At 42.1% G+C, this 72089-nt stretch overlaps 2 protein-coding genes across 2 annotated transcripts in view; one reads left to right on the forward strand and one right to left on the reverse strand.

Moving 5' to 3' along the window:
* Window positions 1–1270: 1270 nt before the first annotated feature.
* On the reverse strand, window positions 1271–35276 carry spred1 (sprouty related EVH1 domain containing 1). Its single transcript, XM_074609839.1, has 6 exons — window positions 34539–35276; window positions 20450–20720; window positions 14736–14904; window positions 9722–9768; window positions 2575–2730; window positions 1271–2448 (listed from the first exon to the last, which is right to left on the reverse strand). Exons 1-6 carry the CDS (start codon window positions 34568–34570, stop codon window positions 1750–1752), a joined length of 1374 nt encoding a protein of 457 aa, XP_074465940.1. The 5' UTR covers window positions 34571–35276; the 3' UTR covers window positions 1271–1749.
* Window positions 35277–49583: 14307 nt separating this feature from the next.
* The window catches only part of meis2a (Meis homeobox 2a), a 202635-nt gene continuing 180129 nt past the window's right edge, over window positions 49584–72089 (forward strand). Inside the window, exon 1 of the mRNA XM_074660036.1 lies at window positions 49584–49896. The gene's annotated coding sequence lies outside the window, so the exon portion shown is untranslated. The remainder of the gene's footprint in view (window positions 49897–72089) is intronic.

Genomic DNA, 72089 nt, shown 5'->3' on the forward strand with positions numbered 1-72089 from the left:
TCTCATTTGTTCAATAGACAAAGACGCTTCGGGAAACAGGGCAAAGTCAAAGCCTTAATCAAGTAGACAGTGGTGACGTTACATGACACCGAATCAGCAGTGCATATGAAGACCTATGCACACACACACACACACATACACATACATAACACCTTTATGGTTTTTTTTTAATAGCTAAGATACTCAGCATTCCTGAAACAATGCATTCATTCATTCAGGGCCTGTTAAATGAAGACATACGGAAGAAGGAGTGGACTTTTGAGGAACAAAGAAATACTACATTTACACAGGAAAATAAAAGAAAACAAAAAGAAACTGATTCATGGGACAAACATGGAAATTTGGAGAGGGTGCTGCAACCAAAGCTTGGAGAGCAGTGCTTTCAGGAGGGTTTTCCCCCCACGCCAAAATTGAATGTTTCAAATGTATGTACAGACAAATTTTAAAATCGGAGGGATTCTCAATAAAAGAATAACCTAATTTAAGTGCCTCATCATTTAACCCAAGGAGCACGGAAACCCCTTTTTACTCACCGAAACAAAACTTGCTGGTTGAGCAACATTTCAGCCTTTTGTTTCAAAAAAATAATTATAAAAAATGAGCAGGAAAAATAACAAATAAGAAACAAAAACACCAATTTCACTACAGCAGTAAATAACTGGACTAAAACTGAGATCCACTGGAGTAAATGAAATTGTCATGTGTCGGTTTCAATTTAAATGGTTCAAGAGGTTCTAATGCTATTTTCATGACGTGGAAAAAAAAGACTATTTTGGGGAACTCGGCATGGTAAAGTCGTTACCATTTTTTCCCTTCTAATCATGGAATCGATCCCTTTATTTTGGAATGCAATCAAATGGTCTGAATCACCTCGGGAAAGCAAGGTAATCGCTTTAACATCTTCTTAATGAATGTCAAAATCTGCACCTTCAAAAAAACAAGCTGTTACCTTTTTGATTTTTTTCAACATTCAATGAAAAGGAAAACAAGGAATTGGCCAAACATCCACCACAGCAACAGCTCTCAATTGTTAAAATTACACTACATCTGGTGGTTAATGTACCACAAGAATTTGAGAGGGTTACCTTTACTCTGGGTTGGGGGGGGGGGGTACCATTTCTAGTGCACTTTTCTCTGTCTAGTAATTACATTGTCAGCAAATGCTTAAGCCATGAAGGAAAGGCCACTGTTACCCAACTGTAAATTCACAAAAAAGCAAGAACATATCCCTTTTAGCAAACAGCAAGTAGTTTTTCTGAACGCAGAATAGTTTTGTTTTCTTTTTTTTGTCATTAAGTTGTCGCTCTCTGTACAAAAGACAATTTTCCTTCATAATGTTACACATTTCTTGTAGTAGAGTTTGTGGCCTGGCTTCGTCAATGCATGAGTGTGAATGTGAGAGAGAGGTGTGTGTGGGTGTGTGTGTTTGTGTTTGTGTGTACAGGTGTGTTTAGTAACATCTCCAAGTCTATTAATCTTGACGCTGCCTCCTCCTCTCCTCCTCAGATTAAGCTCCTGAACTTAGCTTGATGCTCAGAGCTCCCACAAAGCATATGGTTTGTCCTCCACCGCTGCTTGTCGGCGACAAACACAAACTGAAATCTCCAAAAGCCCTCAGAGCTGGGGATCAACAACATATCACCCCGTCTGAGAGGGGAATGAAAAAAGGATGCCGGCTTTTTAATTTTCCGCTTTTATCCACTTCCTGTGTTAGCTAGCTTTGAGGGTGTCCCAGAGTCCGTCGTCGGGTCACCCCGCGGCCTTGTGCTTGCCCCCGCAGCAGCGGCATGCCTCGCCACAGTGGTGGCAGGCGCGCAGAGGCAGGTAGCAGCACATGCAGGGCGCGATGAATGACAACGCCACCAGGGCCAGCCAGCGCAGGCAGAACTGCTCGTCGGACGTGTCACACGAGCAGGGGTCCGAGAAGTCGCCCTCGGAGTCGGACATGCAGTGGTACAGCATGCTCTCGGCGCACAGCATGCAGCTGACTTTGTAGATGCACTGCTTGATCGGGTCGGGGGCGTCTTGGCACTGCCCCCGCCAGTTGTCCTCGTGGTTGAACATCTCCCGACAGTAGATGCAGCGCGAGCGCTCGCCGTCCTCTCGCCGCCGACGGCCCTTCTTGGACTTGAGCAGGGGCGAGGGCTGAGTCTTGATGGCCGTGTCCTTGCCCAGACCCAGCCCCATACCTGTTCCAATGCCCATACCGGGGCCAGAGTGAGAGTCCCCACAAGGGCCGTCGGGAAAGAGGTACTCGCACTTCTTACTGTCCAGTTTGTGGAAGGCGGTGGGGAAGTCCATGTCCTCGCGGTCGGCCTCCTGTTTCCACATGACAGGGTGGCGGTAGTCCTCATAGCCGCGGATGAGCACGTCTTTGCGTGGGTTGATGCGAACGATCTCCTCTTCGTCCATGTGAAAGCTGACATGACGAGTCGTCTTGAAGGAGACCTTTAAATGAGGTGAAATTGAGAATTAGTTGGGACTCCACATTTTCATAACAATGAGATGCAATTTTTGAGGAACTTATAATAAAAATTTTGGACATGCGATTGGTTGTGTGGAGGAGAGGCGGACCTGTGGAGGCAGGTAGCGGCGGTTGCTGGAGGGGAACTCGTCGAAGGGTTGGGCGCGGACGTAGCAGCCCCTGAATGGCTCGGTGGAGACGACGTTGTTCAGGGGAGAGAAGGGCTCTTTCATTGGGGTACAGATGGAGGGAGGCTCGTCACACACCTAGAGAAATACAGATACAAATATAAAGTAAGTTTGATAGTTACGGGAAATTAATTTGTAGAAAAACCCATGTTTTCCCTCAGAAGGACGCACATCAAAGAAACACAAAACATCTGACGTGATTCATTAATTCACTTAAGTCAAGTATTGGTTGACGCCCTTAACATCTATCATTCTATGTTAACATCAAACCGTCAAAGCACTGATGGTCGATTAAGTCCGTTTTCTTGACCACAACTGTTTTGACTCGGGGTGTGTAGGCCGTGTGTGTGTTCCACTTGCAACCACCAGGGGGCATCCCGTGCCCACGCTTGGCCAAATGACTGTGCTGTGTGGTGATGACTCAAGGCCCTTCTGTTAAGAACTCCCAGTTCCCATCAGCCTTGCATGTGTTCCCACAAACATTTTAACTGATGCAAAATCTACAAACACAAGCCTAAAAAAAGAGGCACTTGAAACATGCGAATAAAAAAAAGAAGAAAGAAGAGAAAACCGAGCGAACATTCCTTCCAGCTCACGCCAAACGATCTGATAATTACAAGAGGTAAGCTCACTGTTGACATCAATCAGAAGGTGGTGTCTATAAATAACATCTTGTGAATGTCGGCATCAAACACAGTTTAAAATAAAACACAGCAGAAAAAGGTGTTTCTAGAAATAAAATAATAGATCCAAAAGAAGTGGTATAATACTTCAGTACTCATGGCAACAACATCAAAAGTGATGGCTATTCATGATTCATGCGTGCAGAGGTGATGAGAGATGGGGGAGGATTGTCAGTTATTACATCAAGAGCTGCGTGATGATATTTCACGTCCAGCGTTATTTCAGCAACAACCATCTGTATAATAATTTCCAGCTACGTATGCAAATTACATGAAAATAAGCAGAATTGGGGGGTGATTAAATTCAAAGTTGTGCCTTCTTTCTCATTACAGTCTGAAAATGATCCAAATAAACTGCAGAATAAAGGGTCTTCGAGGTCTTCGGAAATACACAAACATGGACGCATGCCGAGTTATCTTCACACGTACGAGTTTGATCCGACCATATTCGAGCCGTTGTACACACTGGCTAGCTGTCCCTCTTTTCCCACACACACCCCGACCTCATCAAGGCAGGGTTAGTCCTCCTCTCTTCTCCTTCTCCCACCCTCTCCCTCTCTCTGCTCTGCGTGTGGAGGAGGCTGCTGGCTCTGGTTAGTCAGTGCCGTGTGTAAAGTAGCCCACGCCAGTGCTTTAACGCACAGCGGAAATCTGGTTTGCTCCCAGCTGCTGCTACAGTAATTACTGTCCTGTGGTTGCTAAGAGATGCTTCCTTTGACTTCTTTTTTTCCCTCTCTTTCTCTTCTTTTTTCCCCCCCTCTCTCTCTCTCTCTCCTCTGCTTGCTCCCCCCCCCCCCCCCCCTCTCTAGACTGCTAACACATGGTGTGTGTATGTGTGTGACTTTGCTCCCTCTTTGCCTCCAAACATACCAAGTGGTGTAAACGCACATCCACGGCGTCTGCAGGGGAATGTGAGGAATAGGAGACAGTGGAGGGAGAGGAGAGAAAGAACAGAACAGGAAAAAATGACTTTGTGTTCATGTGTGTGTGTGTGTGTGTGTGTGTGTGTGTGTGTGTGTGTGTGTGTGTGTGTGTGTGTGAGAAAGAGAGCGAGAGGCCAAAGAGTCTGCCGAGGGAATGTCATAAACCAGCTCCAGCTGGAGAAATGCAGCACAGAACTTAAAAAGCCAGATGACAGCTGTGTGTGTATGTGAGAGAAAGAAAGAAAGGAGGTGGTGGGGAGGTAGGCGGGAGGGGGGGGGGGGGGGTGAAATGGGAAACAGACTTGGGCTTCCTTTTAAAGCGCTTGCCTAAGCCCCACCATTCAAAGGCATGCGTGGGGGCCAATCTGGAGCTGAGCTGACCCTAGAGATGTGGCTGGGTGAGGGAGGAGAGGAGAGGAGAGGAGAGGAGAGGAGAGGAGAGGAGAGATGGAGGTGGTGGGAGCCAGGGGCAACCTGGCTCCACACCAACATCAGGGATCCATGCACTTCCGCCCTCAAAGGCACAGGGGCTCAGGACAGGGAAGGGCTGGGGGTCGGCCCACATACTGGAAAAACCTACAGAACATGCTAGATCTCTGCGTCGGACTGAGAAAGAGAATGGAGAAGAAGAAGAAGATGATGATGTGCATGCTCGGACGTTTGATCGCAAACACTGAATGGTTTATTGTCTGCATATATGTGTGTTTCTCACACTCTAAAAATAGGGCTCGGCTTAAGGCGAACCACGACTGGTGCTCATCTCTGTATCTTGTTAGCGTAAAAACAAAGAGCCAACTTCCAGGCTGCTCTTCATGTATCCCTTTAACAAACTGTTTGACATTTTGGGAAATACGCTACTTAGCTTTGTCGCAGAGAGTCTCATAGGCAGAATATGAAGCTACGGCTAGCCTAGCTCTGTCCAAAGGTAACAAAACTTGCCTGCCAGCACCTCTAAAGCTCACTTATTAACATGTTGTATCTTGTTTATTTAATTTGTACAAAAAAACAAAGTGTTAGTTGTGGCTCTTTTGTCCCTAACCCCCTAAATACAACCACAATATATTGTTTTTTGTGTTTTGTACTAATTAAAACAAAGTGATTTAACATGTCAATTAGTGAGCTTTGGTTGTGCCAGTAGGCGGATTTTGTTACCGTAGGACTAGGGCTTCAAGAAATCGACCAAAACAACCCAGTACCAAGTAGTATCTAAATTTCTCCCGTCAAACGATCCTTTTTGTGCCCAGATCTAAAAAAAAAAAATGTTTTGCTCGCAGCTAGGGATGTCCATAATTAACCGTTTAACCGTTAACCGACATTAAGCATTTTAACCGATTAACGCTATCGGTTAAAACGGTTAAAAGAAATATTAACTCAAAAGCTGAGCGGCTCAGAGGAGCGGCTTGTCACTTTAAGTAGCTGGTCCACCTTAACAGCCCACCTTAAGAGGCAGAGCCGGAGTTGCAGGATACAGGAAGTTGGCTCCGGTCTCTGGCTCGCTTGAGCGGAGCGGAGGAGTTGTAGTTTCGTAGTATTTATTCACCGACAAATAAACTGTACACACACTGCTACACCTACGTTCACAGCTATAACGCCACCAACAACCTCACACTCACCGCAAACACACACACACACACACACGGTCTTTTGGAAACTCGCTAAAGTTACGTAGACTACGTGTGCGCCGGCGAGCACGAAGCCTCCGGCATTGCTAGAGCTGCTAACGTAGCACAAATACACACACTGTTTGTTGGACACTCGCTAAAGTTATGTCGGGCAGACGAAGTATCGTTACGCCGGGCAGACACACAGTGTGGTGGAGACTTCTACTGGGAAAGCGGCTGCATGTCCGCGACCCTAAACGCAGCATCGTAGCTGCTGAGTTAACGCTCCCAGACGGGTGAACTGGAGCTTCATATTTAACATACGCATATGAGAGCGGTATCAAACCTCTCATCTAACTCTCAGCAACAAAGCTAAGAAGCACATTTCCAAAAATGTCAAACCATTCCTTTTAAAACGCCCTCCTTCCTGGCTCCAAGGTGCTTTTTGGAGCTCCACTGAAACACACCAAACCAGTCTGAAAGTTTCTGGTCTGTGGAGTGAGGCTGTAAAAGTCAACTGGCCAACAAAACCTCTGTGTACTAAACTGATAAGAGAAAACTTCCTGCCAGCGCTAAATTAGATGCGGATGTTTTCCTGTGGCATTCGAGAGAGAAAAAAAAAACACATTTTTCTTTGTACTAGCGGAAGGACTGTGGTGGTACGGCATAATTCCTGGCAGTGGGTCATCACAGCTGAGAAGGGTGTTGTGCAACCAGGCATTTTTTTCTTCTTTTTTTCTATATATATGGGTAAAATATGTTGCATGTGCATATAGTGTGTGTGTGTTGTGTGTTTCTGAGTGAGAGGAAGAATGTGGTAAGCTTGTGAAGGGCATACAAGTGGGTGCTTTGCCTCAGTGGGCAGGATGTGGGTGGAGGAGTCCGTCCCGAACGCATGTACATTGACACACATGCACGGACAAGCGTGCTCACACGTACACAAGTCAAACGCTTGTAGCAATGCAAGGCTATCATGAATTGAAGTCATTTTTCTAAGAGTTTTTTTTTTTTTTAGAGACGTCTGAATCTAATCAAGGAACTAAACAAGGCTTGATGGTGACCTCCCATGCTGATGAGAGACAGTGGTGTCTGTTTTCTCAACAAGGTCATGACAGGACAGATCTCCTGCTTCTAAAGGGGGGGCCATCAATAACACAAACTAAAGGCTAGAATTTTCTATATATTATACTATACACCATATCCCTCCCCGAGCCAGTTGGAGACCATTTTTTGTATGAGGTTATCTGTACGAACAGTGGTGATGATGGAGTATTAAGCAACACACCTTGTTGTGTGCTGGTATTTGCTAGCTCTCTGGCTGCAGCCACTGGTTCACTTCTCTTTCTCTGTAGCCCAGGTCTCCGACCGCAACATTCGGATGCCAAATCACCATGGTGACACCCTCGGTGGCTCACTCACTGAACCTTGTGAACACCCCCCTTCTACCCGCACCCCCAACCCCCCCCCCCCCCCCCCCCCCCCCGCTGCCTAGCAACAGTGGTGCCATTGGATTTCCTGATTCCTGATTCCTTAAAGAGGAACTTCGCCACAGGAACAGGAACGCAGCTCTCCCTCCTCCTCCTCTTCTAGTCCACATCGTACAGGATGTAAGATGCTAGGCAGGTCAAAGGTGATGACGAGCCTCTGACGAGCGCTCTAAACTATGGCCGCGGTCGAAAAGTCTTTTTTTGCTTAGGAAGGTTCCTAAAGTGAAATGACCCGGAAGTATCTCAGTAGCAGCCATGATAAGAGCAAATTCTCTAAATGCTAAGGAAAGGTGCTTCAATGCTTCCTTTCTTATCTCCTTTAGCATAGGATACACTGGACCATCCTTTACCAAAGGAAGGGAGATAATAACATCCCACAATTCCTTGCGGCCACAACTTTTAAAGCAACGCACCATTCTGCCGTTCATGGAAACAAACAATTTGCATATCTTGCATATTATTTTCATACAGTCACATACTAATGGGATTCATAAATATGAATGGGCAGTGACAGCCATTTGGTTTCACTTTATTTCTATTTATTTATGTCGAACAAGTAACAAATATGTAAAAAAAACAAAACAAGAATAACAAATAAAATTAATAGTAAACATAGAGCAAACAAATAATCAACATGAATAAAAAGAGTAGGAAGAAATATACATGTAATGGTTCTACTCCTTCACCATAACTCAAAAAATAACTCTTTTTAACTTTTCTTTAAATTCCAACCTTGGTAATGAATAGTATTTTTCACCGGTTGTCCACGTTAGGTCAGATAATCCTTTATTATATGTTGATGTAAAGTGTTCCAGCAGTAGAAGGACCTGCGGTATCTCTCTTTCACACACTGCGGGTGAAGGTGCCGGTCACTGAAAGACCGATTTAAGAACGCACCGGGTGGAAAAGCGCCTTTTGTAGTCCATCTTCGGAACATTGTAGTTTCACCACAGCAGACCCGAGTCACTAACATCCGCTGCCGTCGCATCATAATTACGGAGCCTAGTGGAAGTGCAGTCGGATTCTCTTAACACCACGGTTGTCTTTTCCTAAGTCCTTATGAATTCTCCTTCACATCTTTCCTTGACCTCATGACGTTTTCCATCGAGGTCAAGGAAAAGTGGTTAGGAAAAGACATCAGGACGTAATTTTTGGACTTCTCGACCGCAGCCCATGGGAGGTTCAGAGTGATATCAAAGCTCCAGTTCAAGCTTGGAGTCAGCAAAAACTAGAAAACACCATGCAACCCTGCAATAAACTTGTTGCACTTGTTTAGGCTACTATTTTAGTTATTTGTGTTGACCTCTTTACTATGTTTTGAAGCTGTACCTTTGTGAACACCACGAACTAGTGTAAGAAAATGGCCCGAGTTGAATCAACACCTCTCTGAAACAGTGTCAACAGTAATTAATTATAAGTGTGTTTGCATTACAAGAACTGCCTGTCCTCCTATGAATGCGTCTTTTCACCTACTTTACAATCAGAAGTAGAATAGGTGACTGACGTTCCTGTAACAGGCCTGATATCTAAAACAAATGAACATGGGCGTTTAGACTTGAACTATATACCTGCTGCCTTTCTCTGCTCTAAAGAGAGCACGGCGTTCTTAACCACACATGTCGACAGTCAATAGAGCGCCACATGCCAGGAACGGCGCAAATGTATACAACGTCTTAACATAATGCACCTTAACAGTTCTCAACCTGTCAACAAAAAGGGGCCCAGCTCACGAAGACACGCATTTCGGTTTATAGAGCATTTTCACCCAAGCTGCCTTTTGAACAACCGGCTCCTGACCTCAGGCGAGGGTTATTATATCGGCATCAATTGTAACAAGAGTGACAGCTACCAAGTTAGATTGATAGAGACAGCTAAGCCTGCTCTAGCACATTCGCTGGCCAACACCCAGCTCCACCTCAGGGTCTGGCTGGCACTGGTTAAACACCTGTAAATCTCCAAGAACAACTGTTGGAAAACAAAGGCAGGTGTCAGCGCCTGGCTGGGTGAAACATATGGCTGGGTCAAACATATGGCTCAGGTTCAAGCTATGACCTGCCTCCTATTTAATAGGGAGGGAGAATTATAGAGTCATAAATCTAACTTTATAAAAACCTACAGTGGGTGCACTTTAGCATTCTGAACATCCATTTGCCCCTCCATGACACCATGATACTTAATCAAAAATTAATCGTGTTTAATGTTTTTTTTTTTTTGTGAATGTGTGTTGCTCTGTGGCGCATTTTCTAACAAAACAAACTAAATAAATTTAGCTCCACACGCTCACTTAAATAGCTAGACTCCTCAAAGTCAGCAAGATAAACATGTTCTCACGTAACACATGTATTTTTCATACTAAAACTCTTAATCTCACTCACCGGTAGTCCATCCTCGGGAATATCCCCATCCCCAAACGGCCGACAACCTGGAAGAGAGAAGGAAGAACCCAGAGGGGAAAAAGATCAGTGGGCTGACTATATGCTTAAACCAAATCAGGCACTGTTACAGTTAAATAAGCAACTTAACGCTTACTTAAAGGCTTAATGAAGTTCTAACAGAACACAATCTATGTTTCAGCATTGTCTATGGCATATATCTTGATTAAAACCCTCACAGCCACCAATGGTATTGTCGACATGTATCATGAGGTTTTTGTACATAACAAAGCCTGTATAATAGCACATACACAAAGCACTATTGTTAGTGTATTCTTAGATAGCTAAATTCATTTGATAAATACAAGAAAAACTTGTTTTTGGAGCTTGTGGTGCTTTCCATTTGAACTGAGAAGTCGTAATTTCTGAGTTCCCAGTCGGAAATTTCAACTGGAACGCCCCCCAAAGTCAGATTTCCAACTCGGAAAGTCGGACAAACCTCACCAACCCGGAACCACAAAATCCAAGATTGCTGCTCTGTCAATCAACAGTAAAAAAGCTGTAGTAAATACTGGTTATTAGCACTTCTGTCTTATTTGTGTCAATCACACAGTACTGTCCAATTTTCTGTGGACATTTTGCTGCAGTGTTTTTATGCGCAAAAAATCGGTCGTAACGTGTTGTTATCAATGGCAACCAATGGCTAACAGTAGCTAACCTGGCTGGAGCAAACCCCATTCATTTTTCCGACTTGTTGTACTGGAACGCGGTCAACTTGGGTGTGATGTCATTCCAAGCTCTGACATCCGATTTCTGGGTTAAATGGAACGCAGCATTAACAACTAGGTGGTAAAACCTCACGGAACACCAGAGAAATAGTGTACCAGACTCGTCAACTTCCTGCTACTATTTTCAAAAACCTCAACTACGTTTCTAAGAATATGTGTAATTTATATTGTATATATCAAAACCACTCCACTCTCAACGGATGACATCTCCCCTAAAAAGCACGTTTGAGCCAGCAGATTGACATCGCTGATTCTTGTCAGGCCAGAATAGGACAAGACTTCTGCTTTCCTCTGACTGTAGCCCTAATGGGGAAATGAAAGCTGCTTTGTGTCAGTGGGGCACACAGAAGTTAATGAAATATGCATGTCTAGAATAATGTAACCCCGACCTCGGCTAAAACGCCATGTGCCATTTCCGCGTCCAAAACACCTCGTCTGCTGATGCTGGAGTCGGAGCTTATGTTTCACGTATCAAGCCGACCATGTTACAGCTTTTCATTACCACAGAGAATGAAACTGGGGACGGTGTAACCCGAGGAAAGACACTAATGTTACTGATATTTTTACACAAAACGCTGTTTTGTTTGACTCTTTTCTACTAATGACGCAGGGTGACTGTTTTCACAGTGAGGGCGCCATTATTTAATAGATAATATTGTTGTCCAATATTGTAGTATTATTGTCTTTAATGGAAAGACTACCCAGAAGTACTACTTAAATACTGCAACAGATTTTAAAAATGAATCTGAAGGGATGTCGACAATGTACTATTCTTGATTTTGTGACAATAACAATAACAACAACACCCAACTATCTTAAGGTGTAACTTTGGAGTTGCTGTCTTTTGTGTCAATCCTGCATCCTCGGTCTTATTATTTAGGCAACATAAAGTTAAAGGTTTTATGATTTTGCTGGGTGATATGGCCAAATACTTCAATCCCGATATGTCATTTCATATCTCGACAACAATTTCTCATTTAATTAAGAACGTAAGTGCAAAATGATCAGATTTTCTGAGAAATTTCAGTCAGTATGTGTTTGTTAATATCAATTTAGACGACATAGTTGTGTATCGTGATATCTCGATATATGTTTTCATCACAATATGATTCAATGGAAAGACGATGAATTGTCATATTGAATTATCGCCCGGTCCTAGTTGGAGATGTAATGAATGAAGTCCAACAACAAAAGTGAAGAAAAATGTACACAATAACAATATGTTAGCCACATGTCTGGCTCCAAATCAGTTTCAATATGTGGTGCAAGTTTAACAGCAACTGAACTGTTGAGTGACATTGAGTAATCTGAAAAATGGATATAATTTCAACATGATTAGTACTGTAAAGGATATTGGTTTAGGTCAGTATGATGTGTGTTATGCCTTTGTACTTCCAGTTGCATGATTAATATTAAAATAAAGTACTATTTACTATAATTATCACTTTACAGGTACTGATAGACAGATTAGACCAGTATTGGGATTTTCCCATGCCTTAGTAAACATACGACACTAGTGCATGTCTACAGAAACTACAGCAAACCTAGCACTTGATTTTCACGATAAAAGAAAACACTGTTAAAGAAACTTAATAGAAGAGAAAATGGTCTGTCTTGGCAATGTTGCGGAAAACAGGGATTAAACCATTTCCACTGGGATGAAGGGGAAACTGTTTGTACCTGGGGCATCAAGAGGCTCTTTTTAAAACTTAGGTTCACTTAATTAGGATCACTGAGGCCTCATTTTGAGTCTGTCTGCTGCATTCAGGGAGGGAACGCAGCAAAACAGAGGACAGAAAGAACTCACTGGTCTTGTGTTCGACCCAGTCTGTCCATCAGTCTGTCAGTCTGTCTGTGAATCACATGGAGAAAGGTGTGTGTGTGTGTGTGTGTGTGTGTGTGTGTGTGTGTCTGTATGCATTTCTCCACTACACCGAAAGAAAGAGGCTTCCTGCAGCACGACTCTGGCAGTGCTGGGCCGCGAAGCTGCCTGAGCCATGTGCCCGGCGTTGCCATGGCAACAGAGGACTGCAAGACTGATACACACACGTGTGCACACATACACACAGGCAAAACATATTCTCTCTCTCTCTCTCCCTCTCTCTCTCTCTCTGCCTCCCCCCCCCCCGTTCCCCCCCCACATTCACGCAGCAGTCCAGCAGCAGAACGATGCAACAGGAATACAGAAGAACCTGCCTGCCTGAGCTGAAGAGAGGCATTACACAACACTGGCAGAATACAGAAAGATGCCAGGAGAGAAAGGAGAGCGGAGGGACGAGAGGACAGCAGGGGAGGGAGGGAGAGAGAGAGGGAGGGAGAGAGAGAAGTGCAGGCAGGCAGGCACTGGGGAGACGAAACTCACCATCACCTGCCCTAGCTGACTTTCACAGGAAAGAGTTGAAGCATTTACTAGCAGACAGACACTGTACAGCCTCTGGGTGAGGTGAGGGGAACGTGTTTAATCACACTGACCAGCTATCAGAGACGTTCAACCTTCTTCCCGAAGCATTTATGAATGCTATGTTCTGTTATGTGAACTAGGAAAGGTGCTCTATACGATATCCAGAGCATTAATATAGCAGCAAACAACTATTAGCTATGTAAAGATATAGTGGAGTAATGTCTACCTGAGCAGACAATGAAGTCCCTCTCCCTGTGTGTGTGTTGTAATCTGAGTTCTCTGTGCTTTGTTTACATAGCGGGCCACTGGCTCACGGCCGCCGCTCTGCACGGCTCTGATACGGCGGTTACAGCTGATGACGCCGTCCCAACCGACGGCGTCATCATGGAAGCATAGCAGAAATGCTCCCAATCCCGCACTTAGCACCTTTAACTATTATTGTCTATTACTCGTTTGGAGAAAAAACTCGCAATGTCAGAAAATGGGGAAAAACATTCATATCGCTTGCTGTCCGACCAACACTCTAAATCCCCAAATTCTCAGTTTGCTATCACAAAAGGAAACCTAACTAAGAAACCCAGCAGATATTTATATTTGAGAGGCTGGAAGTACTACATTTTGGGCATTTTAGATTATCAAAATTAATCTTCTGCCAATCTACTATATATCAAACAGCCAACTAGCTCTCACACCAACCAAGCAGCCCTGACCTCCAATATGACATCCTCACATTAATATAGTGTTGTGTTTATAGCCACGGGTCAGAGCTATTTGCAAAGGCAGCGCTACAGTAGTTGCCCATGCTTACCTTTTACCTAGACTGTGTGTGGACTTGTGCCCAGGAAGTACAAATCTCAGATAAACGCTTGTGGGCAAGAGGCGACTGATGCCTGGCGGTGATAAGCCTTTACGATACGTTCTGCTGTACCTCCTCTACGCTCCCCAGGGTTCCCAGGTCTAGAGAGTAAAGGAGATTATAGCTCCCCAGCCAGCCAGCCAGCCAGCCAGCCAGCCTCTTGTGTAACACGGGGCTGGGTGGCAGATTGCTGAGCTGGCGATTCTCCTGCTAATTGGATGACTTTGCAACCTCTGGCACTGTACTGAAAAATATTGCTTATCAGGACCCAAAGCAGCTAACTAAACTCAGAGACCCAGCTCCACCCAAGTGTAATATCAAGTTTAGCTTTAAAAAAAGACTTGTATGAATGCCACGCTGAGCACAGACAGACCAAACTCTACCTTTTTTTTTTTTTAGACTAGACTAGCCAGTCCTCAAACTTGAGCAGCACAAAAGCCCAACCTGGTCAAGTTTCTCCTGACTAAAGCTCTGCCCCTATCTCAGGTTGCCACCCATTCAGTGTGTCCCAACTCCTGCCGCCCCTCTTTCTTACCAGCGCTCCCAACCCCTGTCCTAAATCACCCACTGTGTTGCCCTGCCAGTCTCTACAGGAAGTGGGGAGTTTATCTGGGCAGCTGGCGCTGATAAGATAACACAGGAGGGGTCATGCTTGGGTGAGTGAGCAGGTAGCTGTGGGGGGGAAGTCATCAACGCTAATCAACACTATGCATCTCTCCTAGAACAGATGCTAGGTCAGCCATTACAAGCCAATGACAAACAGGCAGCAATACAGGCCGCTAACAGAACGCATGCCATGTTCATACACATACGCCCGTATCGTTTTACACATATTGGACGGCTGCCAGCACACATAGTATAGTGCAACCTCCTGAGAGGGGATTCCAAACAAACCTGGTGTTTTGTTTTTGAACTCGCACACATGAGTGCACCATTAACGACCCGCTAAAACACACACACACACACACACACCTTGGTTGATGTCCTCAATGGCCCGACGTACGCCCCGGTCAAAGGCGCGGGCGTCAGCGGGGCTCTGGAAAGTCAGTCCGAACTTCTTGTCGTTGATCCTCCAGTGGTGGAAGATGGGGTTGACCTTGTTGTATACTAGGTCTTTCTGCAGGACACACTCCAGCACCACCTGGCAACAAACACACACACACACAGTTTGAGAGTGAAACAAGGCATATATATATATATATACATTTGGTCAGGCTAAAGTTAGAATGCAGACTGGCAGCTGCACCGTTTAAAAGGTTTAATGATGAAACTCGCTGGGGAACACACGTGTAAATCCTTCATCTTACTCCTTATCCTAAGTTGTTTAAATGTGCCACATTCAATCACTCCGCAGCAACATGAGTATGGAATAGAGGGAAAGAGATTGAGAGTAGAGGCCTGCATCTGGAACAACACACAACTCCAAAAATAGAACCAAAAAAATCATCCCTAAACCCAATAATTTCACATACTTCTTCGGATAATTCGTAAAACACATTCTAAATGGTGGGGTTTTCATTACAGATGATGATAAAGTTGGAGAGCAGTGGTGGTGGCAGAAGAAGGGGGGGTGGGTGGAGGGGGTGAGTATGTTTTGGAGCCTGGCAGCCCAAGTGTGTGGCAGAGAGAGACTGTGTTTCCAAAGCCTATTATTAATCAGGGCTACTGGGCCGCCTCCCGGCCTTCCTCTAGGCAGATTAAATGAAATGAGAGACGGCCATTACAGTCTTTGAGGTTTTTTCTACCGACGTGCACGAGAGGTGGCTTAATGGGGTGTGAATGTGTGAGCGTGCGCATTGGTGATCTGCGTGAGAGAAAGCGTGAGCGCAGGAGCTGGTGTGATGAAAAGCTCAATGACCCGAGCGCTACACTGTGCATCTTCGCGGGCGCACAAACCAATACTGGTCTAGTGAAAGCAGATGGCACCGTTCCCCGTCGATCTGGACAACAGTCAACAACATGCACGCTTTAAGAGGTTGACACGTGGCAGCTGTACGAGGAGGTTGCCGATATGCGATATGCGTGTCAGAGAGGGTGCACACATTTCATTCTGAATGTCTGAGCGAGAGATGCTTTTTGCGTACCATTTTTAAACGTATCGTTTTTCGGGCATGCGGAAGACGCGTCTCACAATATCTGTCCTCATGTCACTGTTGCATACATGCCTCCCCAAGAAAAAGCAGGGGCAAAGGTTAAGCCTGTGTGTTTATCCAGAGCTAGTGGATAAGGGGAGGGAAGAAGAGAGGGATGGATGTGAGGAGAATGGGGGGGTGGGGTGGGGGGGGAGGGTCTGGCCTCTGGGGCTGATTGTGGAGGCGAGACTGAACGGAGCCGGAGCAGGTAAGGTGAGCGCACGGCGAGGCCGACAGAGGAGGAAGTATCACAGTTGCATGGAAGGACGATACTTAACACCGCATTCCACACTGCGCTCAGAGAAAAGAGGAGGAGGAGGAGGAGCCAGCCCCGACAGAAACAGAGCGGAGGCTGGAGATGTTAGAGGAGAGGAGAGGGGACGGAGACGGAGAGACAGACGGAGGTGAGACGTGCAGAGAGTAGTGAAGAGATAGCGTGAGAGCGGAAATGGGGGGAAGATAGAAAGAGAGAGACTACGTTTACATGCATACAAGAAACCAAGCGGGAGAAATCAGGCTACAATCTATGAGCACTGCCTCTTCCATCAGAATTGTAATAATCATTTCAACAATTTTGGAATAAAATATTGTATGTTTTGAGCATATAAAAATAATTTGCTGTGTATTGGTGTATCAGAAATATACATACAGTATAGAAGCATGCTATAATATTTACTGAAGGCTTAGTAAGAGGCATTGGTTGATATTTATCCATTCACAAAAAGACTTCCAGCTAATAAATAGCTCTGTGTATTGGCAAGAATCTGGCGATACGATACGTATCACGATACAGGGGTAACGATTCAATATTTTGCGACATATTGCGATACTTAAGCAAGGCGATATATTGGCATTTTTACAAATCTAATTTTAGGAAAACTGTCATAGTATAGATACACCACCACTACATGTATAAAATGTAGTTTTTTGGGAAATCGATACAGTATCGCAAAACATAATATTGCGGTACTCATGTGTATCGATATTTTCTTACACCCTCCCCTACTAATAAAGCATCTTATTCTAGCAGAGATAAGTCAACAAAATCAAATGATAAGATCAACAGTAGAAACAAACAACTGTACCAAGTGGGCCCTTTTAGAGTAAGCCTGGACTACATCACATTCACAGCTGTATTAATCAGAGGGAGTCACAGACTATGAATGTCAGGAAGCGAGGTGAGAGCTTAGCCAGAGATTTGTCATAATCCAAGAGCCAGTATGGTAAGTAATCATCAACCAATTAGATCTGTAGTTTTTAAAGAGAGTCAGAGAATCAAGAGTGAAGGAGAGAGACAGAGACAGAGAGAGAGAGAGAGAGAGAGAGAGAGGGGGCAAGGAGGAGAGTGATTGGTAGCTATATGGAGAGCCAGCTGAGTCATCACCAGTACACTCTGTGCCGCATCACTGCGCTTATAGACAGATCCCCTCCACCTCTTCCGTCTCCCGTCTCTCTGGCTCCACCTCTGTTTCCTGCTCTTTGACTACACACATCTCTTTCCCTGATTCCTCTCATATCTCATGCACCCCGATCACCTCATTTCTTTCTACCAGCTGGAATCGTGCCTTTGTGATTTTCAAAATAACTGCATCTCTGATCTGTTTATTCTCTCTCTATCTAGCTCCTAGCAGGGATGGGAGATGTCATTGTGCTTTTTCTATTCTGTCCAATTCTGTGCTGAATTAAAACACTGAAATTATATCCCTTAAAACAACGGAAGAAATTGGCTAAAAACATGGAGCAGCATTTCCCTTTTTCTGTGCTTTAGACATAACAAATCAAACCAAACAGCCTTACAAACATTCAGTTTTCAACATCACTCATACAACATAATTATGGTCTTTCATTTACCTCTGAAATCAAAACACTGTCGTTACTGTTTTAGACAATACTGTGGTAACAAGTACTGATATTGCCCTGCGTTTTTCTTTCCGACAACAGCTAACATATTCTTATGTGGTTTCCTCTGTTGCTGTTGTTTTCATGGGACTCATCGCTCTTGCCGCTCCTCTTCTGATGCCCTCAGACTGTCGGTAGCGCTGCGGTTGACGCCAGCACCATGGCACTGGGTGGCATCCCGACAGACCTACATATGGCTGGGTGTTTGTTGTGGTGGCTGGGGGTAGACTCTGGCGGTGATAGGGGTGTTTTTACCACATCCCCAGAACAGTTGCCGGGGTCTCTGAGCCATGTCTATATACCCCGCGTCTGAACAACAGCATTCCCGTCACACCCTTTCCTGTGCCACACACACTTGGATAGCAACGCGCAAAACACAAACAAGCCGTCAACATAAAATGAGTTCAGTCAAAGAAGATTTAAAAAAAAAAGGTGATTTAGACGCCCTGCTGTAACAAGCCTCTAATGTCGGATCTTTGGTCTCTTAGCATCATGGTGGCCTCATCGGTCTGCTGACATCTGACAGACAGTTCTCTCTCTCTCTCTCTCACACACACAGATTTACACTCTCATTACCACAGACCAGGATTATCCCAGAGCATCTACTGGATCTGTTTTAGATCTACAACACAGAATGAGTCTGTGACAAGAAGATCATGAGCTTTACAGCAACTAAAGCAAAAAGCCAGAAGGATTAAATACAACTTGATCTTTAGGAGCATTGTTAGCTTTGTGAGGAAACAGAATGACCGTGCACTTTCGCAGGTTATGTGTGTACATGTTGCCAAAAATATGTGTAAAAACTCACAACTATTTAACATGTTAGTAAGCAGACATTAATAATGAGTGAGCTCCACATGCTCCGCTGCTGTAGGACATTTCACTATCTGTGATTGAAGCCCTATACTGCTGGTTCTGTTGCAACTAGGGATGTCACGTTCACCAATACTTCAGAAAATGTCACGTCATGTCACTGTGCTGCTTACCGGCTGCTAACAGCTAACGTTAACTAGCTCTCGTCCTGCCGATTTCAACACGGGAGGTGCCGTTGATGCACATTATGATGCATTCAGGCTCTATTGGTCGAAGGTAAATTCGAACGTTATCATGTTCAAAATGTAATCTTGTAAAAATTAATTTTTTTGGCGAGAAACTTGAATAAATCCAGTTGTTTGAAGGAGATGTTTTCACAGCAATCTAAAATAGATAATAGAGATGGAATTATGGCCTGTTTAGCTGCCTAACAAAAAACAGTATGCAAACGGTAATAAAGGAGTGGATGTTGAAGTACATGGGATTTATAGTTTTACTTTTGTTTTTACCGTGTTATCAAATTGGTATCGAGAATCGTGTAATTTCTCTGGTACTGGCATTGGTATCGACTACTAAATTTCTGGTATTGTGACATCCCTTACTGCAACTACTGATAATGTGCTTGTAAAGGTTAATAATTTGTTTGATCCTGTAAATGTTGATGAGGCTCAAATATTACTGCATATTGATTTTTATTTTGTTGAATTAAAAATCGGCCTAAAAAAGTAGCATACACTATTGTATTGTGTTGCAAAAGACCCAGCTGCATCCATATCCAAATACAGAGTTGGAAGGAAAACCTGCATTGCATTGATAATGCTTAGTTTGTAAACTTTTTAAGACTTTCCACTAGAGCTGAAATGAGTAGTCGATTAACCGTTTAGCTGTTTGACAGAAAGTTAATCTGCAGCTATTCTGATAACGAATTATTTGTTTTAATTCTAAACATTTGCTGTTTCCCGCTTCTCAGATGTGAGGATTTGTTGCTTCTATGTCTTCTATGATAGTTAAGTGAATGTATTCGGGGTTTCGACTGTTGGTTGGACAAACAAGCAACGTGTTTATGTCATCTTTGAGCTCTGGAGAAAATTTTGTTGGGCATTTTTCAGCATTTTCTGACTAGAAAATTAGTATAATTGTTAATTGTAGCCATACTACAAAATATTCTGCTTTTTAAAATTAAATCATAATTTTTTCTACATACGTTTTCCTCACGTTTTAACTATATTAACTCTAGATAGCGTTATACACATAGACATTTGGGGGGAGTTTTACTGTTAGTATAACCAGGAACATATTTTCCTGGCTTCATTTACTGACACACACAGTCTTTACATCACACATCAAGAAAAAGGAAATGCTCATAAAAATAAAAAGGTAGGCAAATCCTTGTGTACTCATGGAAAACCAGAGTGAGCGTGAATTTCCAGCCCCTATTCCACCGTTTTGGTCCCTTCCGAGCTCTTTGTGCGTTTCCCACATCCCTCATCCCACATTCTCTTCTCCTGAGTAATCTGCCCTTCTCCCTGATGATATCATCATGCATCACAGCATCACGCAGTTCGCTCCTATTTTCAGATACCTGCGCCATGGAGGAAAGCCAAACAACCACTTCCTGTGTGTGAGTGTGTGAGTGAGACAGAGAGAGAGGGGGGAGTCTGGGAAAGGGGGGCTTCGGGGTGATCTCATCCAAGAGAATGCACCATCTCCGGTTTGTGCACCTGAATCAGAAGGAATGACTAAATAACCGAGGATGTAAACACATCAACCAGCTAGTTACATGTATGGTATTTACGCAGCGTAGCTACGTTTCCACATTATGAGCTATAGGGTTCCCCTTACCAATTTGTCTTTGAGCCTCTCGCCCCTGATGTGGAACTCCACAGCGATGGGGCTGGGACTGGGGCTGGGGCTTGGACTGGGACTGGAGCTACAGGGGCTGAGGTTGCTGCTGCTTCCTCCGCTGCCTCCGCTGTGGGTGCTGCCGCTGTCCTCCGCCCGGCCGACCTTATAGACGGTGACACAGCTAAGGCCTCCGCCCCCCAGGGGAAGCCACCCACCACTGGAGTCATCCCGAGTCATGACCACTGCTCTCACACGCGCATAACTGTCACTGTGGAGGAAGGAGAGGAAGGAGAGGAAGACGGGGAGAGTGGAAGGAATAAGAAAAGAGGGCAAGAGCAGACGGGGAAAAAATGGTTTAGTGAACATGAGCATTTAAAATGTTTCGGGGTCTTTTCTGGTGACCTTTTATATCACTTGGATTACAAAAACACTATCAAAAATAGATATGAAATATAAAAAATATGAAATATCAGCCAACATAATACAGTTGAACCGCAGCACAAACCAGTCCTAGTACAGTACACGTAGCCTACACAAACATGGTACACACCATACAGACATACAGATAAGAGAAAGCGAGGAGATTGGTCTGAAATGTCTACATCACATTTGTCCAACAATTTCGAGAATTTTAAGAGTTCACCACATGCCACATTACACCAGAAACTACTCTGATATTGACATTAAATCAAACTACGGGGGAAATCTGGCTGGTTTCAGAAGCCGCTACTAGCGACACGCTAGTCTAAAATCTGCAACAAAGCTAAAAATAGAACGTGAAGGAGCAAAGTCAAGTATTCAATTTTGGTTTCAGTGCATTATATAACAGACTACTGGCTAAGATTTTCTAAAGTCTGAAGCTGTCAGTGTATGTTTAACCCCGACCAGAGGGTGACTGACCATATGGCCAAGTTCAGGCTCTGGCTGCTGTTGATTTTTAAACTTTCCCCCTGAAGCAGGTGGTTTCAAACTAGACAGCACATGACAGCGCCTCAAGCACACATCAACTTCTTTCCTTTCTTATTTTCGATGATACTGTTGTACTGCCGCTTTGAATCACGGCGTAATAAACGGTTACCTATAATGTTATCTACGGAACTGAAGGAAAACATACTAATAAAACGACAAAGCGAGAATGAATCATAGGGGAGGTTTAGGTTTTTTTCAAACATACAGCAACATAAACGCACTTTGCTCACTGTTTGACATTGTTCAAATGTCAAACAGCCACAAATTGGAAAAAGGCTGAACTATCATATAGTATAATAATCCAAATATATAAAAGGACCTCTACCACAATATCACATCTGAAGCTATAACACTCCCAGTGTATCAGTAGACTGTATCACATCATACTTTGATACTGACTATTAATTATACATCATAATTCTACGTCTATATCCTCGTTCCATTTGTCTGTCTCTCCTCTGCCTCTCTGTCCCTTCACTTAGAGTCAGATGTTTCCCTGATTAGATAACACAGGCTTGCATCGGGCCACCGGAAATGACAAAGGTCAGGGTGTGCTGAGGGCAGCGTTTTGCAGAAAACTCCTGGTAACATATTAAAGACTGGGGAAGATTTGAGAGCTGACAGAAAACGGGCGAGGACAGTGAAGAATGTGACTGCCGGATGTCTTCCTGTGTGACACATTGCTCTCTGGCCGACGTCCGGGTTGACCGAGGAAGATTACGTCACAGGGCCTGAAACGTTTTCTAAAGAATTTCTCCTCTGATAGTGGCCAAATATGAATCAGTGATTAAGAGAAATGTCACTAACTAGTAGTTCCTGCTCTAAAAGAAGAACGGCTGCGTCCTCTCCCCTTACTGCCTCTCCTCTCTAAATCATGGCCTACTCCATAACGCTAACCTTTGCCCCCCTGCCTTCCACGCCCTTGGCAAACCTCAGTGCCCAGGTTATTGGTTAGTAATTAATCCAAAAGCCAGTGAGCATTAAATCTGAAACTTTTTTCCTTTACGTGAAAGCTTTGATATCCTGGCACCTGGTTATGGTTAACTAAAGTTTGATAAATACTGGAAACTCAAAAATAAACACTCTTCATTCAGGCCAATTCTGGTCTGTTCAGTCACACACAGACACAAACGCAAAAGACAAATGTACAATTTTATCAATATATATGAAAAGCCTGCATTCATTTCTAACAACATATTGAACATCATTGCCACACATCCCCAGCAACTAACTTAAACCAATTTAACTGCGTCTTTAAAGCGGCTATAATCAGTATTTTTTTAGAATAACAATGTATGACATGACAATATGAAAGGGGTCCCTGGTAGTGATGAACCTACAGAGGTATCACCCGAATATGAAGCTCCCCTCGGCTTTACGCAGCTTTATAGTGAGTTTTTGGTTCATTGTTTAACCATCCAGGCCACAACTTTGCTGTTTTGGTTCACTCTCACTGTTCTCATAGTGTCCTTTTCAGTGATAATGTTCCGATAAACCCACTGTACTCTACCTGCTCAGCACCAAACAGCACCAGACAGACAAAGTTAGCAACCAGCCGGTGAACATTTAGCAACTAAAGAGCCAGATATTTCCCTCAGGAGTTGGTAGAGACCAAAATTAGAGCTAAAAGAGAGTGAATATTGGACTTGCATTCATCAGGTGGCCAGAAACAAAACATGACTCCAAATGAATGAAATGTCAAAGAGTCTCGTTTTCAGTCGCTTCTATTGAGTAATGACAATCTATCAAATATGATGTGACTTGTTAATCGCCAACCGATAAAATTCAATGCCCCTAGTCCAATGTCCCTAGCATATTTTTATGGAAGAAAATGTTTTCTGTTAGTGTCTTCATGGCAGAATAATACATGTTTGTAATATGGGTCTAGGGGAATGATATTTGATTGGTTAGCGACCAAAGCTTAGCTGATTGATGGTACCTTTGTATGGTTATACTCAAGCTGCGAGCATATTGGTTTCCTTTAAAAGGATAGGAAGAGTTGAGGAATAATTTTTTTTGAAATATTTTTTCAAAATTTGATTCACAGTTTTCCATAATGCTGCCGAGTTACTTCTGCTACTACTACTGCTTCAAATCCAAGCAAGGTTATTCGGCATGCATCTGTCCGTTTGCTAAGTGGTTGATCAATCTAATCGCTATCTATACTTCTAATTTATCAAATATTCTTTGTGTCTTTAATTGTTTTTCCTCGTTTCGACCTTCCCATGATTCCTCACAAATCAATACATCCAAACATTCCTTCGGTCGGACTGAATGGCTATCAAATCCTTCAATGATATCGCATTTGGTCGAGCTGTGCCACACTACTGCCTGTTCAAAGATGATGCCTTGCCAATCTGTCTACACTCTTAGCAAGCTTCGTCAGTCACGCTGTAAACAGAAGTGGACAACACTGGAAGTCTTTTACTCCTTATTATTATAATCTTCATAATTCCAAGGACATTTTCAAATATTATATTGTGATTTTTCTGCCACCCAATGAGTGAATCTTTCCAAAAAAAAAATAAGCAACTGTTCTGCCAATCAAATAAACGTGACCAAATGACGGACGGCGGGGCTGGACAATAACAGATACAGAATTTATCGGATTACCAACATTATGAATCTCTTATCAACCTAAATGGACTCATGTCACAAAAAGTCTGTTTCTCTCTCTCACGTGCTGCCCTCGAGCTTAAACAGTAACTGGTCTGTGGGAGACTGACAGAAAAACACAACCACAAAATAACTTCCCCCTTGCAACCTCCCAGCAACACCCTTTCTGGTTACACCTCAAAACAGGGCTTAACCTTACACGACGAGAACCCCTGCCACAGCAAGAAAAAGAAAATGCATTTTTGAGCAGTATAACAGGCAGTAAAAGAGGGAAATACTGCTGCTGTTACACCCCTCTATGGCCCCCAATAAAGGATGTGGGTGATGGGTGCAGGAGGGGCTGTCAGTCAGGCAGGGGTCCCTGGGGTGAACAGAAGGCAGGCGGTGGTGTCGCTCAGCCATGACCAGGGCACAATGACCAGGGCCTGACCCTTCAGACCTACCATCACACACATGCCAGCAACCATGACACTCACAGGGAGGGGGGCTGGGCCCAGAGAGGAAGTTAAGTGGACTGTGTATACGCACATTTTTGCATCTAGCATGTCAACCTCATTTGAGACATACCTAAAACTCATATTTACTGTAGCTAAATGGTCAATAATTCAAATCTCTAAAGTAGCAGTCTGGACAAAAACTCAACCAGCAAACAAGTGTACTAGATCCATTTAACAAAATCTTTAAATCAGAGGTTTAAAAAGCTCCTTTTTTCTCCCTCATATATAAAAAAAATCTTTCTTTTCTTAAACAGTAAGTGGTCCAAAAAAGATATTTGAGTGCAACCTGCTGCAACACACACACACACATTCACACACAGTTCAGAGTGGGACGTTGGAGACAAAGGCTGGCCTCCACGCCCCTTGCTGGGAGCACACAGTCGACTGGACACACAATTGAGAGCGGAAGCAGATCAGCTGGCCTGGGCCTGCGAGCGGGGGGAAAGAGGGGGGGAGGGCGGGGGAGATAGAGAGAAAGGAGCCCCCCCATTCCAAATTATTCCAAGTTATTCTGCTGGATGACTGACTTCATTTCCGACCAAAAGCAGGAGAGAAAAACAGAGGGAGGGGTGAGAGTGTAACGGAGGACTGTGTGGGGAGAGGAGGAGGAGGAGGAGGAGGAGGCTGGTGGATGGGAACAGGGTGGAGACCAAGGTGACAATCAACAGCTCCCATCCACATTTGAATATGGTCTTTTCTATTCACAAATAAGATGTGCATTTTATGGCGTTTATACAATATGATATGCAGCAAATAAGAGAATTAACTGTATCTTACTACTTCAAACCTCACTTAAAGTGAAAGCAAAGCGCAAACAGAAAACACCATGACCTGCAGAATGTTTTTAACATCATTGGGCAAATATTCCATAATAACCTTTTAAGCATATTGTAATTCAAGTGTTCTGAGAGATAACTAGATTTCTGCACCTCCTCATGGCTCTGTTTTCAGGCTTTAAAAAAATCTAGCTCGTGACGGGAGACGGTCATTCATCACAGGTCATTTCAGAGAGAGAGAGCGTTCCTATTGGCTGTGCTCCAGCTGGTGGGTGGCGCTTGCTATTTCCTCAACTGATCTCAACATGACTGTTGAGTCACAAACTTTCTCATTTTACAGCTAAACAGTACACTACAAGATGTTTCTGCAAACATTTGAGAAATAGGCATTGAAGTAACAGAATATTGATTCATATTTGATTATAGCGCTGCCTAGTTTGACCGTTTGATCGGAGTTCGCGAGTGATTGACAGCTGCTCATAGACAGCAGACTCCAGATCAGCTCTGATTGGTTGTTTTACTCCGTCCGGTCTGTGAAATCCTGCAGATGCCATTAGGAGCACTGGAAGGACACCGGAGGACACAGAGGCACATGATTTTTTTTTCTTTTTCAGATTACCTGTCTCATGCACTACTGTCAGGACATAGTGACCGTTTTATAAAAATGTTTTATTACAGTTTTTCTCAATTGTTTACACACAAATACTGGTACTTGACACACAATGACCACAACATGTAACTCATGCACCAACCCCCTGAACCAATTCTGCTAAACTACAAGCACAATTCCTGCTTTCCACTCAAATTGCAGTTCTAAAACACACTTTTTTCAAAACACTACACACAATGCTCTGCATTTGGCACAATTTTCATGAAGAAAATCTCGTTTTCACAAGGAACACACTGTCATTCAAAATTCTAAAGTCAATTGCCCTACTATGCACACTGACTCATCACATGGGCAAACACCTGTCACACAGTGTTACAATTAGCAATCAGTTGATGCTTTTCATGGCTGGATTCAACATGCTAAGCGATATTTCCCCCGCTGCTTGGCCAGGGAAAGCATTGCTTGTGATGTGGATGAGGTGCTGTGGCCAGACCGAAACAGAAGAGAGGATAGCATAGTTTTTTTTTCGTTTTTTTTTACTGTAACTGTATACAGTAAATTCCTCTGTTGTTTTGTATGTAGACCTCTGTATGTGCAACTTTGTGTTGGTTGGGATGTACACTGTGTACATTGTTTTTGTGGGGAAAATAAAATATATTTGTTACCGTGTATTTGTGTATTCTGAGTATAAAAACAATATTCTAAAATATTTTACAACACACTTCTGTATGTACTGTCTGTAGTAAGTGTAACACTGAACAAAAAAAGGGCCTAAGTCATTATGATGAATGGAGAAGAAGTGTTTTCCATTCATCATAGTGTTTTACATTGAGCACATCAGTGTTCAACTGGCTCTTATAAATGTCTATTCATATGATGGTTTGTGTGTGTCATTTGAAAACAAAATACCATTTTGAGAAGAAATAACATCGTTTTGAATGTAAAGTTTAATTTTGCAGGAGAATTGAGGGGTTTTGCCCATTGTGTGTGTGTTTTTTGATTTGTGTGTAGAGTTCTGAGAGTATGAGGCATGCTTTCAGAAAATGTGTGTAAACAATCGAGAAAAACTGTAATCATATTTGCTCCATTTCTACCCACTGCAGCTTTAAATTAGAATTCAGCTTCCACTTGAAGTGAAGAAGAGAAGAGAAGAGAAGAGAAGAGAAGAAAAGAGAAGAAAAGAGAAGAGAAGAGAAGAGAAGAGAAGAGAAGAGAAGAGAAGAGAAGAGAAGAGAAGAGAAGAGAAGAGAAGAGAAGAGAAGAGAAGAGAAGAGAAGAGAAGAGAAGAGAAGAGAAGAGAAGAGAAGAGGAGGCGTGATGGGGGAGCACGTGCAGACCAGGCAGGCCTGGGCCTCGAGGCCGGCTGCTCCAGTGTGCGGTGGAGAAGGGGGATCCTGGGACAACCATTTCCCAAGTTGACAAAGTGGCCGTTTGTCTGCTGCTCCGGCCCATGGCTCACTGGGCTCCAGCATGCCATCATGCTTTGCTCCTGTCTCAGCCTTGGGCTTCCCACCCCAGAGGGGAGTGGTGGAGGGGAGGGGGTATGAGGGGGGGTATTGAAAGAAAGACAGGAGGGGGGGGAGAAGAAGGGAAGGAGGAGAAGGAAGAGGAGGAGTGCAGAGAGGAGAGGAGAGAGAGAAAGGATGTGGCCTGAGCCCTGGGTGCTCGCCAAGTCACCCTCCCTTTCCTCCGCTCCGTCTCCCCCTTCTACCCAACCCCTCCCCGGCTGCCTCTCTCCACACAATGGCCGCTTCTCTGCTGAAATTTCACGTTATTGGATCCCGGGCCTGGAGTTTTGTCCTCCCACAATGTCCAGGCAGCGGAGCATGCTGCAGGGGAGACACACTCTGCAAGCTAAAAGCTGGAAAACCATTCCTCCTTTCATTAGCATCAGAAAAGGGGAGAAAAGCCCCCCCACTCCTCCTCCTCCTCCTCCTCCTCCTCCTCCTCCCCACCTCTTTTTTCCATCGACCCTTTTCCTCCCCATCTCTCCCCTGTATCAAAACCGGAGGAAGGCTGTCAAGCTCGGTCAAGCTCCACTAGACCACTTTGGTTTGTAGGACTTTTCAGGAGAGGTGGGGGGGCAAATCATTAAAATATCATTGGGAAAATAAACACAAGCTACTTATCCCAATCCGATTCTATAGATTATCCTCCAAAAGGAAAGCAATCACTAGGAAAGTAGAGGAGGGGAATGGATGGTGGCGTGAAAAGCTACTCTGGGTGTGACTCATTATCTATTCTTACTCAAATGTGTGGCTATCTTCAACAGCTGTTATCTTAGAGAGAAAATATGCTACTTTTACATTTCCTCAACAGCTTTAGCCTCACCTAAAACGCAAGAAGCCTTCATGTATTCAGTGCAGATCAACTTGCCCAAAAACACAAGCCCAAGGCTAGTAGATGTAATGTAGCAGAAAAAAAATATGTAATATTTGAATGCAAAATGTAATCCACCACAAAACAAAAAACCTAGATGGCAACTTTGGAGCTAAAGTTATAAGAGGATAAAGCGGTGCACTTTCCTTTTTGCTTTGCTCACGCCTCATTGAAGAAATAAATAACATGCAATCTGGGACTCGACCGTCGATTCCAGCAGTGCATCTAATCTGAACGGTGCAAACTAGCCGGCCAATTAGCCACGGTTCAAATCCCCTAAATAACCAGTGGCAAACTCAAGGACACGGACACACTGAAAACAAACAGCAACATGACCCAACATGGATGCAGTGCAAATTATGACATAAGGCCAGAACAAGACGCTTTTGAAGGCGCTGTCGGTTGGCCATTAATAAAACAGAACTAATAACGGGGCCTGCAGAAAACACCAACAGGCAGCCGGCTACATTAGCTGCAGTGAAAACTAATACGTTGGCTATAGAAAGAGAAGTGAAAGAGAAATTTTGCCCTATCTCCTCTCAACACCTCAGGCTGCTGGTGAGTCATCTCCCTCACAAGAACATTCAGCTTAGCTACCAACTGACTCAGGAAAAAAAAAAAAAAAACAGAACAAGCCTACTCTGCTGCTGCTGCTGCACCACACAGCGATTCTACGCTTCAAATTTACCACCATCCTTTTTCGCCGAAATACCACCTAATATGACGGCGAATTAACTGATCACAGTCACTTTCTGGTAGCATCCGTCACAGACAGGCAGTTAGTGGGTCAAATTAGCCTGTAGCCCAAAACCAAAGATCAGACCTAAAACAGCAAATGAATGTCAAAGCTGCTCGCTCACACGGCGTTTCTAACATTGATTTTCTAACCAACCCCTCTATTACTGGATTGGGCCTGCAACCCCAACAACAATGTTCTAGGTGCCGCTGCGCCGTGGCACTATAAATCACAATAATCCCACATGCGTATCGAATGCCAAAAAACTATTCTCAAACATCAATCAAAGCCACATATTGAGATGATCTTAATTTGAACCACAAGCATTTGGGAAAATTAAAACCTTGCGCTTGCCATTACCAAAAAGAAAAAAGAGGAACCGCAAACTTCGACTGCTGCGTCTCGGGTCTTCTTTGATGTAAGAGTAGTCCCCAGGGACCCGAGCGTCTACTCGTCATAGTCACTCTGAAACCGAAGGGGGAAGCTGAGGGAGCGAGGCAGCCGTCTAGCTGTGGGAGAAAACCATCAATACGTCTCAGGCGCAACTTGGGAAGGATAAACCACCAAACCATGATGATGGCCCATGGATGTAAAGAGAAACTGCTATGACAAGTTGTGAACCAGCACAGCATGCCCTGTTGTTGGGAGTAACATAACATTATTATCATATCACAAACCAACCTATCAGTCCATCTTGAGAATTTGATTCACATTCAATCAGCTTTCCATACAACCTCTAAGATTCAGAGAAATCAAGACACACTTTTACCAAGCAATAACAGTCAGCTCCAAATTCTAAATATAGCTACTAGACAGGACAAAATCTGATCAAAAGTTACCGAGCAGATAAAAATATATGTTCTTACATGCCTCCAATTTGAATCCTATTTGAAAACTTGACTCAGTAATGATCTATTTGATGGCATAAAGCTATGATCCAGGAACACATACAGATGCCAAATGTTCCCAGAGAAATAAACACACACTGTGTGTGTGCACACACACACAGAAACCCCTTCCTGTTTTCAAAGTGTTTGGAAACTCAATCAAAGACACAAGGTTTAGGATTTACATCTGTGCCCTTTTATGTCTGTGGCCTCGCAGGAAGAGAACCATCTCGGCCCAGCTGCAGCAAAGAGCTCACAACAAGGCCCAGCCTTCAGGCTCCCGCATGCAGCACAACTGAAAACAATATCCACGATTCAGACACTTAGTGCTAAAAGCACTTCTTAGAGGCATCGAGATATGGACATCAGAGGGCCCTGCTTGACGAAGAAATGAAGCCCTGCTATCAGGATGTCGCGAAGGAGACACAAGAGAATCAAGTTTTGTTAGTGTAGGCCTACTTATGTCCACACCATGTCTTTGTCTTAAAAATAAGACATTTTCTTTGAAATACGCTCTAAATACACTGCTGACATTCACGCCAGTTTATGCGTGCTCCTAAAATACTTGAAGAGGAAATGAAAATTATAAGAGGGAAGTGGCTCGGGTTTAAAATACACAGGATCCAGGCCTAAATCTGGCCATGGGAATGGAACAGTCCACCACTATACAAGGCCTGTTCAGTTTGTTGGCTTGTCTCAGTTACAGACGGTCCAAGCCCTCTGGTTATACAGAGGAGCATTGTCATTAATCACACAAACAATACGACAGCAGACACTGGGGCATAAATACTCTGTACGCAAAAAAAACTTTTGGGATTGTGCAACCTTAAGTAGCTGAATAAGGTGAAAAAGAGAGATTTAATGTAAAGACACTTTGATTTCTACAATATGTCCATCTAAAATCTAATAAAAAATGTGAGCACATGCCTAGCAACCAGTCAAGTAAAACGCTGTTACAAGCGCCCCGTATGTATATTTGTCAAATAACACATTTTCTCTGTAAACCACCGTAGTCACAAGCGACACTTCCCCAAAAGAATACAGAAGCAAAACCAAAGATGTGTTCAGCTCAGCAGACTTTGTCAAAGGTAAGATAGTTAAAAACTAGGCCAGCTAGTAAAGCTAGGTGTTCACGGAGGTCACATCCAACAACTGACACAATAACCCCAAATAATACCACCTATAAAAAAAAGGTCCAGGAAATTATTTAGCTTAACATAAGGGCCACAGGATATAGGCAATTACCCCCGGCCGTAAAGCACTGGTCCTAACAGCTGAAGTAGCTGTCTCCCTTTGTCGTTTCAGGACGTGATGGGGGTTGTTTAGGGAGGAATGCGTTTGGAAAGCTCTGCAACAGGAACGGGAGTGCAAAACAGCCCTCAGGTGATAAGATCACGACACCCACATTGGCAGATAAAACGCTGAGCTGTCAAATCAATCACACAGATAGGAAGAGGACACAGAGAGGAGAGGAATCACCTGACTGGCAACAGACAATAGCACACAACTGCAGGAATCTAAAACAATGAGGCCATACCCTGTACACATTCAGAGGAATATACCGGCCTTCACCGATAAGATGAGGGATTCATTTTTAGCAAAAGCAGTCCGTATAGGCCCGTACAAACTAAAGAAAGATCACGTATATCATGTATACAATGAGAGTATCTACAGTACACAGATAAAAGGCACCAGCACAGTGCACCTCGACAGACTCCTGCCTCGGTTGAGATAAATATTTTAGATAAGCGTGACATTCAGCAGAGAGACTGCTTGCACATACTTTCATAAATCTCCCACTTCTCCCAGCACGACCATAGTCTTCGTCTGAAAAATTCACACTGGCCTTACATCACACCACCACACACACATAAACCAAATTCTGACGAGGCTTTATGTGCCTTCATGTCATTTCAGCCTTGTGAACATAGCTGCGCCGAGGCCAAGTAACATGTTCTCAGCTAAGGGTGTGCTGTGTGTGTATCTCGTCACACATTTTGTGGAGATTTTCAAATTAAATGTTCATGATGCGAGCTACAGGAGAACACACATGTTTTTTCCTTTTATCACGTTTGTACGTGGAAGCATCAAGTCAAAAATAGAACCAGGATTTATACAAATTTTTAAGATTTAGCGAATAACTTTGGGATGCACCGATCCCACTTTTTCAGTCCCGATACAGATAGCGATAACTGGGCTTTGGGTATCGGCCGATACCGAGTACCGATCCGATACCAGTGTTTAATTCATAAGCTGTATGCCTCACTGTGTGGAAGTGACTCTGGGATCATTCTATTATGTGTAAGGCAACATCAGGCTTGACTTAATCATTGCTTTCCTAACTTTGTAAAACAAAATGTGATCAATAAAAATATAGAAATACTTAATTTGTTATTTATTATTAAAATAATAAATCGTACGCCAGCAACTTGGTAAAAAAAAATCTTCAAAATGAACAGGAATTACAACTCAAGTGTAAACCTAAACCTAATGCGGCATCAAATTGGTCAAAACTTGATCAGGAATTCAAATTCCAGTATATAATGTATTTAGTATATAAACATAGAATTGAATAGATCGACCCCATTGTCACCGATATCCGATCCAGCTATTTGAGTCAGTATCGTCCCGATATCCGATCCAGTATCTGTGCATCCCTAAAATGACTCATCAAAGATCTGAATTCATCTCGTCAACAGACGAGAGCACAATCTGTGAAAAAACATTTTGATTATCCCTGAATGATTCTAAAAAAATATATAAAATATCTTTTTTTGTGTGTGAATAGCTGGGTCATTATAAGAGCATTTTAAGCTAAGGCTCTCTTCAGCAAATATAAAACAGCTCAGGAGGCAAGGGCTCTGTATTATGTTCATAACTCCAGTACTATGAATCATACAACAGCCAGAAAAGGTGGTGGAATCATAGCAACAATGTTTGGATCGCTTCGCCATCTTAGCTGTTTGCCATCATCATGCAGTGTGGAACAAAACCCAGCAGCATATATACTGTATCGTGCACACACAGCTGATGATCTGTCTGGCTAGTAGTTCCCAAAAGAAGTGGGGCCTTAAAAAAGAGTCCCTGACGTTTATTGCAGGGAGCCCCCAGCAAATTCAGGAATGGTTTCTCTCACTTAGAGGTTGGCACGATGAGAAAAATGTATTGAGGTTGCACCCTTTCCCACTATAGCATCAAAACATGCTAGGTTATTACATAATTTCAGCAAACATCATGATAAATGCTCAGAGATAAAAAACAATATGGGAGTGAGTGGTAATCTATTTGGTGTGGCTTGATAGGAGGAACTCCATGACATATGTTACATAAAACACAAAAACAGTGTAGTTCAAGGACAAAAGCTCTCCATGCATTAAATCAATCATTTAGGCCAGAATAGACAGAAAAGGGGGGGAAAACATGGGTGTTTCCAACATGACACTGTGTAAATGGCTTAGAAGGGGACATATGACTTCCTCTGTGACAAATAACATTATCAAAGAAAAAAATCCTCTGAGATAAGTGAGGTTGAATTAAAACTAAACAGCTAATATAAACTGAGCACTGGCGTTTACGTGCTGTGCATTTTGTACAGTAAACGCAGCAAAAATGTGCTCATTGTGTGATATCCGTCGGTGCAATGCGAAACAAGTGTACAGTGCTGTGAATGGGCAGGCAGGTACTTTATGAATGGAGAAGGATCATGTGACCGCAGCACCTCCCGGAGCAGATATTTCTCACTGACTGTCAACAAGCGCACACAAGGGGGATCAGCCCATTAAAACAATACCCGACAAAAAGAGACTCGAGAAATGGGCGCGACGTGTACAAATATATATAAAACAACCTCGTGTGTGTGTGTATACCCGATCGTGAATTGATCTTGTGTGTGTGTGTGTGGTGGGGATGATTTTTTTAATGTGACTGCGACGCCTTTTTTTTTTAACGCGTTTTTTTTTTTATGAATGGAGATTGTGATATGTAAATGAGTGCGATTGAGAAAAAAAAAAAGAAATGGCATCTTTCAGCTTTTATCAACGTTGTTCGCAATCGACTCGGAAGGGTTTATTCATTAAAAAAGAAAGAGATATATAAAGCATTTTATGATTATGATCGGAAATCATGGCGGACGTACACATCTAGATTGTCCAATATAAGGCTTTCTAACCATGATGTGCTTATAAAAAAATCATATTTAGATAGATTATTACTGTGTATACATCTATATAACGAGTGATCCCTCTTTTAACTTTTATTATAACACCATAATAATCCCCTTGTTAAATAAATTATGTGCAGGCAACCATTCATATACCTATAGTGGCCTAATATGAATCCTACATGTTAGCAAGCTGGATATATAACATTATTAATGTTTTTTTTTAATATTTTTGACTATGTTGTGAGACATTATACTCGTATTAAACTCATAATGTGTAGCTTTTCTATTAAAACTATATCCAAAACAAACCTATTGTTGATATTATAGTAAAGTATAAGATGATGAAATAGCAGCAGGTTATAGAAATGTCATTGAAGATGAAGATGAAGATAGATATGTGAGTTTTGCAAGATGTATATGTGTATGAAAAATGGAGATTATTATGTATACTCACTCGTTGTTTGGATTTGTTGAATCTTCACTCATTTTTTTCCTCACGGGGATCCAAATCCTAGCAATAGCATCGACGACGCAGTGACGGCGGGATAAAATACCACAAATATCACCATTTTTCCTTCACAATGTACAAATTAAGCCCTTATTTCGGATGGTAAGTAACCGATGTACAATGTGGGGGCATTGCCTATAGATTATAAGCGTCCCCTTGATGATGTTGTGAGGGTAAAAAGCCCCAAAGTAAGTATATATGAAGCTAGCTTCTAGCTTCGCTTCCTCTGGATCTAAAGGTTTAAATCGAGAGGAGGAGGAATGACAATCGTTGATTCATTTTATCCTCCCTGGAAGTAAAATCCGACCACAACAAATGGGCCATCATCCTCTTCAACAAAAAAAACACACAGATCCAACAAAAAAATGCAAAAAAAAATAATAATAGATCCTCAAAAGATGTTGTTGAAGGCTGTAAGGTTTGGCAGGTTTGGCTGTCGAGCATCCATTCGCTTCCAACTTCAGTTGTTGTCCAGGACAACACTTGAAAAAAAAGCAGCCGCGGCGGTTTGCTCCAACGTCAACGTGTCCGAGTCATTTACCAGTAAAGGCATCCACACACAAAAAACAGGGGGTTTTCAATATCAAACACCGAGGGCGTAAAGAAAGTAAAAGCAAGCGATGGTGATGGTTTTCCTTGAGAAGTTGCTGGACATCTGCTTTAATCAAACTCCATTTTCAACTCAGGAGGAGGGGGGGGAATGAAACATCGGAAAACTGGGCGGATGTGTCGACCCCTCTCTCTCTTTGAGAAAATTAGATCCTTCCGCGACGTAGTAAAAACACAACACTCAACACTCAAAATACACTCAACCTGCACTCACTTTATCGTGTCCTTTTAAAGATTAATATATAAAGCACTAAACGGTGTAATCTTGTAGTTTTATATCATTTCTTATAGTTTCTCTCTCCCAAAGTTGGTTTAAAAAGTAGTCCCCCCGCACTTCCCAAAAAGAAGTTTCCTCTTCAATCACGCATTGATACTGAAGAGGGAAGCGTCTGTGTGATAGCACGCAAAGTAGAATCTGGAGGAAGGACTTGGGTTGGCTGACACACACACACACTCGGCCATTAACAATTTCTGTTGTTTTCTTTCATTAAAGCACCATGATAGACCGCCCCCCGAACCATTTTTAAAAAATTGATGTGAATTTGTGGGGAAATGCTTTAAAAGCACGCAGCAATGACTGCTACTGCAGCACGTGGGATTACATTAGATCCCCTTCACGATGAAAGCAAAGGCAGTATTTTTTATCTCATGGTGGGTTTATTTTTTTATTATTACTCAGTTATAATACATGCATGCTAGAGCTTCAAGCCAAAAAGTATAAGTGAAAGAAACAATTTTTTTTCTGAAACATATGTAACCTATTCTATACTGTATATGTTCTTAATGTATATGTTCTTAATGTAAGGTAAAGTGAAAGAAACAAAATGAGGATGTTTTCTGAAACATATGTAATGTATATGTTCTTAATATGCCTGTATATATTCTTAATATGCCCTTGTACAAAGTATTTCCTTTTATAATTGTAATATAACTTATTATTTAATTGAGCTTCCCAGCAAAAAGCATTTCACACGATTGTACCTGTATAACCGGCGTGACAATAAACATCTTGAATCTTGAATCTTGAATCTATACTATACTATACTCTGGGGTGGATTAATGCACAGGCTGCAGCCTATAGGGGGCCCCATGTTTGCAAGGGGCCCCCAGATTGGCCAGATTATTTTTTATTATTTAAATGTACTTCAGAGAAAGAAAAAAAAAACGTACTCCTATTGGTACATAAGACACATAAAAAAAAAAAACAGCTGATTGGGAAGATGTGGGCCACATCTACCCAATCAGCTGACCTTATGAACCTGGCCCCATGATGATGTGACCAGGTTAATATGGTGAATTTGCTTTTCAAATAATACGTCACTGCTGGACAGAATAGCGGTAAAATGAAAATATGCTCATGGAGCACAAAAACGAAACAGCTTTAAGAATACCATGATCAAGATCTACTAAAGAAAATCCCTAAATTGTCTAGATATGTCAAGGTTTAGATTAAAGGCTGTCTCAATGTGTGTGTGTTTATGCCAGTGCTCCCTGGGTGTGTACGTGTGGGCAGTGTAATATTCCTAGCATGATTTTACACATTAAATAATGTTTTTCTAGTAACGTTAAAGCATGATGAGTAAGGGTTGGGGGGCCCATACAAAGAGTACCTTAGGGGCCCCTGACCACCTTAATCTGCCGCTGACTATATTACTATTCTATTAACCCTCTACAACACCTCACCTCTGTCCAACAGAGAACTCTCAGCTTTATAGTTTCTGTCACAAACTCGCTCCATTCTGTTGTAGTCTTGTAATAATCGTGCACATGTGGAATCTGCACATTGGTTTACTGCCTCATTTAATTTAATTTTATAGAACAATTGTAACTTGCACAGTTTTCTTATGTATAGTATGTCATTGCACACTTTGCTATTGTATTGTATATGGTATGGCTGTGTATTGGCAAGAATCTGGCGATACGATGCGTATCATGATACAGGGGTTACGATTCAATATATTGCGATACATTTCGATACTGTAAGTAAGGGGATATATTGCAATTTTTTAATCAAATTTTAGGAAAACTGTCTTAGTATGAAGAACAGACCACAATCTTTTTGCAAATGAAATAAATTATTGACTGAGTTAATATTTGCATGTGAACTATTAATTAAAAATCAATAAGGTGTTTTTGAGAATTGATACAGTACAGTACATTGTGTATACTATAGATATTATCTCTAGTTTTGATATGTATTTTTTTTGTATATTTACTGTCCCTGTGCATTGTCTGGATAACCTGTTGTTGTAACACAATAATTTCCCTATCTGGGATCAATAAAGTGCATCTATCTATCTATCTATCTAGTTTGAAATTACAGTATGGTATTCAGTAATGCAATAGCCTATAATGGTAAATAAAAAGTGAGGCATGAGATTAACCTCCACTACTTAACACAAACAGGGGTTTTGATACAAGTAGAGTTAAAGCTGCACCCTAAACTCTCTCCAGGAAGCTGGAGCACCCTCCAAAATAAAACACCCTCAGAGGGCAAATAGAAACATGTAGGCCTATACACCTATGAATCTTATTTGCAAATGTGTTAAAAGCCTTGCAGAGCAAATCGGTGGCCTGGTTGCGTAAGACTTAAATGCTATTGGATTTCGGTGCTGTGTGGAATGGCAAGAGATCAGGCTAAATGATTCTGCCTGGTTGTCATAGTGACAGCATGTTGTGTGAGAAGTTTCTTTGTGTTTCTCTGGCTTTCATACAGCTTGTGCCACACAGCCTTATGTTGCAGCCATATAAAACATCCCTCTGTGTCACTGTATACAGATAGCCCGTGCATGCAGGACCCCCCACATGTGCAGCTCTGACACATGTTGTGCACGTCCTTTTGGTATTTGATTAGATTTCCTGTCTGAGGTGTGTCATGCTATCCTGATTACTGCCTGAGAGCAAAGGTGAATTGTCTATTGGGATTGTTTTCTCAGCAGGATATCTGATATGAATGTCATGTGTGCTTAGTTACATAACAAATATCTGCATTTCTAAAAAGTCTCACATTGGGAAATCAAGTTGCAGAAAACTGTCTCTGTCCGCATTTAACTAAATGTCTTCACTTCTTCCTTTTTGAATTGGGTTACCATTGTCATGATCGAGCTCACAAGTCCAACTAATGTGTCCCTTGTTTCAAATGGAGCAGAAAAAGCAATGACCATGAATTTTCCCACTAGCTGCTTGTATCCTTTAGAGTATTCAGAGTTCAGGAAGTCAGCCTTCTTTCTCATCTCACAAAATGTGTATGGCCCTAGTGTGCATTTCCTGTGTTTTTCACACACTGTAGTGTACTTAAACAAGGCGACAGGATGTTTAGCTCACAGAGGCATCCCTTGACTTCCCTCACTAAGTGCAATCAGGGTCATCACGATTCTCTTTAAGATGGCAAACAAGCTAACATTCCAGTATTGCCAACGAGCGACCGCAGGATAAAGGATGTGTTTAGCTCAACACAAACCCCATTCAGCTGAGTCCAACACAAATAGAACCTCGCTTGACTTTCAGGAAGACGGCTGAAATGATTTGCAGATCATAGTCTGTTGTGATTTGGTCACGGTTCTTAATTTTTAGTAATTACTTAAGTAGGCTACTGACACTCATTTTACAAACTTATGCTCAAGCTTTTCCTTGGATTTGACTTGTTGTGAACTTGAGCGCTTTAATTTCTGACTTGAAATATGAGTTAACACTTGAAATGCATAAATGATAGCTTACTTGTGTCTTTGTAATGTTGACATGCCCTTACCAAAAATAAGTTATTTCAAGTGTGCTATTAGTATACATCTTTTAAACTTAAAATAAGTTTACTTTTTATGTACTTATCAGAGATATACTTAACAAAAGTATACATAAGTATACTTGGCTCATACTGACATTTATACAGAAAAGTCGAAGTATACTTGGCTCATACTGACAAGTATACAGAAAAGTCGAAGTATACTTGGCTCATACTGACAAGTATACAGAAAAGTCTAAGTATACTTGGCTTATACTGACAAGTATACAGAAAAGTCTAAGTATAATTGGCTTATACTGACAAATATATAGAAAAGTCTAAGTATACTTGGCTCATACTGACAAGTGTACAGAAAAGTCAAAGTATACTTGGCTTATACTGACAAGTATACAGAAAAGTCTAAGTATACTTAGTTTATTCTGACAAGTATACAGAAAAGTCTAAGTATACTTGGCTTATAGGCCTACTTGTACTTAATCTTTTGATCGAGATATACTTAAGAAATGTATAAGTAAGTATTCTAATAAGTATTCTTGCCTTATAGTATACTTGGCTTGCAGTTGTGCTTACTTTTTGATAGAGTAGCCTATTAAAGTGTGTGTTAGCCTGTTTAGACATGTAGGTGTGTAGGTTTGGAGAGGATTGTAATGCTTATTTTGAGTGGTCGTTTGCAGATGATATACAGAATGTGATTATTAACTTGAATCAACAAATTGAAAATTCACAGACAAACTTGTTTATGAGGTATGAGATATTTTCAAAACTGGAAATTCACCACGAACAATGATGCGGGACAAACTAATCTAGCTTACGGCTAAAAAAAAACCCAACTCAGAAACATCTCTCTTTTATTCAGGATAGCACGGGAGATTCATTCCTCGTATTGGACCATGATGACTCGAATCAGATGACGAGTTCAAAACACAGGTGATGTGATCAGCAGCTAGCAACGCAGGCCGCCTCTGGTCACAAGAGCAGAGAAGTGAAGGCCTCTCTTTGTACAGCAGCTATGGAAGGGAAATTCAGTCTGTGTAGTGTGCCACCATACAGTCTGCAGAGACCTCAGGGCATCTAGTGAGAAAGACTGGCTGATGATGGCTGATGACAGCTCTTTGTAAATAACCTAATATCAGGATCCTCTGCCTTGTTTGTTACCTCCGCCCTTTTTGTCAACATGTTAAAGGTGATTGTAACTTTTTTTAATGTGTGGACTTCCAGTTTTTCCGAGTGGTTTCCATTTTTAAAAAAACACACCTGTAGAGCGTCCATTCCCAGTTTGTCTGTGGGACCCCTCGGACGGTGGAGATCTGGGCCAAGAGGTGTGGCTTAAACAAGAGGTGCTGATTTTTAAAGGCCTGGCAGCGGAACACAACAATGCACACCTATGATTAGTGTGGGCCTGGCCTCGGAAGCCTGCAAGTTTTAGGCACGCTAATTGCAGGGTGGTGAGTAGGAAAGGTGTAGTGGCTGGAGGGGAAGGAAGTGTGAGGGCCTTCAGGCATGTTTGACTATGTGCTGCTGTGTACTCTGTCTCCCTTTCTGACTGCGTATATATGCATATGACCAATGTGGAACTAAAGAAGCAAACATTTACTATATTGCTTAATCGTCCTCAGAATACTGGTGGAGGAATCTTTGAAGTTATTTAAGCAGCATGCATGAGGGGATTTTCTTTTTCAAGATTTTGTTTCAAGATTGTCTTAGAAGATGTGGATAACTAGATGAGTAAAGTGTGTCAAGCTTAAAGAGCCGGTCTTGTGACCGTGCACAAGGATGTTGGTTCAGACGGAAGGTCATTATGGCTGCAAAGCCCTTGAGAGAAACACATCTCTGAGATTGTTTAAGTTGTGTAAATGGTTAGAATTTGAACTATGTGAGCATCCAAAAACCGCATTGCAGTGTGCTTTAGAGGGGGAAATACGTTGTGCTTAGAATGAACAGAAACCAAAAGTGCAGCACTATACTTTAAAGTAAATTTTGTTTTTGTTTCACAGCTTACATTATACATTACATGGGTAAGACAGTTTGTCACCCCACTTTAGATTTGCTGTTAGGTTTGAAACTAGACTTGATCTGCTTGCCAGCAAATTTGTACCAGTCGCTAATGTCTCAACTACAAAAATGGGAAACTAAATTGGTTTCAGCCGCAGTTAGCTTTCGCAGCGCTCGAGACTCTGTTACTTCCTATTGTTTGCATGTTGTGCGTGGGCTTGATTGAAACCTGATCTAGCCGGGGAAGCTGTGTTTAGGGTGAGGTGGACAGGCCTTTGTTGCTGCCTGAGGGGTGTTTATTTGGGCGGCTTCAGTTGGCTTCCCTGTAATCATCATCCAGCCCCACAGGATAGAAGGGATTAATGAATATGTTGGAGGGGAAGTTACAGATGACTATTTACCATTCTCATGGGGATGAGTAGGAACAGCATGGGAGAAGTTGCGTGTGTGTGTGTGTGGGCATGTGCATGCTTGTGTGGTTGTGAGTGTGCATTTATAAGAAAGGAGCGAGGAAAAAGAGCAAGTTAGAATTTTATATTATCATGATCTCATATTGGTATTTAAAGGAGTAGTTGACATTTTCAGAAATATGCTTATATGCTTTCATGCCAAGAGTGATGTTAGCAGCCGGTTAGCTTAGCTTAGCACAAAGACTGGAAACAGAGGGAAACAGCTAGCGCAACCAAGCATGGCACATAACCTCCCGCATGTGTTATTTTTACAGCTTAGTTTTTGTACGGATTAAACAACGTGTTTATAAGTGAGCTTTAGAGATGCTTATCGGCAGGTTTTGTTCATTTTGGACAGAGCCACGCTAGTTTCTAGTGTTTGTGCTAAGCTAGGCTAACCGGCTGCTGGCTTCTTACCATACAGATATGAGAGTCATCTAACTCTCGGCAACAAAGCAAATAAGCGTATTTCCCAAAATGCCGCACTATTCCTTTAAAGGTACAGTGTGTAGGATTTGGCGGCATCCAGTTGTGTGGTTGCATATTGCAACCAACTGAGTACCCATCTGCTCACTCCTCCCTTTCCAAGACTGCTGTACCGTGAGCCGCCAAGTGAAAAACCGTGGTAACGCCGTTCGCCTCACTCAGAGGCCATCCTTACCATAATAACACTGCTTTAGGAGCAACGGAAGTCAGACGGGCTGCTTGCGGTACCACAGTTTTGCCCTCTGCGGCCCATGTTTCCGCAGTTTCACAAACGTGTCAGAGAACCACGGTGGCTTTTAAGTAACGCAAAAACGTAGTGAATTCGCTAGAGCCAGTGTTTGATTTGTCCGCTCTGGGCTACTGTAGAAACATGGCGGAGCAACACAGCGGACTCTGTGAAGATATGAAGGGCTCATTCTAAGCTAACGAAAACACAAAGATTCTTAGTTTCAGGTGATTATACACTAATGAAAACATAATTCAGAATATTATATTCCATTTCTGCTCATAGATCCCCCGAAATGTTACACACTGTACCTTTTAAGCAACACACCTTAAATATACAGAGGTAATAAAGTTAGTTTGACTTTGTAAATATTTTCTTCTTTGATTTTCCAACACTGCAAATATGAATTTAACATAGAGGCTTTTTCCTTTAAAAAAAAAATAAAAAAATTAAAAGACAACGATTCATTTTCACTGTGAAGTTTTCACTGCTATGTTTCCATTTTGCATCAAACGAGAAGGAATCAATGACTGTAATACCTCTGAGTCAGACATGACTCCTCATATTACTCTTTGGAAAAGTGTTCAGATGTCTTCCATGTTCCCAAAACATCCCTTCATGCAAAACTACCTACACACACATATTTGGATATGAAAATCTAGTAACAATAAATTGCCCCCTCCCCTCCTCAGCTGTTTAGCCCCCATCCCCATCCCCATCTCTCTCTTTCTCTCCCCTATGGCCTCCTCCACTTAATCCTCCCGCTCATCTGGGAACCACCAGCACCCCTCCATGAAGAGACGCATTGTGCCCAGATTATTTGATTGTTTTCAGATGTTGAAGCTTTCCTACACAAAAGGGGAAGAACAGGGTTTGTCCAAAAGCCCTAGGCTACTTGGCCAATGGATGGACACACAGGGAGGAGGGGGGGGGGGGGGAGAAAGGATCGGCGCGGGGCTCAGGGAGCGGACACACGAGTCAGGAAGTGACCCCTGCAATGCCAGATTACAAACAATGTGCTCTCTCAACTTCTGCAGTCCTCGCTGTGGAACGTACCACTCCTGCGACAGCCAAAGGGGTGGCGCTTGTAGGGAGGAAGGAAGGACGGTTTCTCTCTCCCTCTCTCTCTCTCTCTCTCTTTAATGCTGCATCCATTCAGTGAGTGGTGGAGGGAGTAGGTGGGGTGGGGGTAGTCGGGCCAGGAAGGCACTTCACTGATGAAAAGTCGCCACATGGATATGGATGAGAAGTGGGCTGAGGGAGGGTGGGGGGTGAGTGGGAGAAGGGCGGGAATTGGCTCGCGCTACCAGCAGACATGAACTGGGATGTAAAGGGGAAGAAAGGGAGGGAGGTGAAGGATGAGAGACAAGGCAGGAGAGAAAGGATAAGGATAGCGATGGGGAATGCAAGAATAGGGGAAGTAAGCGTAACGGTGAGGGAGGAATGCCAAAGAGTAATGGTCTGATTCAGGGCTTGTCAAGCATGGAGTCCCGTGCCTGTCAAATAGCATGTAACCAACAAGCCTTTTCTCTATCTGATGGTGGGATAGTGTGGAAGGGAAGCAGCGCGTTAGCACTGAATGGAGCTTTTGTTTTGAGGTTGTTGTGCCTTTACATTTGGCCAAGCCTGCAGATTCAACTGACTTTGCATGAGGCGAGCATCCCATTCTCTCTCTCTCACATCAAGTCATCTGTCTCTCCATCCCATTTTCTCCCCTCACCTCACCCTTGAGAAGAGGTGATTATTGTTCTTCCTATCTCTGCTGTTTGTTCACATAAAGACAAGCTGGCATTTTCTGTTTTATTCTCGTCAAGCCAAGAGAGAAAAGAACCCAAGCAAATCTCCTGATAAATGAAAGAAAAGACCCGGATGGGAACACGCACACACCACACACGCACACACCACACACACACACACACACACACTCTCCACCCCCGTCTGCACTGTCATGTGTGACTCACAGTGCATCGCAGCACGTATGAACTTCAAAAAGAGGCTGGCTGTACATTCACAGTGTATTCAACCCCTGTTCTTTAAATAGCTCAGCCTCCTCCAAACAGAAAAAAAAAGTCCATGCATTAAAAATGACTGAATCATACAAGAATTAAAGAGGCAGAGAACATCTTTTTCACAACAGCAGCGCTGCACAGACAATGCTAGTTTTTCTCGGTTTAAGCCTGCGTGTGTTCATGTGAGCGAGGCAGCACATACATGTATGCACAGAGACAGTATGTTCTATATGTGTGTTTAGCAGAATGTTAATGAAGTTATGTCATTTTTTTTTGTTGTTGAAAAATGTTAACATACAGAATACACATAGCTGTACTGTATGACCACCTATAAGCGCTTGTATGCACACAATGTGTACGAATGTACGTGCCTACACATGTTACATTTGTGATTGAGCATGAATGTGTGTTTCTGAACTGTGTGTTGTTCATCTAAATGTGTGTGTGTGTGTATGTTCAGGAATGCACCTGGCCTGATAGGCAGGCAGAGGAATGCTGAATACTGTCTCTCGCCCAGGGAGGCAGGGCTGGAATGTGGCCCAGGCCCTATTCTTCTCTCCACTGCACAGCACAGGAGAGCTGCAGGTTCACACACACACACACACACACACACACACACACACACACACACATGGTTGCACATCCAGTCCTGAGGCCTGGTTCTGCTTGCAGCCAAGGTTCCACGTGCACCTGTGTGTCTGTGTGCATATGTGAGTGTGTGAGTTAGTGGCGGGGGGGGGTGTAAAAGTGCTTTCCTGTCTGCCCGTGTGTGTGTGTGTGTGTGTGTGTGTGTGTGTGTGTCTGCATGCACATGCTCGAATGAACAAACTTCTCTAGAGTGCAACCTGAGAGCAATTAATTTTTCCTTTCGAGCAGGAGCTGTGTAATTTTCATTGCTTCACGCATTGTTATTAAGTCGTTCCATGGTGCTGCAAATTCCAACCAACAAAGTGAGCTTACTGCTCCTTTTAAAACTCGCCAGATCTACTGTCCCTTTACTTCAACCCCCTCGAATCCAGATACACTCCACTGGTGGTCAAGTCCTTAACACACAGCATCTATGTGTTGTAGTTTTATTATGTATGTATTGCACCAGACTTTAGATGCAACCACAATGCAGATTTTGCTGTAAAAACAAACAATAATTGATGCATTATGTATTCTATCCACACGTATAGAGCTGACCTTAAAGCTGCAGTGGGTAGAAATGGAGCAAATGTGATTCAAAAAAGTTATTTTTATAAAACGGTCACTTTCAGGCACTCCTAACGGTATCTGCAAGATTTCACAGACCGGAGGAAAACAACCAATCAGAGCTGATCTGGAGTCTGCCGTGCAGCTGAGGTCTATGAGCAGCTGTCAGTCACTCGCGAACTCCGATCAAACAGTCAAACTAGGCAGCGCTGATCAAATATGAATCAATATTCTGTTACTATAATGCATATTTCTCGCCTCAAATGTTTGCAGAAACATCTTGTAGTGTACTGCTTAGCTGTGAAATGAGAAAGTTTGTGACCTGGCAGCCATGCTGAGATCTGTTGAGGAAATGCCAAGCACCGCTCACCAGCCGGAGCACAGCCAATAGGAACACTCTCTCTCTGAAATGACCTGTGATTGGTCAAAGTCTCCCGTCACGGGCTAGATGTTTTAAAGCCTGAAAACAGAGCAATGAGGAGGTGCAGAAGTCTAGTTTTCTCTCAGAACACTTGAATTACAATATGCTGAAAGGTTATTATGGATTTTTTTCCCAATGATGCTAAAAATATTCTGCGTACTGCAGGTTTAAGTGCTGCACACAGTATAGTAATCAGTGTAAACCCCTCAAAATGATCCTGGATTTACTAAATACCAAACTAGAATCAAAGTAAACAAGAATATAAACTTTCATTTACATCCAAACAGGAGTATGTCAGCATTTTCCTCTCTCTCTGCTGTGTATATGAAATGCTATCCATTCTCTCCTTGGCCCTTGGAGCTGCCTCTGGCCTGAGCTCACTGCATAGCACTCAGATCAAAGAGTTAATTAAAGAGCCTAGGAAGTATGGGGGAAGTTGGCCTCTATGGTTTATACGTCCGTCACCCGCCAGCACACACATGCAGACCGGAAAACTAGGTTTCTTAATTGATCGGGAGTAATTAGTCTGTTTCCTACAGCGAGTATGACTTTTCAGGGTCCTGACAAATTCGACTATCATGACAAAGTTCAGCTCTCTAAGGACCCAAATGCATTAAAAAAAATGTTTGGATGGATTTGTCCATAAAATGGAGTCGATTTAACAGAACTATTATTCATTCCCGTAAGCACAGACATGTCTGCAACCACAAAAAGCTTGGTTTCTGTAAGTTTGGCCACTTTGGAAATGACCATACCACAAAAACAATCACATGCTTTCAGTCAAAAGTCCCTTGACATGATTCTAGAGACAACAGTGTGTCACTCTTAAATTCACCAACGTTTGCTTTTATTTATTTATTTAATTTAAAAAAAGAGGAACTATAAAAAAAGACGGTCCACATAGTGCCGTCATTCAGAGCCAATTTACTGCATGGCAGTCTTGAGACTTGCAGAGCCAATTGATTTTTTGCATTGCTTTTTTTGATCTCTTGCACAGCGCCAAGATCTCTGGAGTGTTTTCTCAAATGGGGGCAAATAAACAGGGTTTGTATGTTTATTTGGAATGGGGAGGGGGGGAAGGAGAATTGGAGAATACAGAAGGGAAGAGAAGAGGAAAAAAATGGACGCGGGTGAATGGAGGAAAGTGGGAGACGGAGGGGTAAAAGTGGTGGGAGTAATTCTACTATTAGAGCCTGTTGCATTGACTCTGACCGTGGCCTGAAAGCCAAATCAAAGCGTTTCCATTCACACTGAAAGTGGCTTTATGTGGGCTGACAGTAGCACTGGGCTGTATGACAGAGCTCTGGTGTCACATGGACACAGCTTCTTCCTTGCACTGCTGCCTGCTCTGTTTGTCTATAATGATTTCCACTTGTTTAAATTCCATTGTTTATTGTTTATGTATGCAGAGGCCCACTTGTTTATCTGCATATCCGTGCTAGCGTTTGCAGATGACTTAAGGTTTTATGTATCAGCCTATATACGTACTTGAGCTATATAGTGTGCTTGCATGTACTTGTGATGGATTGTTTGTACATGTGAAAGTGGAAGGGCATCACGTGTAACCATGTAGGTGTGTGAATGAACAAGCAGCAGCCCTGTTGCTAGGTGAAATTTGAACCGCTTCATTGTCAGTGCTTTCTTTTTGGTCTATACTGCCATCAAGTGGGTGGAAATATTGTTCATCATGTGCAACAATAATGTTTAAGCACAAGTCTGTGATGCACACTCTTTTAGTGAAGCTCTTCTCTAGAAAGGAGGAAGTAGAGACTGTCCGAGACCAGAGAAAGGTTAAATCAAGACTCAGGTGTTGTAATCATAATTTCTATTCATCAGATTATTTTGTATTGAGGTTGAAGTGCATCATTTGGAACAAAAATATTCATGCTATAGCCCAAGGTCAAGACAAGTCTGAGATATGGCTCAAGCACAGGACAAGAATCAAAGCCCCAGATTAACAAAAGGTTCTTATCTCTCCTCAAAAACAACACACAGTTTACAGTTTTGTGAAATTAGTGTTTTAGCTCCCCCTTGTGGCTGATGATGTTCAAGACACTGGTTTCAGCCCAAAGTATGAATGGTGTATTTTGTTTTATCAACCTACACTTATGGCAGCACAAGATGGTTGATAATATTCTTAGTTTGCCAGATTGTTTATTATGTTAAACATAAAATAAGTCTGTTTTCAGTTTTGAAAGGTCCAGGCAATTCTTAAATAGGACATCCAACCATGTAATTCTGTATGTGCGGAGGAGCTTTCTGTCAAACATGTATGGGCAACTGCATTATCCAAACCACTTATTTGAAGGTGAAAACAAAGGTTAACACCCCAGAAATATATAAATATAAATAAATAAATAGAAGTATAGTAAAATTATGTAACAGTAATACACATACACAAGCACATTAGTTCAACTTAATTGTTCTTGAGTAGTTCCCCTCCTACAATCAACTACAATCAACAAATTTGGAGCAACATAGCAATTTCAAGCACTATAATAATTATTAAAAATGATACTACTGTACACCAATTCAACACATTTATCAACACGTTCTTGTCGCAGACTTAAACAGGTCATCAACAACATCAAGTTTTCTCTAATCAGTGTGGACAATATCTCATTTAGTCTTGATCTTCCACATGTCTGCAAAACTTGCATTTGCAGTGCAATCCATTGAATGCTTTCATATCTCTCAAAGAGCATTGTACCTGGACTTAAAACTTCCCGATCATAGTTGATATTGGTATCAGTTAATCTCTCTTCCATGGACCTGTCAAGGTGGTCTCTGCATCACTCTCATGATTTGGGTTTCTTTCATATTAATATAATAATAATTTCCATATTCCTCTTTTTTTTTCATCTAACAAGATGCAAAATATTTTGTCTTTTATTAACTCTTACATTAAATTACTGCACCTGTGTGTATGAGTGCATTGCAGTGAAGAAGAAGTTGGTTTTATATATATTTTACACAAAAAAACATATTATATCACAGACTTTTTGAACACGTCATATACGGTATGTGTTTAAGTATGAGCTGACTTATTATAGAACTTTCGCAGGGCAGATATTTTGACTTATGATAAGAAAAACAACAGGTGTGAGTAATAACATTTACGATAGCTCTGTTCCATTTAAGTGTGCCAGTAAACCATGGCAATGAGCCAACATGCACAATAACAGGGCCCTGGCATTGGTACACTTACAGGAATGCACCCATTATTGTTTACACCTGTGTTCCCATTGTTATATATATATATGTATATATATATATATACATATATAAATCCCACTTTTTACAATATGGGACCTTTAAGCCACCCATATGACACTTCTTGTCTCACAATCAATTTTGTTTAGTAGATGAGGATAAAAAAACAAAACAGTCTCACTCAATAAATAAATGGCATTCGCTATGTGAAACAGCACCACTGTTCTTTTTCCCTAAAAGCATATGTTTAATTTCACAAAAGTGTATTAATTTCTTATGATATTAGTGGTTTTTATTAGAGGTGGTTGTTTCAGGTATGGTGGCCTGCCTCCACCTCCACTACTAAACATATGTATATATATAAATATATACATATATATATAACAATATATATATATATAAATATTTATAACAATATATATATAAATTACAATATATATAGCAATATATATATATACATATACATATATATAAATTAACAAAAAACAAAAAGGCTATTCCCAGACTGTCCACTAGGAGGCAGTGTGTTTTACCTAGGGCCCAACTTTGTAATGTCTTCATCTTCTGTCTCTCTTCATAACTGAGATAGCCCAAATATCAAATTTTTCACCGCGTCTTATAAGTGTGCCAAGTTTAACAACTTTTTGAGCATGTGAAGGCCCTCAAAAAGGCGAAAAGGAAAAAGAAGAAACACTACAGTTTCAATAGGACCTTCTCTGGCCCTAATAATTAGAAGAAGAAGAAGAAGAAGAAGAAGAACACGTGGCCCAAATCAGACGCCAGGTAACCACGTGTCCAACACGTGTCCAGTATTTGTGAAAATACGGAAGCGTTATTAGCATTAAAGTGTCGTGCAAAACAGGAAGATAAAGACATTTTAAAGAAAGAAGTTTCCAGACCAAAGAAGTTGTGTTTTATTCCCTGAAGAAGAAGATGCCAGCTAGCAAGAGAGTTCTTCGACTAACTGTAAGTTTAATTGTCTTTACCTACTTTTGTATTGTGTTTATGTGTTGTCTGCCTTGATGGTATTCTGCTGTTTGAGTATGTAATATGTGTTCCTTGTGTATTTATGCATACACCACTACATCTCAGAGGGAAATATTGTGCTTTTTACTCCACTAACCTACATAAAACTACTATAAAACTTTTCTAGGTTAACTGAAGTCAGGCTTTTCACAGTAAGCGCTGCTTTTCTGGACGTCCTTCATGTCTTTACACCAACAAGTGTCAACTGGTATTTACTTTAGCTAATAAGCAATGTGTCTAGACAGCACAGTGTTTTCTTGAATCTTGGTCAAACATGTGTAATTGTAGTTTGTGGCAGGTTATGATGAAACTGGGTTATCAGTTTAGGTGACAGTCACTGGTGTGTGTGATAAATTGATCAACATGCACCTCAAGCAACTTGAGATATGAGATAATCATCATTATTGTTTATATTTAGGCATTGTGTAGAATTTGTTATAATCTGTTCATTGATATTTTTATACTTTACACTTTTTATTGATATTTTGATGTGATTATTAATGAAAAAATCAAGTGTAAATATTTAGTGAAAGCACCAACGGGCAACCCTACAATATTGCAATTAATACACTTAATACAATTTGTAATAATCTGTTCATTGATATTTTTATACTTTGCTCTTTTTATTGATATTTTATATTTGTACGTTGTACTGCAACTGCTGCAATTTCCCCTCGGGTTAAATAGGCTAATGGTCTCTTATTTTATCAATTTTATCAATTATATATTATATCAATATCGTGATATGAGACAAGATATCGTCTTACATTTTTGAATATCGTAATATGGCATAAGTGTTGACTTATCCTGGTTTTAAAGGCTGCATTACAGTAAATGTCATTTTCTGAATTTACAAGACTTTTCTAGTTATTTTTTGCCTTTACCCTATTAAGTCATTATATCCACATTACTGATGATTATTAATAAAAGAATCGAGTGTAAATATTTAGTGAAAGCACCAATGGGCAACCCTACAATATTGTAATTAATACACTTAATACAATTTGTAATAATCTGTTCATTGATATTTTCATACTTTGCACTTTTTATTGATATTTCATATTTGTACGTTGTACTGCAACTGCTGCAATATCCCCTCGGGATAAATAGGCTAATGGTCTCTTATTTTATCTTATTAAATATCCTGACAATCGGAAAAGGCTCAGTTGACGATGCTCACTTTTCTTGAATTTTATTTGTAAATGTATGGCTTTGTCATGTGAGGATTTACAGCTTTTCTCTATATTGTAAATTTGAATAACAATTTTTTTTTTACTGAAGAAAGTTGAGTTTTCTATATTGACCTATTAAAGGGGCTAAATGTAACTTTTTACACACATAAATAGTTTTTTTATTGCAAATGAGGGAACAGATTGTAACCTAACCTAAAAAAATGAGACCTGCGACTTTCTGTGTTTCCTCTATCAGGAGGCCTTTTATGTGAAGGACTTGGGCTGGTGTCCCAGCAGATATGATGTCATGCGCGCTCGCGTGTGCCTACTCTCTTCTGCGCAGCTACAGGGATAGCTAACAATAGCTAACGGTTGGTTAGAAATGGAGTCCGCAAACAAACGACCATCCTCCACCACAGCTCAGACTCCAACACAAACTCTACGGAAGCACAAAAAAACAGTTGTATCTTGAGAAGCGTGTCTTGCAAAACAGGAATGTGACTGACGTCGGGGGGGGACTTGTGTTGTGTGAGTGTGTGTGTACGTGGAAAGTCAGTAGTGAAGCAAAAGAAAGCGAGAGTGTGTGTTGCCCCCCTATTTCGACCGATGCTCGCTCGCGTCTACGTAGTGCGAGCACAAGCGCGAGCAACAGGACGCTGACTGTTGTTTACTTAACTGCCACAGGTTTCACTGTTAACAAGCAATTTCAGATTCTTCCATACAGTCCCTTTAATTGATAAAATAATCAGTAGATTAATTATACAGTGGCTGGAAGTGTCCAATTTTATGTTATATATATTTTTTAGATTTTAAATTAGATTCTATGCTAGATTTCTGCGTTAGATGTTTGGAGCCCCATTTTTATGTTTTATACAGATGAATCAGTTGAGTTGTGCAGCATTATGTAAAGAGCTCTCAACATACAGTGGCAATACACAGATACAAATAAGATGAAGAGGAAGGAGTGTTAGAGAGAGATGACCTTATCTGAGACAAACACATGTTTATTGATGGTGAGAAAAAACTTTATTTGAATTGTTTTATGGATACCAAACCCCCCACCCTAATACGTAAAGCACACGTCTGTCTCCTCAAGGCGTGTCACCAGTGCTTTGATCACGGTGATGCGTTCATCCTGTCACCATGAAGGGATGAGTGTCATTGTCATTTAACACACCGCCTCGGAAAGCAACACGGCAGTGTGTATCCCAGATATTTATATGTTCAATCACTCAAACATATACACACACACAGGAACTAGGATTCCACCATCAACTCTGTCAGTTCGTGGCATCTTGGCAAAACATGTGTCCATCGCATCAACATCTGGCATCAAAGTTATGCCAAACAAGTACTTGGTAAGAACATCCGAACTTCCTCTGTAGTCATCCGTTTGTTCCAAGTATACTTTTTCAGCTTGATGAGTGAGTCTGAAATTCTTTTGAACTTGATAACCTTGGCGTTAAGGAGGGCGAGGAGCAACACGCCAGATGCAGAGTAACCTATCATTACCAGTCAGTGAAGATGCAGACAAAAATTTAAGCAGGTGAAGTATTTATAGAGGAGGTGCAGAAAAGACTTTTAAATGCTGCGAGTCCGCTTTGATGTTTGAGTCATCCCACATCAACATCATTCTGTTTTTGTCCTCGGGTTTCCTTTTGGTCTTTGCTTGAGATGGAGGTTACCGACTGAGGTTATAACAGCAGAACGCTGCTTCTGAGTATTTTGGTAGTATAAGAAAGCATTGCAACATCAGTGCAAAGCGAGGCAGTAGAACATTTGCATGACATATATTATGAGATGCCGAATTGTAGCTGTTGTTTAATTATGCATACAAAAGCTGAATAAACTGTAAACTCATTTTTTATTGTAACAGCAGTAGTAAGAAAAAAATTAATATGCAATAATTTTTAACTCACAAAACTCAGCAGGCTGATATATCGGATGATACTAGCCCCGTCTGCAGAGCCTTTAAAATGAAGGACTATTGAGAAACCGCCTAACTTGTGATCTGACCTATTAACTGATGTTGAAGTATATTGTTGCACTGGGTGGAATCACCAGAGGTGGTACTGTGGTACATGAGCCTGTACAGGTTCAGTTTAGTTTAGTCTATCACTTATAACTTATTTTGAAAAGAACAACTGCATTTAGCATGCAACACTTTTAACATAGTATGATTGACGCAAAGCAAACATGATGATCAGTTTATACACACAACAATACACATTTTAATCACAAACATGAGGGATTAAATTCAACATCTTCCAACTTCGGCAGTAAGAGTTGCTGTGATTTCAGTTAAATTATGGTGGAGGAATTGGTTGCCAAAATAATATGTAAATATGCAACTTGGGTGGCGGTAGTTTGGCTTCATTGTTAAGGTAGCTTCTCTGTATGGACGTCGTCCATACAGAGAAGCTACTATTCCATTGGACGAGTATTTGTTTACTAAAAGATTTGGATTTTTATGAGGCCTAAAGTTTGTTTGTTTACCCCTGCGGCATCAAGACTCAAAAGCTGATCTTGTGATTTAGTACTGAGCAATTATTTTAGTTTAATTTTTTCAAATGAGGACTTCTTTGTTTAAAACTTTTGTGTGTCAAATCATGTGCTTCTACATCTATTCTCTCTATACGATATCCAGAGCTTTAATATAGCATCAAAACAACTATTTGCAATGTAAAGATATAGAGCAGTAATGTCGATCTGAGCAGAGACTGAAGTTGCTCTCACTCAGTGTGTGTTGTAATCCGAGCTTCTGTGTTTTTTTTACATCGCCGGGCCGGCCGTGCGTGCCTTTTAGTGCATGTGAGCGTGCCCCACTGGCTAGCTCACGGCCGCTGTTCTGCACTGCTCTCATATGATGGTGACAGCTGATAACGCCGTCCCGACCGAGGGCGCTGTCGCATCCACCCACCGGTTCCCTACCAAGTTAACACTGTTAGCTCTGTCAGCAGTGTTGCCGTTGTTTTCCCTGTTAGCACCGTTAGCTGTGAGCCGCCGGCTCAGCCGTCACCAAGTTGAGAACCGTGCGAAGGTAATAGAAATGCTCCCAATCGAGCTCCTTTTATTATGCAAACCTTTCTGTCTCATATTGTTTAATGTTGTTGAAAGTAATTTCATATTGTGTCTTAAATATTTGATTGTTCCCTCTGCAGGAATTTGTCCTCTGCATTATACCTACCCTAACTAATGGGCAGGCACAGTGTAGCACCCAGGCATCAGCTATTTTTCTGAACCAGTAATGTGGTTTTGAACAATAGCGGCATTTAAAGTCAGCATTCGGTGGTGTTGAGGGAGAACTTACAACTGTTTGGTCATTTTCTAATTGACAAACCTGTTTCCAGAAGAGGATATTTGGAAAAAGTTTGACATCCTCTGATGTGTTTGTTCCTCTGAAATATTTCTGGCACCTCTGACCCAGCAGCTACTTTAATGTGGTGCTCCATGCCTGTTCACTTTTATTGTAATTTACTTGTGACTTGAATATCTAAGCTGGTCGATCTGTACTGCCCACAGAGATATCGTATTTCATGGGACATTACATGGGTAAACACACCAAAGGAAGCATAGGGGCAAAATAATCTGGATTTGCTGCTGTGTCTTGAAGATATTTCACCACTCCTCATCATCATTCATTAGTTGATGAAGGCCACAATAACCACAGTTGGTTCTGTGAAATGCTGTTGGATAACAAAAACAAACCTGCTCAAGGAGCTTCTGTAGTTTCTGAACTTTTGTAGTACCAGAACCTGTTGGTTCCTCTAACTTTTGGATGTACTTGTGAACATAGTACCTTCATAGCAGTGATGCAAATTGTCCACTAGAGGGCGCCATCGATACTGGATTTAATTGCTCTGTTGCTTATTTTCTCAAGATGACAGTTGTAGTAGCTCAGCACAGTTTTACAGAATATTCAGATCTTATATTGTTCTGTGATTAAAACACGTTGTTTGTTGATATAGAGCTGATATATTTTACTTATTGGGTGATCAATTAAGAAAGGTAGAGGAAGCAATAACTTAGATTGCATTAAATTATAACTGTGTGATCTATGAATTAAAAATGAGGTTTTATAGAAGTGTAAAACACTCAGCGCTCGTTATTTTATGATGTTTTGATGTGGAAGAAAATATTGATCAAATAGGTGGAAACTTCTTTAACCACACCGATACAGATGATGATAATGTTTAAGAAAATATGTGACATTGTCATACGGAGTGGAGGGAGGTGAATTCTATCAATCTAAAAAGAGACTTAAGGGAAAATATGAGGGAAACAATGGGGCAGGAGCAATTAAGGAGGTCAGTCAATGTCAAAACCTTGGAACAATTTAAAGGGCCAGTGTGTAACATTTCGGGGGATCTATTAGCTGAAATGGAATATAATATTCATGTTTTCATTAGTGTATATTCACCTGTAAGAATCCTTGTGTTTTTGTTAGCTTAGAATGAGCCCTTCATATCTACATAGGGAGCGGGCGGTCCGCCATGTTTCTACAGTAGCCCAGAATGGCCAAATCAAACACTGGCTCTAGAGAGAGCTTTTAGAGTTTTTACGTTACCTGAAGGCCACCGTAGTTCTCCAACCCGCTTGTGAAACTGCGTTAACGTGAGCCACAGAGTGCAAAACCGTGGTACCGCCAGCCGCCGTCTGATTTCCGTTGCTCTTATTATGGTAAGGATGGTCTCTGAGCGAGGCTAACGATGTTACTACAGTTTTGCACTCGGCAGCTCACGTTACCGCAGTCTTGGAAAGGGAGGAGTGAGATACTCAGTTGTTTGCAATCTGCAACCACACCGCTAGATGTCGCCAAATCCCACACACTGTACCTTTAAGCATGTATTTTCCTTAAGGGGAACACGATGCAATATTAGTTGATTATCCTGTGTGTAAGATTACGTTTATTAGACTGTAGCAAGAGATTGATGCCAACTGTCATTTCTATGTTCATGTTACCAGTTTTATCATTAATTATTTTATTTCCCTGGTGAAAATAAGCTAGGTGATTTCCAAGTTGCCAATTTTGATATTCTGTAGTTGAGTTCCCAAACACAGACACTATGTAGGCCACGCTCCTATAAACCCTATATTAAAGCATCATACATTCTCACTACTGTAAGTGTGCCACAGCGTCTACACAGGGACAAAACCCCGAGCTCCCAAAGAGCAGAGCTCTGTGTGACTCAGGCGACGGCTGATCCTCTCGCTCTCTGAACTCGGGTGCTTCACCTTCAACTAAGAGGAAGGAAAGCGGAAAGGAGGGAGGATAGAACGGGGGGGGAAACGTGCCACATTAAAAGAGGAAGTTCATCCTCTGATAAACACATAGCTACACATCCCACTGGACCCACTGTCTGAGATGGCAGTCGGTGCTAAATGTGAGCTTGTCTGCGCTGCACCACTACAAGGGGAGAAACCGCATGGAATTCATGTTTTGTCCCTAGGTTGTTCGTTTGAGAGCTTTAGAGGATTTTAATGTGCCTCTCTGTACCTCACAGTTTCCATTCAAGGGGCTCTCCAGACGCAGTGCAGCTCTTCACAGAAGACATGCATAATCACGGCGGAGGGGAGGGGATGAAACAAAGACGAGATGTGTAAAGCATCATATACATATGGCACTTTATATTGTACCCCTTTCAGGTATTCTTATGGGTGTTTTGGTTTTAGGTTTGATTTTTTGCGTTGTTACACACAAAGGAAACAGCCGCAGCTCAGTACTTCAAAGGGGCCCCGGCAATCCCACATAGACAGACCACATTTCAGTGGAGCATGCTGTGCTGTGCTGCACCGTGCTACAGACAGACAAGAGCTGTTATGAAGAAGAGGAGACCATGGCTTCTCATTAAAAAACACTACTGTTTCCTCCATAGATTACACTGCTACGGGGAAACTACACAGGGAAGACACCCCTTGCCACATCTGCAGCTGAAAGATGCACTGCTACATGATTGAAACTGTCAAATAAAGCATACAGTTGGAGAAAGTCTCAAAACAAGTGTTCACAAAAAAATGACAAAACATTTTTTAATGGAAATGATTGACAGGTTGTTTACAGAGAAATCTCACTTTTGTTGATGTTATGAAATGTCTAGCCTTTTTGTGAGGGCTGCTTACTTTCAGCTCGTCGTTGCGGCGTACACCTGGTCAAGGCCTCGTGGCAGATCCTAATGGTTAAAAGGCTAGAAAAGTCAAGGCTTGTATACACTAAGTACAGCATATGCTCATAGCTGGCACCCCGATGACAAATGTGTAGCAAAGGAGATGTGTTTGGGAACCCAATGGGATTCTTTCTGTACACCTAAATTTGACAAAGACATTTCAAACACATGTATTTGGCTACTGTATTACTGAAGGTAGGGATGTCACCATACCAGAAATTCAGTAGTCGATACCAATACCAGTGAAATTCCACGATTCCCCATACAAATTCGACACCATGGTAAAAAGATAAATCCCATCTACTTCAACATACACTTCTTTATTACAATTTGCATACTGGTTTTTGTTAATAAGAAGTTAAACGGATCATAATTTCCTCTCTTTTAACTATTTTGTATTGCTGTGAAAACATCTCCTAGAAAAACAACTGTATTTATTCAAGTTTCTCGCCAAAAACTACATTTTGCAAGATTACATTTGAACACATCATGATAACGTTATAATTTACCCTACACCCAATATATATATTTTTTTCTGAATAGAGCCTGAATGCATCATAATGTAAATCAATGGCACCTCCCGTTAATGTAGCTAACAGCTGATGTTAACTAGCTCTCCTCCTGCTGATTTCAATACGGATTTGTTGTTCACAATGTAGCATTTTCAGGGTATGAATAGGGTGTGTCCCCTGAATGCGTCAATAGTGAGTTTACTGCGTCCCAAACACATTTCCTATTGTCCCCGGGATGACGGGATGACGTTAATCTTGAGCCCTGACGATACCTACGGAACCTGCGGTACTGTAGAAAAATGATTACCGTCACGTTTTCAGAATTTTAGCATCGACCTGGTACCCAAGTCTCGGTTCTCGTGACATCCCTAACTGAATGTCTTAGCAATTCTGGATGACCTCTGACCTTAAAGTCAGCAGGCTCTGTGGTCAAATTGGATACAACGTACTTCTTGTATTAAGGTCCATACTTCTACTTTAGGCCAGTCGTTGTTGCATGTTTTGTCACATAAATTTCACCCAGGGAATAAGTTATTGATGTAGATATACAGTATTTAAGCAGCAAAAAGGAGTGAGTGTGTGAAGGGTCTTGCATATGTGTAAGCTCTTTCAGTCACATTTTATTTGGCATACTTTAAACACTTTTGAAACCTTTAGAGTTATATTTGTTGAGTGAAGACACTGAAATTATAGACAAACCTGGTAAATGAATGTGGCTGAGATTCTTGGTGCATCACTTGAGGAGGAAAATCAGCCCGAGGATGGCCAGGGTGTATATTGTACCTCCAGCAAGGTGTTCTTTGGAAAGTGCGGAGACATTTATTAGTGAAGCCAGGGGTGGTGCACTTTCATTTCCTGGTTTTAAGTCTCCGGGTCCTCTCATGGGTCAAAATGAGACTTTATTTAAAGTTTTATTTGGCAGCTTTTGAGGACAGTGCAAACAGTAAATGAGACTGAAACCCCCATTTTTCCATGTATTCTTTCTTATTTGGAGTTGTGCGTTGCTGTGGTTATAGTTTAAAGGTGTAATTGGTGGTTTCAGAATTTTTTTGTTGTTGTCATTTTTCACTGTTGGTGAGGATCAGACCTTGTCATCTGATGGGGCTTAAAACATGTGGAGAAGATGACTGTCTTGCATTCATTCCTTGTTGAAAGGCGCAGATATCACTCAGTCCTAATCCCTTTGGTCATAATGCAGGTTCTCTGTATGTGAGCAGGTTACCAATCGCCAGTTTTCCCTTCCACTCAGATAAATGAGCGAGTAAAGGTTGTCTCATGCGACTCAGAGGCTGAGTTGCGTGCATAAATAAAATACTGTACCATACCGTGACATTATCTAGGGCCGCTCTACTCTCCAGCCAATGTCCTCTTACAGTTAATGTGGCGCCTGCGACTCGCTGTCACACGGTGACCTGAATTGAAGGACTGCGTGTGACAATGAGGTTGGCACACACACAGGATTAAACTCACTGTTGCAATTAAGGCAGATCATACTTGTAAACGCATTCGAGCACCTCAGAGCCCACTTGCACGATACTATAACTGGTGTGTGTCGCTGGCCTTTTCTATAGAAGACATCAGAAGTGCACGGTTTGTTTATTATATTTTTTCCAAGCTTGATTCAAGTGCAGTTTCTCTGATAATCTGTAAGCAGCGTAATTTGGTACAACCGTCAAAGAATCACAGAAGTGGAACAAGTGTAAACATGGTAATTGCCCCCACCATACTGTAGCTGCATTACCCAGAGTATCCACTGGATGGCAGTGTCTGGCTGTGCTACCCGCTGTCAGCCTCAGCTCTCTCATTAGTGAGGTCTAGCAGGCCCCCTCCGACATGTCTCATAAATGTCAACACCAATACAGCGGGGGACAGTGGGCCTGGATGTAACAAACACAGACGCCATGAAAGTCCACTCTGTCTGTCAAATCAATCACCGAGGCAAGCCACAAGCTGCATGTTCACACCTCGCATGGAAACTACCTGCAAGTTGGCATTTGGTTAGTTTTAAAGACACAAAGAATAAAATCCCTGTGGGGTTGTTATAGGAATTATTTTGATCTCGAATCTAAGATGAAATGTGTAGCATAAAGTGTACAGACTTTAGCATTGGTCTTCCTATATGTACGTATATATGCCTGTCGTGTGTCTCTTGAAGTTATTGTCACCTTGCTGTGGTCAGTAAGTCCCCTTCACTATACCCTCTATCCCCTTTCCTCGTCCCCTCTTCATTCTCCTTTTCCATTCTCTCCTCTTTCCCATTATCAAGCCATGTGCTGCCTGCACTCTTTTCCATTCTCTTCCAATCGGGCCACAGGAGCAGGTGGATTGGAGATAACTTGCGCTGTGCTTTGTTTTCGCCCTGACACTGTCATTAATCATTGCCCAAGCCACACTTCAACATATAATAATAAGGACTGGCTGCTGTGTGGGGGCTGCCGCCCAATTGCCTTTCATTGAGCGGATGCCAAATTGGAGGTGAACGGCCATAGCCAGACACTACTCCCCTGTCCCCAGACTGTCTCATCATTTAGGTATTTATCCATCTCAGCCTTGTCTGTGGAGCTTCTCCCTGCCCTCCCAAGAGGCCCAAGATTGTTAGGGGGAGGATCAGATTTGTTGCTCGGGCTTTTTGGCTTTGATTCTGTGCCTATAAGTTAGGGATTAGAAGCAAATTTCCCACAGGGCAGTGCTGGATTTGCTGGTGTTTAACTGTTTAACCTGTCTTAGTCTTGTGTGGCAAAGGGGCTGTGGGTGCAGGTGGTGGGAGGGAGAGGAAGCAGGGTTTGGGAGAGAGACTGGCCAACAGGCCCACAGAGACCCAGGTGGACTAAGCCAGAGCCAGGCCAGCATTGATAAGAGAGGCTTCCTTCCATCTCATCTCCAGTGGAGTTGTTAGAGTACTAAAGTGTGTGTGTGTGTGTGTGAGGCAGCGACGGAAAATGCATAAGAGGTTGTGTGTGTGTGTTTGTGAGTGGCTTCCCCTGGGTACCTCCGACTAATAAATCAGAATCATGTTGGTCCTCCTTTGGTTACAACCCTCATGTCTTGCCTATAATACACACAACACGTGAGAATGGGTAGCTTTAGTGTATTTTGGAAATGGCCCAGTGAGTTATCAATTATATGAATGAATCTCCATGTAGAAAGCATGCACACACATATTTATTATTTTTGATTTTGAAACTGTGTACGCATGCTAGAGCATGAAAAATGTCAATCAGTGTTTCCCAAAGTCCAACATGACGTCCTCAAATGTCTTGATTTGTCCACAACTCAAAGATATTCAATGTACTGTCATAGAGGAGTAAAGAAACCAGAAAATATTCACATTTAAGAAGAAAGAATTTGAGAATTTTTATGTTTTTTCTCAAAAAAATTGCTCAGATTGGTGATTCATTTAATAGTTTAGAGGTAATCAATTAAGCGTTACAGCTGTAATGCATGCTATATAACATTTAATGTAAAATGTTAAGCTCAGGCTATATATAAAACAAGAAAGCAAGTGGTTGAAGATACTCAAAATCATACTTTTTTTTGCCTCTAAACTAATCTAAAGAATGCCAGAAAAATAAATACAGCAGTTAAAAGGTTCATGTTCTCAAGCGTCTTCTGGATGGAGGCAGGTTAGTGCTTGGTCTGGGTCTGGGTTTAGGGTTTTTGGCTGTAGCCACCATTTGTGGGCTGTACTCCGGAACGGACACGGGTGCAGACCAGCAGGAGGATCCCCGTCCTGTCAAACATAATCCAGGCGGATTACGGTGATCTGAGGGGAACTTTGGTGCCTTGAGCGTGAAGGTGTGCTCCTTGGGCCCTGCCATCTTTACTTCTACAAACAAGGACTAAATCCTAAGGTGTGCACATCTGGATGGCAGTTGAGAGCGAGCGGTCCGCGCTTTGATCTCAGCCATCACCATCGCTGCTCGCCTCCTTCGCACAGTTGCGGAGGTGTATTAGTAAGTGATGCTAGACAGGCGAATGTCAACAGAGACTGGGAGATCGGCTGGACATTGTTGCTGCGCCCATTAGCTCTGATCTTAATGGGGTTGTGTGTTTGCGATCGAGCTCAGACCTGCAGAAAGGTGAACTCACATTAGGGCCACAAACATAACTCAATCCGTAAAGACGGCGTTAATACGTCTTTCACGCCATCACTCCAGCGGTTTGACATATATCAGCGCACTGTTCTCTCCTTGCAAATGTTCTCATTTTGCACTTTGAATCTCTGTCTATACATATCTTGTGAACTTCTATATCATTCTGACATGTAGACAGTAAAGAGCTCCATGTCTCCTTTGGTGCTGCAGAAATATACTGCAAAACCGTATTGATCTTTAATTAAAGAAGCTCTTAACCTTGGCTGGGCAGAGGACCCCCAGGCCAGTGAGTTAATTAATGTACTAATAGTCATAATATTTGTGCTGTGCACGGGAGGTACATAAAAGATTATCTATTGTATGAGCAGTTTATCAGCCCAATGATGCTAGAGCCCCGTGCTGTGCGTATATCAATATTATGGGCAAAAATCTGCAATACAGACAGAAGACGAGGGAGAGTCGGTCTTTTAATATCTCCCTCGGTTCATCAGCAGTTTAGCAAGGCCCCCGTTTTACCTCCTGGGATTCTCCTCTGATCGTAACCAGGCGGCATCGATGGGTCTTTACAGGCACTAATGCTTCGCTACCTTGACAACACACCGCGGCTATAAGCCCTCTAAAAGATCCACTTCTTCCTCCAGATGAGTCAGGGGTCCCACTCCGCCGTTTACCCCACGCTCCCAAGGAGGGCGTCTCATCCCTGGATCAAAACCTCATACTACTGACCTTTCAGTTGCTCCCAACCAGCCACCAGTATAAACAGGTCCCACTGAGAGAGAGGGTGTGAGGGAGAAAGAGAGAGAAAGAGAGAGAGGGGGAGAATGTGTGCGTGGGGGCCCAGACGCTCTGTGATATCACCCTTTATAGCTTTATTGATTTCCTCTCAGGATGCAACTATTAACATTGAGCTGCTACGGTGGCTGCTGCTGCTGCTGTGTTGTTCTCTGCAGGTAAGAACACTGGCTCACACCCCCGGCCTTGTGGATTGTATATAGAGGGGGGTTGGGTGTGTTGGGGGGGGTGAGCACTGGGGAGGCACATGCTTTTATAATTAAGGTCAGCTGGGATGCATTACAGCATTTGGAGGTGTTAAAACGGGCCCTCCTCAGAGAGCATGTTGGCATTGCCCATGCTCGTAAATTAGCCACGCTCCCCGCTGATGTTCGGAGCAGGAGATGGAGGGAGGGAAAAAAGGGGGGGAATTAGGTAGATGACTGGATGTAGACATGAGGCTGGATTTGATTGTATTGTATTTTTATTTGATGTCCCCCCCCCCCCCAAATCATTGATTTTATGTGTGCGTAAAAAGGAACCATAAGGAACATGTTGCAATTAAAAACAAGTGAAATCCAGTGAGGTTTGTTTACTGTATGCAACCTTTAAATTTCAATTAATTATACATATGGTGCTTTATTGTGCTTTGTGGTTTACTCCGAAAAATACTGAACCAATACTACTATTATAAGATTTGTATATATTATCATATATTTAAAGCTAAAGTAGCCCACATGTTCAAACTTTGGAAAAATATATTGTTTGTAAAGTCATTAAAATTAGACCGCAGTGATGCTTGTCTATTGGACAGATGCAACCAGACAAACAAGATTAACGTATATTAAGTAACTGTTAAATGTTCTTCCTTAAACAGCTTTATATTTTACTCTAGCATGATCTTCTAAAATATTCTCCTTTAAATATGAATTACATATGAATTAACTCCCTATAATAATTCAGGTGTTCATATTAGGAACAAAGTGATACGCCCCTGCACGTTAAACCCTGCAAAACCTCCCAGAAAAAGTTAATTAACAGGCAGGAAAAAAGTTAAATAATGGGCAGGTAAGTCAACAGATGCTCTCACAGGATGAGCAGAGGTGTGTGTACGAGCTCTCTTTTGGACCAACACTGGCTCCAATGAGGCGGGCAAAACAAAGCCGGGCCCTTCAGATTCACAATGGGGACACTGTCAGCAAGGACAGGGGAGGGGAGAGGGAACAAACAGAACACAAGAGTTTCACAAACAACCTGTCATAAGGCATTCAGCAGGACAGGTCTGACTGGGACACCCAGCTCACACCCTGCGCCAGGGGTGAGGCAGGGGTCACCTCTGTGATGCATAGTGGGAGAGGTATGACAAGCAGAAGGAGTGGGAGAGATAGAGACGAGGAGGACATGGCATCTTCATATTGCTGACTTCTGACATTTAAGGTATATTGTCTGAGGTTGGGTTTATGTAAGATTTTATTTTGTCGTGGTTAGAAAATATGTTTTGTAACAACACCTTTACCTGAAAGACACAATGGTGGGACTAATGGCTTTATTAATCGTTAATAAATATATGAGTAATGCCTTTTAAATGAATAGTAAGATATTAAGTCTATTGGAAAAAACTATTGAATTAGTGAGTATCCTATGCAAGCATAATTCACTTTTTCTTGTATTAAGCTCTTTAATTCATCAGTACAGAACCCCCTAGGACTGCAACTAATGATTATTTTCATTATCGATTAATCATTTGGACTATAAAATGACAAAGTATGGAAAAAAAAACATCACAAGCCAATGTTAACGTCTTCAAATGTCATGTTTTGTTCGACTTACAGTCAAAAATACTGCTATTCGATTATTTTTAAAGAGCTTGTTGATACCTCCCTATAAGGTAGCCTGCAGTAGGGCTGCAACTAACTAATTATTTACATTGTCGATTATTTTCTCGATCAATCGATTAGTTATTTGGTCTATAAAATGTCAGAAAATGGTGAAAAATGTCGATCGGTGTTTCCCAAAGCCCAAGATGACGTCTTCAAATATCTTGTTTTGTCCACAACTCAAAGATATTCAGTCTACTGTCATAGGGGAGTAAAGAAACCAGAACATATTCGCATATAAGACGCTGGAATCAGAGAATTTTTACTTTTTTTTTTCTTAAAAAAACACTCAAACTGATTAATCGATTATCAAAATATTTTGCGATTAATTTAATAGTTGACAACTAATCCATTGATCGTTGCAGCTCTAACCTGCAGCAATGCTTATAGATAGTTTGACTCAATAGATAAGGAAAAACTAGTGGACTAATGCTAAATCTCCCTTTAATTGACAGCCATTATTGTCATTGCTCATTTTGTGGTATTGATTTCTTTTTTTTAGTTGATAATTCTGGCCTACTTTAACAGCTCGTAGATGCCCAGTCATCACCCTGACCCTCCTGAGACTAAGCTGAGTGCCACAACCCTGACAGAAACCGAGTAATCAGAGCCTGTGCCACTGACCGTTGTTTATGTGGGCTAACCAGGACTGACCCAGTGCTGCTTCTTTTCCTTCTGACATCTCTTTGTGGACGATAAAGGAAAACATAAAAAAAAATATATATTCACATTTTGAAAGAAATATTAATCTCACATTCATTATTTTGAAAGAATACATATTTAAATTTTCTTCTGAAATGTTTGATTTGAATTGATCAACATGTCCCTCTGTTAAGGAAGTATTTAACGGGTAAATCCACTCTGAATCACACAGGGCACAGTGCCAAGTTCACGTCCTCTGACGGTTACCATAATTACAATCTTCCCACTAGTACATACCATTCATCTTGTAATTCAGATTAAGACTTTGGTATTTTTTTGATAGCCGTGATGTCGCCGAATGGGGTTTGGCTTAAACTTTTGAACCAGCGGAGAACAATGCAGTAGCAGCAGCAGCATGATTCAGCAATGTTTGCTTCTTCATATTTCCTGTTAAACTCATGTTTCATAAAGAACACAGATTCGCTTGGTGTTGATCTTCCTTAGTTGATTCTAAAATTGAGACTTTGCTGAGGAATCATCAAGTGTTAATAGATATTAAGAGAGTAATGAGTATGCGAGTGATTAGAGAGTATAATGAGGAACTAAGAGTAGACTTTCTCATTATTTTCCCAGCTCATTGCATTCCTCGTTGCATCCTTACCTCGCCAGGTTCACTGAGCTGTACTTGCACTGCATTTCCCGATCCAGCATATAAAACCAGAACGCGACCCTCGGCTTTAGCGAAATAGAATGAAATCTGTTGTACGCCGCTGAACTGTCACACAAAAAATATAGTAATGGGGCCTCAACCTGCCACCGCTGTTCACAGGTGTTTTTTTTACAACAGTATTTATTTGACCATTATGTTAAATTGTCCCCATAAAGCCGCACTTGGCAGCGCCATCCTCTGAATCTCTTTGTGAGCCACTTAAGTATACCACTGGGGGTTAGTGTGTTCCATGGACCCAATATGGTCGCTTTAAACTGAATAAATAAAGCCACTTTAGTGAGGCTGTGCCCCCTTTTTGGGGGAAGCAGTGTGAAGGAAACGGCTCTCAAATTTTGTGGGATCTCATGCATGTTGTAAGTGTTGCTATAAAGTTGTGAAGTGTACCTCTAGGACATGTTTAATGTCGTATTTAGCCGTCTCCTTGCATTCTAATAAGTGGATAATATTGATTACATCTCTAAGGTCAGGTTTTGTATCTTGAAGTTATTTGTAGCCACTCTTTGAAATGGACTTCTGGCATGCTTTGTTAGATAGGCATAGGGGAGCATAGGGGGAGTCAGTATCACATTATATACGTACATATCTCTATAAATTTATGTGATAAGTTGCAGATCTGGACTTCAGACTTTCTCTCCTTTTGTGGTGCTTGTTGTGATCTAGAGGACTGTTGACCACAGGCAGGCAGCCATAAAATGAGGGGGCCTGACTCTGTTGAGACCACCTCTATTCATGGCCCCCGGAGCCACTGGATGCTAAGTGGCAGCCGGAAAATCACAGCTGTGGGATCAAGCACGCCACATTAGGAGAGAGAGTCTGGCCCCCAAACGAGGGTACAGTACTGCACAAATAGAATACCGGGGGCAAGTTGATCTTCTCACTGATGCTGAGTCTGTATGCTCCTGCTGAGGCACCGGCACAGCTTCCACAGGTTAAAACCAGAGGGCTTTGGAGATACTTAAAGCAGTGGATTGTGATTCCCATGTAGAAAACGGCAGCGATTTCTTGAAGTTTTTGCACCTAAATGTTGCAATATTAGGTTGGTATTCTGACAAGTCTTTGGATGCCATTGTTGGACAGGTTATGTCTAGGGCTGTCCCGAAATACCATTTTGTGGCTGCTGTGTCTGTGCTAAGCATCTCCTCTCCACCCCTCTGTGTGTGTGCGAGTGTTGACTAAGCTTACCACGGTAGTCGGTATTACTGGTGTTCCACGGTGGTTGGGCATACAGCGATCACTTGCCCACCGCCCTCACCGTCGTTTTGCGCGTCAGTGGCATGTTATCAATACATAGTCGGACGACGGACGCTACAATCTGAAAGCGAAAGTGTCTTCTCTGTACAGAGTAGCAGGAGTCAGATTTCACACACACGGGATGACAGAGAGTTGACAGACAAGACAGTGGCGGAGGATTTGGTGTCAAAGCGAAAAAAGCAAAAGTGCCTATTTGGCAATACTTCTGGATTTAAACCCAATGCTATAAAGGAAACATAACGTTAATGAAGCAATTACCGTGTGGAGGACGGAGCGGTCACAGCCGGTGTGCACGGCGCAGCGGCTCCAGCTGGAAACCTGCGGCCCTGCAGCGAAAGCTCGACCGGAGAGTCCAGACGTCCAACTGTAAAGATGAAAGTTAGCGTTCTACATATATTGATCGTCAACTTTTCTTGTAAAATGTCCGGTGTATCGGTAACACCGGTGTTACTCTAATGTTGATGTACCTCAAAGTCTCGTTTGCGGGACCTTTCCACTTAAACGGAAAAGGTTTTCCCAGCCACTTTTGAGGCTGTTGTCTCCGCATTATATGGCTCCCGGCTGTAAGCCTGTGCGTAATGCATTCTGCGGAGGCTTCCTCTTGGCCCTTCTGGTCCGAGCCTTGCATGGGTTTCGTTCCGACAAAAGCAACGGCGACGAGGGCTCTTGGCTCGTCTCCGTGACGTGACTCGGGTATGACTTAGCCAGACATTTTTCCGTTCTTGGCTGAGATGGACGGCATAGCGCTGCAACATGTGTCTTTCGGTTTAATTAAAGGCATTAATTTTTGGAAGATTCTGTTATTCTAGAGTATTGTTGTTTATAAAGTTATTTGTTATTGAATAAGAATAAGAATTGAATACGATTTATGCATGTTTGTAATCCCGAGGGGGTTCAAAAACAACAAAAACGAATATCCAAATACCAAAATTGAAAATCAATTACCTACCCAACAAATGAATAACCAAATAATCAAATATTCGGGTCCAGCCAATTATTTGAACGTAGAAAGTAAAGAAAGGAATGGAATATTGTTAAATTAACTTACTTTAAATCCATATAGTTTATAGCAAAGCCATGCAAAATAAGTTTCTCAAGTCTTACTTTCCTGCGTGAGACACTTGGTCCTTCATTATGCCCTTTGGAGAGAGCCTTCTCATGCGTTTTCGCTGAATTTCAGAGACAGGGCATTTTTCTACAGCAATTTACACTCCTACAATTATAGCGTTCTGGTGCAGATATGGTGTCGGCCCCTCCTCCTTGACCTCTGCCCTTTGCGAAGCAGGCGAAAGTGTGTTTCCTGATTAACGGCTGGCTGAGGTACACGGCTCCAGCTCCGGCACCTTGTCCTCCCAAACTGAGGTGACAGTCTCCTAGGCTCTTTATGGAAATTAACTGCAAAACACAGCCAATTAGACCTGCGTTATTTAGAACGACTCAGCTTTTCACCCTGAATAAAAGCAGGCCCAGATAAGACCTGTACACTCAGACACTGCAGCAAATTAATGTGAAGTTGGTGGCCTGCCAGTGAGCCAGTCCATCTAAAATGGGGACATTAAAAGCATGAAGGCAAGTTTTGTATAAGCTTTAAATTATTGTTGGTAATGATTAAAGAGTGGGGTTAGTGAATAATTTTAGAGACTATTAATTGAACACATTACAAGTTGGAAATGGTGATGTCAGATGTTTTATCTGAGCAAATTAGCAAAAGATTCTGATGAAACGCCGTACAATGATTTCTAGCTTTTGTTTACAGCGTAGTTCCTGCAAAATTTTCCCAGGTTCTGCGGTTTTTTTATTCCAAATGTGTAACTGGGAATTAAGCATCTGTATAACGTCTTTTCACTCCACCGGCTAAAGATAGGGCTCTTAGCCTGATACGCTGTCTTAATTTTCCCTTTCTCAGGCCGCTGCAGAGAGCGACGGCATTAGAGTGAGGAGGAGGGTCCGTACTCTATGTGCAAGAATACACTGTGGAAGTTGCAAAGGGCAGAGTCTCTAGGAAATCTACTCTTTCTTTGAAAAAATGTCACGGGAGAGATAGGAGATTGGCACCACAAAGAGCCCAAAATAGCACGGGCTGCTACGCATTGTCAGACGAGATTTGGGCTGAGACATTGACTTTTGTTCTGCAAAGTACTGGCCCCTGAAAGGGAGATGGGAGGTGTAAAAATTGTGATTTCTCCTCTTCCCCCTTGGTTATGTGCAATACATTACCCTCCCGATAATGCATGCTGCTGGGACTGAGGTTTGTAACGTCACAATTATTCCTTGTCTGCAACAAAAGAGGTGTGCTTAGGATTGGGATAGAGTTGGGGAAATGAGTAAATATGGACACTAGTTCTTCCATTTTTAGGTGAGTGGAATCAGAAGCAGTTATTTATCAAAGGCATAGGGTTTGGTCCAGAAGATTAGGACAGATCCCTAACCCTTCTGCTTTCCCATAACTCCAGTGCATTCAACATTTCTTCCTTTTTTTGCCTTCCCCATGGTAACAAAGGCCTCATATATTTTGGCAGGTTTGCCCCTTGGCCACATAATAGGATTATGAATAATTTCTACAAATTTACAAAAACAAATCACATGGCACGGCTTAAGAGTTTGCTAATAATTTCTCCATAGCTGATAGATCAAAGCGAGGCGCAGGGACTGCAGAGCCAGGCAGTAGATTGACCCTGGTCAGGCATTTTTAATGAAAGGGTTAATCTCCTCAGAGGTGACTATTCAGGAGCAGGCAGTGTGACCAAATGAAGAATTCAGGTCTGGGATAAGAAGGAGAATAGTGGTCTTGAGGGTGCTGTTGGGTGACAGCGAAGGAAGCCCCGAGGTAAGACTGTGTGATGCTGTATTTGAGCCTTTCTGACCAGACCTCCTCCCCGAATCCAGCGCTAAAAGAAAGAGAAAGGTGGGAAAAAAAGTCAGGCTGTTTGAAGAACCTATGGCATTTATAGGCCCAAGGCTATTTCATGGATGACCACAAACAAACCGGCTCTATTGGCTCTGAAAGCCCATGAAAAGAAATGCACAAAAACACACATGGCGGCTGCATACTCATATATAGAGAGCAATGGGGACACGTGCACACACACACATACACTTTCCCATTAGGACAGCTGCTGTTCCTCTCAAAAAGTACCTAAATGTACTTAGAGACCTGGCTGTTTGGGATAAACTTTGTTGTCAAGCACCTCTTGTGCTACTGTAAGCACACATGCCCTCTTGTGAGTAATTAGACTTGAATACCTTCCAAAAGGAGAGCGGGAGAGAGGAAAAAAAAAGATGCTTTTATAAATGTATAAGCCTTGGCTGGTTAAGGAGGTTTAGAAATCTCATCATGACAGTGGCAAAATGGGCCTCTTAGTAATTAGGAACAAATGAAATTGCTTATCACTTATCGAGTTACTGTGCCAGCCATTTGGCTGTGTTCAGAGGGATTAATCAGACGGCTATTGACATTACATTGTTCCACAATTATCATTCATACGTTTTATGGTAATTGGGGCATTTTTTCACTGAGGAATTAAGGTGCCTACGTAATTCCAGACAAAATGAACATACGCAAATACAAACATTAATCAAATCCCTGAAATAACGCGGCAGCATTTCAGCCGCTGATAATCACGCAACAAAAGTACTGAAATGAAACGTTAAAAATGAGGACATCAGTCTTCTCTTTGAGAGAAAACCGAAATGCCATTTTAATAATTCATTTATATGAATGATAGTTATTCATACGGAGTTAAAATTGTGCATAAATTAATCCGTGATTAAAGGAATAACAAGGTTTATACAGCATCGTAAATGTTTTGTAAATTGGAAGTATGATGTGTGAAACTGATTTATTACAACATTTACTCTAGGTGTTGCTATAAAAGTTACGGTTAATTTAAGATTTCATAAGCCCGCTTGCTGTGTTGCATTAAGCCCTCTTATTAGGATAACAACAAACCACAACGTGACATCAACCTAATAAAAGCAATAGGAAACACTTTGTTCTGAATGCAATCAAGACTTGGACATGTAACTCTTCCCCTGTGCTCTTTTTCCAATACCTTCCCAACAGCTACATGTGAAAATTACATGCCATTGTCCTAATGGCCTGGGGCCGGGGGTTGATAAAGGAAGACTTTGCCTAATGCTTCCATAAACGTGTTAGGCAAAGTCCAGCAGGATGTAATTGCATCTAATATATTTACAGAGGATTGATTTTCCCTCCCACGACACACCCACACACCAGGCAGCAACAAGCTGCGGTCAGTTCACCCGGGTCACTGTGGATGAGTTCGGTGTCCACTCTGTCCTCTTTACACCAAGCAACAAGGCCGAGCCACAGAGACCGCGGAAAGTATTGGAGTGCAGCTTAATGAGGTAATTAGTCAAAGGCCATGACGATCCTCGGAGGCTAATACCTGCGACCTCTTGATCCTGGATTCCTGACACACGTCTCTGGAGACTGTACAGGAAAAGACCGCTGCAGAATCCAAACACCGTCGCCTCGGCCAGACACTCCAGCCAATTTTTACCAGAGAATGTGTGATATTACACTTCAAGAAAGGCGACTTCAAGCTGAGCAACCCCCCGTTACTCTTCTTTTTTTTTTTGTTTAATTACTCCCACAGAGCAGTAATGGGCCTGCCCCCTTTCCTTCCCTGAAGAAAAATAAACCTGAATGAACTTAAACTACTTCACCTGTTTACTTAGAGAAAGAAGTTCTGGAGAATTGACAAAGGCAGTGAAAAAGCACAAGAAAGGAAAAAGGATGGAGAACACAAAGCAGGTTGATATTTTTTTCCCCTCTCCCATCCCTTTCTTTTCTTTTTATCAGGTTACGTGACTGGAGGCTTCATTAATCACCACCTCGACAGCCTCTGCCAGGGGGAACTAACTGCATTTGGCCCAATTAGGCGCTGTAGAGACAAT

Source organism: Sebastes fasciatus, chromosome 15 (genome assembly GCF_043250625.1).
Source record: "Sebastes fasciatus isolate fSebFas1 chromosome 15, fSebFas1.pri, whole genome shotgun sequence".
Lineage (NCBI taxonomy): Eukaryota > Metazoa > Chordata > Actinopteri > Perciformes > Sebastidae > Sebastes > Sebastes fasciatus.

Excerpts from the sequence above, each read along its gene's own strand:
- spred1 (XM_074609839.1), bottom strand. The coding sequence starts at position 34,570 with ATGAGTGAAGATTCAACAAATCCAAACAACGA. Across the intron at positions 9,769-14,735 it reads CATTGAGGACATCAACCAAG|GTTGTCGGCCGTTTGGGGAT; the intron begins GTGTGTGTGTGT and ends TCTCTCTTCCAG. Across the intron at positions 2,731-9,721 it reads TTCCCGAGGATGGACTACCG|GTGTGTGACGAGCCTCCCTC; the intron begins GTGAGTGAGATT and ends GTATTTCTCTAG.